The sequence below is a fragment of the Carassius auratus genome, unplaced genomic scaffold, assembly GCF_003368295.1.
Source record: "Carassius auratus strain Wakin unplaced genomic scaffold, ASM336829v1 scaf_tig00011037, whole genome shotgun sequence".
Lineage (NCBI taxonomy): Eukaryota > Metazoa > Chordata > Actinopteri > Cypriniformes > Cyprinidae > Carassius > Carassius auratus.
Genome location: NW_020524164.1, coordinates 1 through 63,797, shown reverse-complemented (window position 1 = coordinate 63,797; position 63,797 = coordinate 1). Strand labels below are relative to the sequence as shown.

General features: G+C 37.5%; 2 protein-coding genes and 1 pseudogene across 5 annotated transcripts; 1 reads left to right on the top strand and 2 right to left on the bottom strand.

The window, feature by feature from the left end:
• Positions 1-14,349: 14,349 nt before the first annotated feature.
• On the bottom strand, positions 14,350-21,582 carry LOC113072941 (olfactomedin-like protein 2B). Its single transcript, XM_026245820.1, has 8 exons — positions 21,188-21,582; positions 19,914-20,180; positions 19,696-19,803; positions 18,881-19,042; positions 18,306-18,495; positions 16,878-17,315; positions 16,603-16,779; positions 14,350-15,754 (listed from the first exon to the last, which is right to left on the bottom strand). Exons 1-8 carry the CDS (start codon positions 21,332-21,334, stop codon positions 15,156-15,158), a joined length of 2,088 nt encoding a protein of 695 aa, XP_026101605.1. The 5' UTR covers positions 21,335-21,582; the 3' UTR covers positions 14,350-15,155.
• Positions 21,583-25,214: 3,632 nt separating this feature from the next.
• LOC113072940 (ADAMTS-like protein 2) lies at positions 25,215-45,404 on the top strand. Of its 4 annotated transcripts, none has more exons than XM_026245816.1 (18): positions 25,215-25,313; positions 29,740-29,876; positions 31,122-31,197; positions 31,423-31,525; positions 31,761-31,906; positions 32,360-32,483; positions 33,159-33,239; positions 33,338-33,513; positions 33,630-34,029; positions 37,230-37,569; positions 37,929-38,032; positions 38,112-38,238; positions 38,384-38,597; positions 39,069-39,224; positions 39,324-39,494; positions 39,846-40,022; positions 41,746-41,893; positions 44,941-45,404. In XM_026245816.1, exons 1-18 carry the CDS (start codon positions 25,215-25,217, stop codon positions 45,060-45,062), a joined length of 2,901 nt encoding a protein of 966 aa, XP_026101601.1. In that variant the 3' UTR covers positions 45,063-45,404. The 4 variants fall into 4 exon arrangements, with proteins under 4 accessions (XP_026101601.1, XP_026101602.1, XP_026101603.1 ...); XM_026245817.1 differs by having other exon boundaries at positions 25,245-25,313; positions 29,745-29,876; XM_026245818.1 differs by lacking the exon at positions 41,746-41,893 and having other exon boundaries at positions 25,245-25,313; positions 29,745-29,876; positions 44,941-45,091.
• A 3,841-nt stretch (positions 45,405-49,245) lies between these two features.
• On the bottom strand, positions 49,246-63,184 carry LOC113072939 (glycogen debranching enzyme-like; annotated as a pseudogene).
• Between the last annotated feature and the right edge of the window lie 613 nt (positions 63,185-63,797).

The window sequence follows — 63,797 nt, the reverse complement described above, 5'->3', positions numbered from 1 at the left end:
TTACAGTGGTGCTATAGATGACATATGATCAGCATTTAATGCAAATGTAAGACTATTTGTCTTGGTTATGAAGTAATAGATGTGTTAGTGTAATGCGTTAATCTCTTAAAGTTTTGGCTTCTGGCTCGCTTAATCTGCTGCTGTATAAAAAAATAAAAAAAATAAACTGCTCACAGAAATTATAAAATTGCACTGAAGTGCCACACAGAAAACAGTTCCTCCATTGGAGATCATGTACTGTATATTTGTTTGAAATGTAGCACTAGTACAGATTCATGACCATGTGGTTTCTTCCTGGCCCTCAGTTCATGGATGTTTATATGATGTTTATTGAGGGAGTCTGAGTGACATTGTGGGTGGTTATGGCATTGAGTTGTGAGATCCTGTTGTGTTTATGAGGGTCATATCCTTTATGTTAATGACCCTGAACCTCTCTGTGAAGTGTGAAGGAGTGAAGGGCCACCCGCTGCACTCGTGCATAATAAGAGGAGACTCCATCAGCTGAGAGAGAGCAGGATTTCAGGAACACACTCTCAAAATGAAATTCTACACAGACTATGTGTTTTGTTTTGCCAAGAACATTTAAAAATTAAAATAATCAAATTGGTGTTTTGGCAAATATACGTGGTTTATTTGGTAGGCTGAGATGGAGTGTGGAAAAGCTAGGCGTCTGATTGGATCAGAGACTCACTTAAAAGCTGTAATTCGGCACTTTGTGCCATACCAGTCTTCACCTTTTCAATAGTAGCAATTTAGCCTAAAAAAAACTTAGAGTAGTGTAAATAACAGTTTTTACAGACTGCCACACATCTGAAATTAAGAAAAGATGCTGTTCTTATAAGGTCAAGTCGAGGTGAGTTTATTAATATAGTACATTTCGTACCACAATGGTAATTAAAAGTGCTTTACATAAAAGAAAAGAAAATAATCATGAAAAGAATAACGAAAATAAAAACGTATTTATTTTATTTAGACTTATTTCAAATGAATTTAAAACAGTTTAAAAATAGAAAATGATTTTACATAAAAATACAGTGAATACGTAAAATACAGTGCAGTCGGTTCGGACATTGCACAGTGCTCATTCAAGAAATGCACAAGCCTAAACAGATGAGTTTTGAGTCTAGATTAAATGATTAATGTTTTAGCAATCATAAACTCTTCTGCAAGCTGATTCCAACTGCGGGCAGCATAGTAACTAAGGCGGACTCCTCTTGTTTTGTGTGAACCCATTGGTATCATGACCTTGATCCTAGTGATCTGAGTGGTCTGATCTAAAGTTTATTATTCAGTGGGACTAATCTGGCAATACATTTTGTGTCTCTAGGGTCATTGACGTGATTTATAAACGAGTAACAGTACTTTAAAATCCTAAATGTTAATGAAAGCCAGTGTAAGGACCTGAGGACTGGTGTGATTTTTCTGGTTCTAAGTCAGAATCCTGGCAGCAGCGTTACTGGATGAGCTGCAGCTGTCTAATGGTCTTTTTGGGAAGGCCGGTGAGGGACCCATACAATAGTCACCCTGCTGGTGATAAGCATGAACAAGTTTCTCCAAGTCTTGACTGGAAAACAAAAACATCTAATTCTTGCGATGTTTTTTAAATGATAGTATGCTGATTTAGTTACTGCTTTGAATGACTACTGAAACTAAGGTCTGTCTCCAGAATCAACCCAAGATTACTGACTATGATTTTTAGTTGTTTGGACCCCTAGAGCCAAGGTATGCATTCACCTTGAAAACTTCATCTTTGTTTCCAAATGCAATAATTCATTTTTTTCCTTGTTTAACTGAAGAAAGTTCTGGCACATCCAAATGATATTCATTATGCATTGGCAGAGGGAGTCAATGGGCTGTAGTCATTTGGAGATAAGGCTAGGTAAATCTGGGGATCATCAGCATAGCTGTGATAGGCAATTTGGTTATTTCTCATTATTTGACTTAGTGGGAGCATATACAGGCTAAACAAGAGCGGTGCAAGAATTGAGCCTTGTGGGACTCCACATGTCATGGACGTCCACTTAGACATTTGCTCTCCTAGACTCACATAATAACATCTCCCTTCTAAGTATGACCTGAACCTTTTGAGAACCATCCCAGAAAGCCCAACCCAGTTTTCCAGTCTCTCTAGTAGTATGTTATGATCGATAATGTCAAACGCAGCACTGAGATCTAGCAATACGCAGCACCGATATTTTGTTGAGTTAGAATTTAAAAGAATATCATTTATTATCTTAATGAGTGCTGTCTCTGTGCTGTTATGCGGTCGAAAACCAGATTGAAAATTGTCCAGGTATCCATTTGAGTTTACTTATTTGTTCAGCTGATTAAAAACTACCTTTTCTATAATTTTGCCTATAAAAGGAAGATTTGATATTGGTCTATAATTGCTCAAAATGGTGTTATCAAGATTGCTCTTTTTCAGGAGGGGCTTAACAACTGCAGTTTTCAGAGAGTTTGGAAATGTCCCAGAAAGAAGTGAGGCGTTCACCACTTCTAAGAGATCTGCTTTTAAGCAATCAAGCACACTTTTGAAAAAAGATGTGGGCAGTGTATCAAGGTAGCAGGTGGACAGTTTTAGGTGCTGCACTATTGCTTCCAAAATTTTTCTATTAATTGCTTCAAAAGTAGACATATCTTTTTGAAACTGTGACCAAATCTGTGTGACCTCTGCATTGCTTGATGATGTGCTAATCAGCTTCCTAATATTGATGATCTTCTCAGAAAAGAAGGGAGCAAACTCATTGCATTTGCTGTCTGAGAGCATTTCACTGGGAATCTGACTATAAATGGAACAGACAGTATTACCTTAATTGTGAAACTGGTATTGGCTGGGTGTGTGAGACTGAAGCACAAGAGAGTGTACATGTAGATACTGTACACTTACCTATATTACACTGTGTCCCAGTGTAAGGACTTTTTTCTATCAAGAATTTAATATCAATATAACAGTTGTTAAGCCTGGCTGTTAGCATTTTCAAAAGTAATTCCAAAATCAAAATGTTAATATAACATAAATGTTTAAAAGAATAAGACAATGTGCCAAAGCATATTCTTAAAGGCATCCTGTTTATTGTTGAAAACATCAACTCTCCAAGTAAATACAGTTTTAAAGAGATTTTGTTATTTAGGACCCTTGAACAGTTGTTCAAAATCAAACAAAACTATGTCAGGAAACATTGTTCAAAATATATTTGTTTTTTTAAGAAAGAAAGATTTAATTTTTGGGGGGTAAACTATCCTTGTAAAATGACCCACATATAATATTTTAGTTAAAGCTGCAGTAGGTAACTTTTGTAAAAATATATTTTTTACATATTTGCTAAACCTGTCATTATGTCCTGACAGTAGAATATGAGACAGTTAATCTGTGAAAAAATCAAGCTCCTCTGGCTCCTCCTAGTGGTTACTATTGCCATTTGCAGAAAGTCATCCGCTCCCGGTAAGAAACAACCAATCAGAACTGCGGTCCGCAACTTTGTTTGTGTTCAAAATGTAAAAAAATTTATATAATAAGCGAGTACACCATGAATCCATTTTCCAAACCGTGTTTTTGGCTTGTCCTTAATCACTAGGGTGCACCTATAATAAGTGTTTATATTCGGACTATTTTAGATTGCTTCGGGGGTACCGCGGCGGAGTAACCCAGTACCTTTGTGATTCTTCATAGACATAAACAGAGAGAAGTAGTTCCGGCTACGATGTTCTTCCGCAAGACACAAGCAGTTCTGTTTATTAACCGCTAGAGCGTCAAAAGTTACCGACTGCAGCTTTAAATTTTATATGCAGATGTGCATGATAGCAATACATATGCTTATAATGCATATAATTAACATTGGCAACATTTTTTCTTAAATGAGTCCATGTAGTTACACAAACAAGCTATAGACAGTTTCCCTCGTTCTTGAATGTGACAGCAGTAGTAAACCACAAAATTATATGGATCAAATGTTGAGCACATGGATGGAAAACAAGGAGAGGAGGATCTCTTGCAGAATTGCAGCTCTTTTATTTAAAAAAAAAAAAAAATCACAGGAGAAACCACATGACAATATACTGTAGTAAAGACAAAGAACTGAACTGAATGAGTGCAAGATGTTAGACAAAATAAAGTGATGCAAAACTATGGACAGGTGTAAGAAATCAATGAACAAATCAGTAACCATGGTAACAAATGTAAGGTGTCAGTTTTTGGTATTGGAATTTTCTCTTTAGTTTATCACAGAAGTTAAAAAAAAATTCTGCCCTTGTTTTAAATGAAATGTTTTTTATTTTGATCTATTAATATTAATCTATAATCATCATCTCATTTCACATGTCTATCAAAACCCGTGGAGCTCAAGCAGAATGACCAATTAAGATTCTGTTGTCCAAACAATTAAAGTGGCTGTCAATAAATATTTTTTAGGTAAGATTTTCTTACATTGTTGTCTTAGACCTAAACTATCATATGGCTTCAGAAGTCTTGGAAAATACAGTAGCACCAACACAATCACTGAAATTTATAACCATTTTGTGTTTTGGTGAATTGGTGAAATCGCATGAATTTGTACAATCTCATTTAGACATTTTTGTACGATCTGCTTGTGCAGATCCTCTCCACTGAGGGTTCGGTTTAGGAGTGGACCTTAATGTTTAGTTTTCCCCCCCTATAAATTGTATTTTTTCCATGAAACAGATTTTCATTTATGGGTGAATTATTCCCCACAGTGATGTTGACTACAAACCAGACTGCATTTTAAATTAACAGTTTAGCCCTTTACAAAATGAAATGTTAATGTTTTCTATGAGCTTTTTCAGCAAGGCAATAGCTGATTCTCAACTATATCCAGCACATTCCATTTTGTCCATGTGTCTCCAGCCAACCCTGTTCTGCAGTCCGCATTAAACACATGGCATGTATTAAGACACTGTCTTAAATAAATTAACCTTGGATTAGTTTTAATTCATTTCAGGGGATAGACCTCTTCATGCATCGTCTCCAAATGTTCCCCTACAGAAATGTGATAGCACTGATACATGCTTCTTTCAACCAAAGACACAAACTGCAAGTGGCCACAAAGCAGCTGCAGAAAATTGAATCAAGCTGATCCGTCTGCTCTATCTTTAGCATATCTGGCATGAGCAGCTGCTCTCATTTTACACATATAAGGTCATCATACTCCACTAATGACCAGTTATGCAATTTATTTGTACCTCAGACCAGTCATTTCATTAAATAATTGTTTAATGTACCATTTCATCTTTATATCCATCAGAAACTACTGTAATATTTCAATAGATAAATACTTAACTGTCATCCTTATGACAAAATGTGTTACTTTTCACCAAGTGAAAATCAACATTAACATTAACAGTTTTGAAAGGGGTCTCTTATGTTAACTTAAGCATTCGATAATTTTTTTTTTTTTTAACTGTTATTTTGTGAAATATCATTACACTTGATCCTTCAGAAATCATTTTAATATTTTCGCATGTTGGAAACAGTCGGGCTACTTATTCATTTTGGCGAAACCATGATACATTTTCATTGATGAAAAGACAGTTTTGTCAGTTTTGATCAAATTAATGTGTCCTTGCTGAATAAAAGCAGTGTATATGTGGTGTTAATTTAAACAAATATTATCTAAAAATCACCAAAAATTAATCACTCAACTAATGATCATGAATGTTATTTGAGTGAAACTGGCAGGCTTTGTGTATTTTTGCATTTTGGTATTGCATTTGTGTACTTAGCTTTTTTTATAATATAATCTTACAGTCCTTCATCGTTTTTTCTCTGGAGCTGTTTGATCTTTAATGCAGGATGCGGTCAGTGGAAAAGCACTCCGATTCCCCTGTGTCCCCCAGAATTTACAGCATCTTTCTCTTTGAAACCCAGATTTGTTTCTGCGGTTGTTGAGGAGGTAGACTTGAAAGCCCTAAAGTAATTCTCTCTTTAAAGGCAGGATTTTCTTCTGTCACAAAATGTAAACGGACTCTTAGAGGTTTAGTCAGTTATTGTGCTACTACAGTATAACTGATTCACTTATCAAATCATTAAGAATGCATTTGGAAAAAAAGTGTTCCTCAGGGTGGCCTCATAAACTCTTTCACCCCTATTAAAGTGCAATTAAGTCTAAATATTTTGGCATTTGTTGAAAAGGCTCAGGAGACATCCAGTACATCCTGTGTCAGTGGTCTTTTTTAGGTCATTGGAGAGCCTCAGAGTCTAATACTGAAGAAGCTTGTGTTGCCACAAAGAGGATATTTGTGAGGTTTTGCAACGTGTTTTCAATTGAGAATTGGTTCTTTAAAGAGTTTTGCTGCAGTAAGCAGAGCACCAGAGAAACAAATAGGTCTACAAACTTGCACAACCTCAGATTAGCATTAAAAATTATGATTTAACTAAACAAGATGTATTCATTTTGCATCGATTGTTTGTTGTGTTCGTCTCAGTGTTTACAGTAGCATGATTCGAAGAATAAGGTTCCTGTCTCCATCTTTGCTATATTTACAGTGGGTAGGTTTTTTTTTTTTTTTTTTTTTGCTGAGCATGATTGCTAAGGTTTTTTCCTCATACATATCAGTCCTTTATTCCAATTCCAGAAAAGTGTTTTTTTTTTTTTTCCTACGGACCACACAGATGGCTGTGCTCCCAGATTGAAAAGGTTTCTTTGGAAACCAAATACAACATTGTGGTTGGAACCCAAACTGCTTTAAAGTCAACGCTATTAGATGGCCTACACAAACTGACCCCAGAGCAGGTCTGAAGATGAGCTGAGTGAGGGCTTTCTGCTGCAGGAGGACACGGAAGTCATCCTCTTTTGACTTTTTATGTGTATCTGTGAATGGATGGACAGTGAGGATACATCAAATTACTTCTCCATTCCACACTATATTCCACAGCTATAATGTTTGTTAATATCTATGGGACTTGGAAAATTGCTTAATTTTTTTTATAGCAAGCTGTGATAATTAAGCTACATTTAACGACTGTATATGTCATTCTTTCCATTGCTGCAGCGGCACCTGTTTGTTAGGTGTTGTTTGTTAGGTCTGTAACTCATCATACCACATGTTGGCTGGATGATTGTCTTTTGTCAATTCAGAAAATGTCTGGACACTGCAAAATATAGACTTATGCAATAACCAGCTGAATGAGATTTAGCTGCCGTCTGGCCTTAGTTTTCAGGGTTATTTAGAGATTTGCCACATTGTATTTGCTTTAGACAGTGCAGAGTAGAAAATGACAACATAAAACTTACATTTCCAACTTGCTTTGACTCCAAACCCACACTGAATTTAATTGTAATTTTGGAAACAAATGGCTATTCATCTCTCATGTCATGCGTGTGTGTTTCTGAGACACTGATTCTATAATCAGTGAAATTGTCAGTCACACTTATCCTGCTTTACAGGCTTTGATTTGTGCACATGGCTTTATTTTTCAAGTCTCTTGAAACCACCCAGTCAACAGGAGCACAGAACCCCTGACTGAAAACACTGACCACATGAAAGGAACCTAAACTACCTTTGAAATTCTGTTACTCATGCAATATCCATAGCCAAAATAAGCCAAGAGCATTTTAATTTAACTTGATTGTTTGTAATAAGGCTTGACAACCAGAAGACACAGAGAACATTGTGGAAAATAGTGAGCTGGTAAGAGTGCAGTAATACAGTTGTACAGTCATGGAAAATGCTAAAATTACTAAAATATCTTGGAAAAACAGTCGCTTGAATAGTTCCGAAATGGCCTGTTTTACTCTGATATTCTCCAAAGTGTGTTTGTAAGAAAGTGTTTTCTAACATATGGCATATTTCCATGGGTCCTGTACCAGAGATTCTAATGGAATGCTAATTATAAATCTCTTTAGTTCCCTAAATGTCCGGAAATATAATGTCTTGAAAATAGTGGAAACCCTGAGAGAAATCCAAACAAGTCTGACTTTGGTTTCTTGATAGTATGCTCTAGTAGTGATGTGATTCAATGAGAGATGCTCAATGCTGCATGTCGTCCATTGTTCCGTGAACAACCTTCTTGAATTAAGTTCATATTTTCATTTCTTTCTCCTCATAAATGTGTGGAAAAGCCACCTTTGAAACAGCAGTTTCTGATGGATGCTCTATAAAATTGGCCCACCGGTACTCTGGGCCGCTCGGACTTTCCATTCGCTCAGGCTTCTTGGAACCCGGAATGCTGAGATGTCAACTGAAACAAACACGCTTACATTTAGAAATAAAGCGCTCAGTCGAACCCAAGCTGCCACTTCAATTCCAACCCATCTCCAATGTTTGTTAAATAAACTGAGAGAACGAATGTACTGTAAGCTTTTCCTGGCTGTGCTGCTAATTGGCAAGCGCTGTTGTTTGCTCTCATCGCTGACCGCCAAGGATTTGCTTATTAACAAAAGTCTGCAGAGTTTATCATAAGTTTTAAGTACCCCATTCAAATAGAAGAGATTTCAAGATAACTTTCAAGCCGAAGGTCAGTCATGTGACTTTGTGGACTTGTGTGCATCAATGCATGAGTCTATATGTACAGCAAAAGCAGATGTCAGGAATGTTGTCTGGTGTTGCTTGTCTTTCAGGGTCTTTTAAAGTTGCTGAAAGTTGGCTTACGGGTGCCCCTTAACTGTCAGGCTTGCTTGTGTTTTAAGATTAAATGAATAGTTCAGTATATTTAACAGAAATGTACTGAAGCATGAAACTTGTAAGTAATTTCAAATTTTTGTGGTTAATTAGAATGTTATGTTTTTTTGTATTGTTAATCAGGATTATACAATTTTTTTCACAACAGCCCTTTTAAGAATCACCGATCTCAAAGCAGTCTTTCTTCTTTCTATCTCAGCACATTTGGTAAACCTCTGTGTAGTCATCATCATGGGGTGGTCTGGTGGGCTTCTGGGTGACGTATGAAGATTTTCAATGCAGTTGGTCTGTGTGAATGTGGCTGATGGAGAAGTGGAGTGTAAGAGCAGGACCTGCTTATGTAACCAGAGTCTCTCTCTGAATTATGGCCCAGCTTTCTAGTTTTGGCAGCCCTTCTGCTGTAGAGCTGCTCCCTGATGGCACAAAATTACTCCACAACCCACCGCAGACCTTCATCCTGTACAGGATTCTCAACGATAGCATTTATTAATGTCACAAGGTCATCTTGGCTCATTGCTTTTTTTTCTATTTCATCCCCAAAGTCTTTCAATGTTAGTTTAATGGTGCACACAGGTCTGCATAGTTTATTTATTATAACAGTGAGATCTGTTGCTCAATCTGTCAACAGTAGAGTTCAATTTAACACTGGAAATGGCTGCAAGAGGTATTGTGTACTTCTTCCCTGTTGATTGTATTGTTCAAGAAACCTCTAACAGGAGTGTGGTTATTGGTCTACTTAGTTTTGGACCCGTTTTTCTTAGGAACCCTTTTATTATTTTGAAGTGCTTTTCTAGGACTGTGCATATGAGGACAGCTCTCTACACACTGGAGAATATATACCGTAAGCATGCTGTCAAACATCAGCTGTCAGTCTCATCTTACCACATAATGATCTTAGAACTGCAGAGCCCTTACGAAAGGAAAATATATTTACCAATATATTTCTTAAAATATATTGTGATATATTGTGATACATTATTTTCCCTTTTTATTTTCTAATATTTTATATATTTGAATACATTTAATAATATATTGATGATACATATATTATATACTGTATTGCAAAATATACAAATGATTGCCACTTTAAATATATTGCAATATATTGGAAAAAATAAATATATATAAGAATATATACCTAATATATTACATGATATTTTCCAATATACTGCAATATATTTTTGTTTCATAAGGGAGAAGCCTTTTTGGCCTGGTTTTCATGCTTGTCTTTCTGTCTTAATCAGTCTTACTTTTCAAAATTGTTATGACCAGTCTTGAAGGATAAAAATTAGATGACTCACAACATTAGACTTAGCAGTTTATGCAACTGTATAGCCACAGTTTATTGTTTATGTCTTCTAAAGTCACAAAATTAGATCTACAAATGGTAGATGTATTTATATGTGCATGGAGAACCTGAATGATAAAAGTTGAACTCTTTAAATTATATTAGCAACAGTTGCTGGTGGGCTGTATATGTCTTTTTTGTTAGCTGGATGAAACATCAACACTTCAAATTAATATTGTTGCGTGAATTATACATCTGGCATTTACTGAATTCTTATCTCATCCAAGCCTTTCCACTAGTTTTTTGGTGTAATATAAATTCGCTATAGCTACGGTTTCAGGGGAGGTTCACCCTGTAAATGATTTTAACAAATATCAAGCTTTTATTGGTCCTCAGTTTTAACACCCCATCGAGCTCAATGAAATGCTCCGTAAAGCACAGGCTTGGAAAGTTTCACTTGTTTCTGACTTAAAGAGCTTTGGAAATCAGCATAAACGTCACCTTGTATGAGGACAGGACGCGAGAGAAAGAAAAATCTTTTGCACGTTTGGTTCTTCAAATCACAGACAGGCTAAACCATACCCATTCTAAACATACCCATGGGCCCCAGCAGGCACATAACTGTAATATATAGAAAAATCATGCATTCAAGCAGTAGATATCGGTGGCATGTCACACAGCTGGCCAGCAGAGCTCTCTCACTACTATCAAACAGATGGTGCCTCATTTTAAACAGACTATTAGAGCTTCATCAGACTCACAAATGATCTCCGTTCAGAGCCAGGGATCTCACAGATGAGACTCTACATGGGAGTCCTTTTCTCCACCTGCTGTTATTTCATTAATCACCCTGTACACAGTGTTTGTGACTCTACATCATTCTCCACTGGCTGCAGGCGGAAGAATCCCCCTCTTCTGTGTAATGGGAGAGTCCTGAGAGGGTCATGGAATGTCAGTGGAAATCCTGGACGTGATGAGGCCTGATTTCTGAAAATCAGTAACCGTGTGTTGATTCAGCTGCATCTGAATGTGCCCTGACTTCCAATGTGTTTTAGATCTAAATCCTGTAAATATGAATATAAATAGAATTATATTTCGAGGCTGACTAGCTGAAACTAACTAGAGTAATAAAGCATTTAACTATAAAAAGGTTGAATGCAATTTAGCTTGAATGCAAGGTAAGTCGCTTTGGATAAAACCATCCGCTAAATGCATAAAAGTAAATGTCAATGTTCAAGTCTGTTTCTCCTTGTCCGCTTCTTTATATGCTACCAATTAAAGTTTTCAAGATTTTATTTTTATTTTTTTAAAGAAGTCCCCTCGTCAAGTTGGCATTTATTTAATCAACGATACAGTAAAAACATTAACATTGCAAAATATTAATTCAATAAAAAATAAAAATAAAAGCCTTTTTCTTTTTTTCTTTTATTTTAAAATGTATTTTATTTCTGTAATTGCAAAGCTGAAATTTCAGCGTCACGTGATCCTACAGAAGCCATTCTTAAGTGTTGATTTGAAACATTTCGTAATGTTTTTATGGAAACTGATATTTATTTTTCAGAATTCTTTGATGAACGGAACGTTCAAAAGATCAGCATTTATTTAAAATGGAAATCTTTTGTAACATAAATGTCTTCACTGCCACTGTTGATCAGTTCAGTTTATCCTTTCTGAACTATTAAACTATTTAAAAGTTTTAAAGATCACAAACTTTTTGAATGGTAGTGTGTGTTGGAAAATGTAATATAATTATGAGCAAATGTGGAACTGAGAAAATATTATACAAGCATATTTGCAACCTCCAAAATAATAAGTTGTTTATTTTATTTTTTAATTAAATGAGTACTGGAGCTGCTGTAACAGGTGATTGTCTGTGGAAGCAGTGGAAATATGGAAAAACTGAATAAATGTACAGATGCTTTGGTTGTTCTTTAAAATAATTTATAAAATAAAACTTGATCTTTAATGAAGTTGTGTAATATTTTACTAACATTTTTTTTTTTCAGGTACGATTGATGTAAGTATTAGCATTTATCTCAGAATACACAATTTAAATACACAACACTATTTAAAATTGATTACAGTAAAAAAAAATTAAATAAATAAAAAATCAAATGTTTTACCTTTTAAAACCTGCAGTGCTCAGTGCTAGTAAAAGCATGCCATCCTTATAGCCCAAATGGGAATAATTGCATTCACTTCAAAGAATGATCTGTAAAGCCTGATCTAATACAGATACAGCGTGTTGAGTTCCCCTCTGAAAGGTCTCCAGGAATGCTGTGTTTGATGGTTGCATATACAGGCTGATGAGGTTTGGTAAAAGCATTCTCTTGATCCTAATCTGACAAATCACCATTGAGTCTCACAGTGAAAGGAGTCCTAATGCCATGCAGGGATAACACTCCCACATTTAGCTGTATTCAGACAGCTCCTCTGAAGTTTCAGACCTGATTTTCAGCGTTATTTCGAGCCGATGACTACTAGATGAGCAGACGAATGTGTTTCTGTCTGATGATGTGCCAGACTGGGGCTCATGGGAACTCATGAGAGAAAATCACCATGCCTGATTTCAATCTCTGGACTTTTAGAGTGGCATTTCTATTATGAGGTTTGTATGCATGTGTGTAGTTTCTCGTGTGTGTTTTCTTTTAATGCTCTTGACTGCTTATAAAATATACAGTTGTCTTATAAAAAAAACAAAACAAAAAAAAAACAAATTCAAGCCCAGCCCTACTTTCAGCTGTTTCAGACAGATATAGGTCACAAAAGGAAAAAGAAGCTCAACTTCCATTTCATGTTGAATTTAATAAGTACTGGTAAATACCGTATAAGTAAGCCATATGTTGAGTGACTGTGGCACAAAAGCCTAAACCGAATGGTACTTTTCCAGGTTTGGATGACCAGTTGTTTTATCTGGGAGTTAGTGTATTAGGAGAAAAGATCCTAATACAGAGTTCCTTTTAGGTCAAAGCTAAAGAAAAGAAGTTCTGCTCTCAGAACCTTCGTGGGCTGATTATATGGTCAGACCACATTCACGTACATTATACCACTGTTGCAGTGATAGAAAGCACAGACTGGGACCACATTGGTATGGTAAACTGCTCTGGGATTGAAAAGCTGGAACTAAAGGCTTTGTTGGATAGCAATCGTGAAAATACAGCCATCCAACGAGATGCAGTTTTTTTCCATAATGGCTAAATGTAATCAGCTCAGAGTTTCTCCACGTCCAATAACCCTTGAGTATATATGAATATACATTTGCTAAATCCTACGCTATCCTTGTAGTTTAAGGTGTATTGATCTAGCCAAGGACTAAATAGAATGATACAGAATGTCCTGCCCCAACATCCTATTTCAGTTGGAAATGTGTGAACACAGGGAAGGACATTGTAAAGCCATTTCACATAGTCTATAAAGACTATCTTAAAAGTCTGGAGCTGGTTTTTCATGGCCTAGTGGTCGAACCACTTGGTAATTGTGAGTATGAAGAGGCCCACAGTAAGAATCAGACAAAAACCCAAACATATTTCTATAGTTCTTGACAGTATGGTGGGATTCATGACCTTCCTCACTCATCTTGTTTTTCTGCACAATGTCAACACAGTTCATTCATTTTTCATTGTTGGTAGTAAATGTTTAATTCATAAATGTTTCATTTAATTGTATTGTTTTAAGCCACGACAGTTACCAATGATTTCTTTTGTAGAATTATTTCTTTTGAAGGCACGTGTACATACCTCAGTGGGGGTCATTCATATGTCCAGTCCAACTTAAAGCATGTAATGCTGAAGTTCCAGCCAATTGGCGAGTAACTGTTTTCTTTACCGGGAAAGCCAACTTTTACTCTAATTTGGCACTTGATGGCTATTCATTTTGTATTTTGGTTAACAAGTAATGCAGTAGGTCCCTAGCTGTCAAGGGTCCATGGTAAAGGGTTATTGATCTATCCAACAGGAGAATGAGAATAAGAGCAGGGAACGCCATCATCAACATGAATGAATGACTTTGGCTGACATCAGACTGTGTTAGCATATGAATTCTTTGGAGTAGTGTGACACCATCAGCTTCCTCAGACCTGCAGCACAGCCAATGCTTTTCCCTGCCATTTTCATAATGCTTTAAGGTCATTTAAACCACAAGGTTGTCATATATGTCATACATACAGTATATACATTATGTTGAGAGCTGTCACTTCATCTTATCTAAATCTCTATTAAGTTTTTCTTTTCCACTCAAGAAGTCATTTCCTCAAACCAGACTGACATTAATGGAGCAGATTTAACCAAAAAGGAAACTGAATGCACACGTTTGATAAGGAGAAAGACCGAGCATGCTGTTTTTCATTGAGACCATTTCAACCAAGCTGAATGCAAATAACTGAGAATCTATTTATAGGCTTTTATTATAAATGATATTCCGATCACAGGTCTCCCTTTGATTTGTCATTTATATAATATATAATATAACAATGCTATATATAATATTTAATATACATGGCCTGGTCAAATGAAGTAACGGAATAAACATGTAAGTTACTATTTCTTCCCACTATATGTTTGCATCTTTGAACATTTATAGTGTTGTCAAAAGCACAGTACTTGGTACCAATTTTGAAATGAACTGTTAACTGTTTAATAAAATGTCCAAAAGGTTTTGCTTTCATACCTAAATTTGTACAGAGACGAGTTACATTTACTGCAATTCGTACCGACTACTGAACCGACTACAAATCCCTCATAGTTTTCTGCCCACTGCTAAACAGAAAACATATTTCATAATCTAGTCAGTTTCTGGGGGGAAATTTACTTTTTGAGTATCTTGTTTCATTTCGAAGTATGCAAAATCTTATGGAAGTTAAATTGAAATTGCTAATGACGTTTTATGATGACCTTAAAAGAAGCTAAAGCAGTGACACTCCCCAGGTTTAGAGGAGCTTGCTATAAGGTTATATTTTTAATTACATTATATACATCATACATTTACACTTCATATAAGCGGTGAGAACCTTGTCATGAATAGCTCAATCATATTTTTACCACTGTGAGATCAATAAACATCTACTAAAAAGCAAATAAAATAGACATGCAAACAGACAAAATAAAGGCATAATGAAACATCTATAAAAATATCTGTCATGTAGACTGATCTACAATCCACTTAGACACATAATCTTTTGACTATTTTATACAGAAAGTGCTGCATACAGTACTTTAATAAAGTGTTTAAATTACCGTTAATAAGCAAATATCACATCGTAGGTCACCTGATGGCCATTGTCCCATGCATATAGCATACGTTCCTTAGGATTGTAGTCGATTTGTGTGGTGTAGGTGTAGTTGTTTACAAAAGGGAGGCGGGGAATCATCTGGGTGTGTGTATGCGTGTCGAATGCATAGGAAATATTGGCCTGCGTGTGCTGGAAACTGTCGACGGCGTACAGAACGCCACAGATGATGAAGCAGTTTCCGTAGTAGTTCCTCCTCAGGCCCGTCCTCCAGCTCTCCTCTTTCTGTAAGTCAGAAGGTCGGAGCTTGCTCAGGATGATCACTTCCTGGTGAAACCCCTCTTCATCCAGAGCTGGGTACACTAACCATAACCCGCTCTCATCCACACCAAAATCAAAGTCTGAACGTCCTCCCCAACTCCAGGGAGCATCCTCCTCCTCTAATACTGCGTCATGAAGGGTGCTCCAAGCTGCTACATAACGGAGACGAAGATCAAACCTGATTATATCACGAGAAAAGGCTCTATTGTAAAAGAAAGAGCCACCGTAGACCACATGGCCAGTGCCAATCCAGTTGTAGGGGAGTTTGTAGGAGTTGCTAAACTGCCCTGAGAGAAAAAGAAGAGAAAAAAATGTCACGATGCTCCCGCAAGGGACCTCCTTCATGAAATATAAAAGCAGCTGTTTATTTGCAAGTATAAAGACGCATTCATGGTATGTGAGAAAAATAAGTATGACATCATGGCATATTGTTTTATGAGAAACATCTTTAATTGAGAAAAATTTAAATAAGATATAGTTTTTTCCACACAAGACTACACAACCAATTAAAAGTTTGGGATCTGTAAGAATTTGTAATGTTTTTGAAAGAAGTGTCTTATGCTCACCAAGACTACACATTTGATCTAAACTACAATAAAATAAGTTTTTAAAATAAATAAAACTGTTTTAGAATTTAGAAAGAATTTTCAATTTGAATAAATTCTGAAATGTAATTTATTTCTGTGATTGCAAATCACTCCGATCTTCAATAAAAATTAAATAAAAGTTATGCATTTAGCAGACGCTTTTATCCAAAGTGACTTACAGTGCATTCAGGCTAACATTTTTTACCTAACATGCGTTCCCTGGGAATTGAACCCACAACCACAACACAATGCTCCACCACTGAGCCACAGGAACACTGTCAATGTCACATGACACTTCATATTCTCTTGGAAACTGTGATAAATTTTTTCAGCATTGTTCAATTAACAATTTATTTATTTGAAATAGAAATGTTTTGTAACATTGTAAATTTCTTTACTGTCGCTTTTAATCAATTCAATGTGTCCATGCTGAATAAATGTATTGATTTCTTAAAAAAAAAAAAAGCATATACACTGAATGGCAGTTATTATAATTATTTGTTACTATTATTAAAATAAAGCAGTATCGATTTTAATGTTACACGTACCTCGTTTAAAGGAGTCCATATCACGGAATTCCAGAAGCTGTTTTCCATAGTAGTAGTCAGTCACATAAATAACTTTTCCATTGCCCTTTGGGTCTTTCATCCATGCACCTTCATTTTTGCCATATGTGTTGTGTGTAACAGGATCAGCAATGCTTGCTAATGTGTCCTTGCAGATCCCTGTAAACAACCAAACCAGAGGGGAAGCATCTATATACCACGGCCCCTCTAAACTCGAAGTTTACTTTCTTCTAAACTTGATGTGGAATCAAGCTTACCTTGTTCTTTGGTCTTCTTTGGAGTTTGTGTGCTTGCTTGAGTTGTAGCTTCATCCCAGGTAAGTTTGGACTTCTTTGCAGGTGCTGTGACACTGGCCAGCTGTGGCACTGCAAGAGGAGTTGAGGTTGCTGCTTTGGTGCTTGGTGACTTTATGGTAGTTAAAGGGATTGAGGTTGGCAAGGTTGTCCTTGCTGTAGTAATTGTGCTTGACTTCTTGGCTTTTACAGTATCTTCTTCAGTTTGTCTTGTTAGATTTGGCATGATTGCAGCAGTAGGGTCTCCATTCTGTGTGTTGAGGGTTGTTGACGGTGTCTGGGTCACTGTCGCAGAGGTTCCAGGTCTAGTAACAGATGCAGGCAGCTCTTGCTTATGGAGCTGGTCTTCAATGATTAAATCCACAGAGCCATCGCCTCTCACAACCTCATGTGCTGCTGTGGCTAATGAGAGAACAAACACAAAATGCTTAGTTTAACTTCAGCCTATTCTTGTTTGTACAGTTTCACCTATAACCTGAAAAAAAAAATGCTGTTGACAATATTACAGAAATCTACATTCTTTAAATTCATATTTTTATTTAGCCAAAACACATTAAATTTATCAAAAGCGGCAGTAAAACATTTGCTATGTTTCAAAGGATTCCTATTTCAAAACAAATACTACTTTGATATTTCAACTAATATCAGTTTCAACAAAAATATTGAGCAGCACAATGGTTTTCAACATTAAAAAAAACCCCAGAAAAAACAAGAAATGTCTCTTGAGCACCAAATTAGCAATGATTTCTTAAAGAGTGTGACACCAAAGACTAGTATTTTTTAGACTAGTATATTTTTTCCAAAAATAGTAATATTTTTTTATCAAATAATTGTAGACTTGCTGAGGATATTAGACTCCTTTCAAAAATATTTAAATACAGTAATGCATTTATATGAAATAATACATAAATATTAATATTTAACAACAAATTTGAAATGTACTTTTGACTATAAACGAATAGTTGTTTATTGTATACAGAAATGTGATTTTCATTTACAGTGCATTATGGGAATGTAGTTCATTTAAGTAAATGTCGTGATAACACCCCCCACCCACATTTTCATATGACTATTTTTTCTTAAATCAATCTTTATTTTAAATCAAATATTGCGCTTTTTTAAAATCCCTATAGATTAAATAAATGGGGAAAATACTTCTGGAACCAAGGTTGCTGAGAAAATAATTAGGGTGGTCACTGTGTAATGATAATAAGTGATATTAACTTGCATTTGGCTTCTCAACATTTTTCGTACTAAACCTTAACCCTAAACATGAGAACATGTTGTTGATCCTTCTCAGTATTTTTCTCAGTTGACATCCCATAAGAGCTGCAACCACAAAAGTTGCAATTCTAGTGATTATTACATTAAAACGAGCTGTTGGACACTCACTATGCTCTTCCCATTCACTGTCCTCCATTGTGTTGGCCTTGTAGAAGGTCATGCTTTTGATGGTCATGCCATTGGGACCTGCTTTGGTCTTTGCTGGTTTATGCTTCTCCTCCTGTCCCTCAGAGTTGCTTCTCTTCAGCACAGGTTTGTTGGAGCCCTGACTCCCAACAAACTTCTCCTCATATTTCCTCTGGCCAGGAAGAAACACAAATGCATGTGATTAACCCGAATCAAATTACTGTATCAAATAAGAAGCATTAATTGTCTCTTTAAAAAATCGCCCAGTTTGTGGCTGCATAAATGTCCTGAATGAGATGAAGGGGAATTTGTGGTGTATTAATGACTTGAGCATGTTGTGGGGAAGTTGCATGGCTTTGTTGCCTATTTCTTCCAGACTCTCTGGAACAGTTAATCTGACCACTGTTTCCACTGGGGAAAGTTTGGTACTGGGGGTAATGTAGATGACATTTGCAGCATGTATTTGTGCATATACAGTTGTCATCTGTGAAGTGAGACTAATATGAGCCTATAAAGGCCTTTCTAATGGTCTGAGTTAGTGTGTGCTGTATCTGTACCTCAGTGTGAGCAAAAGCAGCTGCCGCATTCTTCTGCAGTGAGGGCTCCAGCACGCTGAGACGTTTCTTCTTCTCTTCCCGTTGGTTGGACCGAGGCCCCTTCCCTTGCACTTTTTCACCTTTAACGCTCACTTTGTCTTTTGTGGGTTTTCCTGAAAAAGACTGTAAGGAGAATGTAAACACAGTGGAGGTCCATGGGTGGCAGTTCCACCCAACCACCTGAACTCAATTCCACTTTGTCCAATGGCAACATTTGAAAGCAGACAGCGATTTCTGTTGCCTTGGTAATACTAAATAGTGTATAGAAAGCACTTTATATATATTTTTATATATACCATGACTGGATTGGTCTTGTGATGGTGCTTATGTGGAAAAGGAGGCTCTAAATTAAACCAAATTATATTGTGTCAAAAAGTGTGGGTATATACACTCTTAATCAAAAATTAAGCTTCCAAAAGAGATTTATTTTACTGATTGATTGATTGAAGGACCATTTTGTTTTGTTTTTTAACTTTTTGTGAACAAATCCTAAAAGAACCATTTTTTTCTTAGTGTGAGCAACATAAAAAAAGACCTTTAATGCAATATATTCATGGGTAATGAACTATGGATGGCAATGAAGAGCCTTTATTTTTTTAAAGTGTATATATATATATACACTGTATGTGTGTGTGTGTGTGTGTACATTTATAAATGAAATGTACTATATATTCTTATAAGCATTAGATAAGACATAACTCAGAACCACTGTTTATAGTTCACAAATATTTATACATGCTAATATTTCTGAAAACAAGTTTTAATATTGCACTCACTTTCTCTATATTATCAACCCGTTCCAGAAGCTTTGTTGTGACGGAGTGAAGCTTTAACAAGTCCATCCCATAAAATGCTCCCTCTAGCAGGTCCATTATGGTCGAGAGCTGAACCATCAAGATATAAATAAATCAATAGGATCAAGTATCTTCTATCAACATCAGTGCATGAATCTGGTCTCTGTCTCCCCATGAGCCCTGAGTTCAAAACTCTTTACCTTCACATCATCCCGTCCGGCCTCTTGCAGCTTCTTAAACCTGAAGTCTCCCTCACAGGGATTTAGGGCAGAGGGAGGGGCGATGCAGGCACACTTCTTACAGCTGGGTCCTGCAGTGACTGTCTCCACTGTGTAGAAGTCCTCAGCCCTGGCATGGCCCTCTTCAATGCGCTTGCATGAGCTCCTGCTTAGAGGCTTTACTACACACTTACACTGACAGCCTGAGCCCTCAGACAGAGTCTTAACTTTATCATAGTCCCCAATGAGCTATTGGAGGAAATAATGACAGTGAATAATGCAATCATATATACAGTACAGACCAAAGGTTTGGACACAGCTTCTCATTCAAAGAGTTTTCTTTATTTTCATGACTATGAAAATTGTAGAGTCACACTGAAGGCATCAAGGGCTATTTGACCAAGAAGGAGAGTGATGGGGTGCTGCGCCAGATGACCTGGCCTCCACAGTCACCGGACCTGAACCCAGTCGAGATGGTTTAGGGGTGAGTTGGGCCGCAGACAGAAGGCAAAAGGGCCAACAAGTGCTAAGCATCTCTCGGGGAACTCCTTCAAGACTGTTGGAAGACCATTTCAGGTGACTACCTCTTGAAGCTCATCAAGAGAAGGCCAAGAGTGTGCAAAGCAGTAATCAAAGCAAAAGGTGGCTACTTTGAAGAACCTAGAATATGACATATTTTTTGTTGTTTCACACATTTTTGTTATGTATATAATTCCATATATAATTCCACATGTGTTAATTCATAGTTTTGATGCCTTCAGTGCGAATCTACTGTACAATTTTCATAGTCATGAAAATAAAGAAAACTCTTTGAATGAGAAGGTGTGTCCAAACTTTTGGTCTGTACTAATATATCTATATCTATATCTATATCTATATATATATATATATATATATATATATATATATATATAGATCAACCCTAATTAAAGTTTAAAATAGTGCTTTTAAAATAGGCTTATAGCTATTATTAGATTTACATACGTATTTTACTACTTTTTTTTTGGTCAAAACCCACTTAAATAACTTAAATAGTCTATTACATATAAATTTAAATAATTTAAATAATCGAACACGTTATTATTATCATTATTTCTACATTTTTTTTTTTTTTTTACTTTTTTGGGTCAGAAATCACTATATATATAATTTAGTATTTACATAAATTAATAATAATAATAATGCAAAATACACTCTCACACTGACTATCCTATGTTCATGTAATCATGATTTAATTTTTGATCAAGAAGAATTACCTGTGTTAAGATGTTTTCTTGATTGTCCATTTCGTCTTCTAGAGTTGAACGGCTGTCTATATCTTCAGCAGTCTGTTGCTCCATCAGATTGGCTCGTGTCAAACAAAATGCGCCCCAGCAAAAAATTAAAAACAATAATTCCATCATGCAAATCGATCAGACAAGAAGAGTTGCTAATTTTTAGCAAGTTAACGTGGAGTCTTTTGTTTTCTTCGCAGACAAAAATGCAGTTAGGCTGCTCTTTATGAAACCTATGTACTTCGAAATATCAATCAATAGTCAATTCATTCATTAATATGTAAAGTGTCCCTGATGACGTCAAAAATGTCCTAAGTTTGGTGAAAGCAGTTGCTTATGGTTTCTACAGACGGAAAGAAGACCTGCGTGTTGGATTGCCGGTGATGAATGGATATTTGAAAGGTTTGCTGCAAGTCGATGGGGAGGAACCTAAAAACAGGGAGGAGTTCTGCCATTAGATCAATGACAAACCCATGCTTTACTGCTCCACAATAAATAAATGTGGTACAAAGATTACAAAATTATTTAATGATAATGATAATAATGATAATAATAATAATAATAATAATAATAATAATAATAATAATAATAATAATAATAATAAAACCACACAGGTAATGTAAACATAAAATACCATGTTCATACAAAGTATTCAAAATCATTATGGCAACATGTCTTATGAAAAAAATATTTAAGATCAATTCAGTAGTTATAGTATAAAACAAACAAACACAAACAAACTCTATTTTAGAAAGACATCATGATTTACTGAATAAACTCTCATAACACCTAAGAAGCTTCCTCTGAAGTAGAGCTTTTACGCCATCTACTGACAATTTTATTAATTGCAGGTCTTCAAATGCCCTTTTCCACTCCACTGAATAATGTAAGACATATGTACTTTTCTTCGTACACCACAAGCAAATCAGTGGCGAAATGATTATATTCTAGCTGTAATTGATGTAATTGAGATGACACTCGGCTAATGTCTCTAACTTGTATAACAGGACCCCCGCAATGGCCAGATACACAATATAATAAGGGAAAATAAAAATAAAATAAAATAAAATAAATAAATAATGTTCCAAATATTAAGAAAACATTAATTTGTTGAACTTATGAAAAATAAATAATTATTATTATTAACCTTTTTTTTCTTCAGTGAAACTGTATGATTTTAATAACCATTGGTGTTGGTCATGGTGGTATTTTTCGAAGAGACTCATAAGATGAAGGCATTAAGAGATATGCTTATGTTACATGTGTTATTCAACATCCTTGCTACCTATGTAAAACTGGATATGCAACTAACTCTCTCTCTCTCTCTCTCTCTCTCTCTCTCTCTCTCTCACTCACTCACTCATTCATATCGCATGTACACATGCTCTCTCTACTGCATAAGAACACTTAAATTAGGGGGGCACAGACTGTCCTAAATCTCAAAGTGAACTGTCCTTGATTATCAAAAGCAAATGCCTTTTCTTTTTTCAGTTTTTAGATTTGTTTTAAGCAGAAACAATCTTACCAAAACAGTATGATTAGTTAGTACTGACTACCTGAGCATAATAATAATAAACTAAATCAATAAATAGCTGGATGTCTGTTACAGTAGGTCTCAAATAATAAACCACAATACTTTACAATGAATTTTGAAAAGAATACACTTTCTGGTTGTCAAAATGTGTAGTACATCAGTGGATATACTGTATGTACTCTTCTAAGATGCCTGTAACCTGAGGCAAACTGACTTTTAGCTAAAAGTCACTGCAGATATTTCTAAAAATAGGAACTAAAGAAGACTGTCCTGAGAAAAGTTGTAGTATTTTGATTGATTAATTTATTTTGTATCTAATGCACAAAACACTCCATAGTGTCCAAATACAATTTTAAGGTCACTGTAGAGTCATTCTTAATGCCAAATATGTAAAGAAGTTCATCCTCTATTGATGGGGTAGTCTGTGTGTTTCATTTCTAATTCTGCTTCCATTACAAAAGCATGTAAACTCCTTACACTGCACAGGATTGCTTCATGATGGAACATATGTAAACATATTCATCCAATCCTGTCATAACTGTCGAACATAATGATGGTGTCATGGATTTTGAGGTGTTCTGGGTACTCTAAAATACCTGACAGATAGCTCTTTGTAATTTTATGATTACATTTTATGTAATCATAAAAAGTCTATTGTGTGGGTACAATGCCCTTCGGCAGTGTGAAGCTTTTCTTGACACTGACTTGCACCTAGTATGTTGTCATAGGTCTTTAATCAAAAGCTATGGTTTTCATCACAGGTGTCTGTTGTTTCATATATCAAGTATCAGAAATAGCCTGGCATTGTTCCAGCGTGGAGGTTTCATCCTGTATATGTCAGTGATGGAGTCTAAGAATACGTGCCCACAAATGGTTGTTTAAAGAAATTTACTTTAGCCCAAAATTGCTGAAATTGTGAATGAGTCTGTTTCTTCATCAGAACAGATTTGGAGAAATTTACCATTACATCACTTGTTTTCCAATAGATCCTCTGCAGTGAATGGGTGCCGTCAGAACGAGAGTCCAAACAGCTGATTAAAACATCACACTAACTCACAAGTACGACTCAGTTTATCAGTTGAGATCTTATGAAGTGAAAAACTGTCTGTAAGAAACAAATCCATCATTAAGGTGTTTTTAAACCTTAAACAGTGCTTGATCTGTGCATATTTTTCTCCTGATTCAGCTGAGACAAACTTTTCACTGGAGAACGCGATAGCCTATTATGGATAGTGGACTTTGACGGTAAAAAAGTCCTACTGGATTTGTTTTATCATGAACATACAGCTTTTCATTCACAAGATGTTGATTGATGGACTGGAGTCGTGTGGATTATTCTGATGTTTTTATCAGCTGTTTGAACTTTCATTCTGACAGCAGCCATTCACTGCAGAGAATCCTCTGGTGAGTAAGAAAAGCGAAATTTCTCAAAATCTGTTCCAATAATAATAATAATAATAAAAACGCATCTTGGATGAGGCATGAGGGGGAGTAGATTTTAAAGCAAATTTTAATGTTTGTGTTTTACTTTGACTGCATCTTATTATGCTACTGAGTGGATTGCTTTGATGTTTTATTTAACAAATGTAATCCTCATTTATATTGGAAGCAATAGCAAAAGAATAGTGGAATGGACAGTCAGGGAAATCAGTGGTGTGACACAGGCTCTTTGGTGGGGTGTCTGAACATGCTTTTGTTGTCAAAAACCTACATTTATTGTGGCATGAGAAGAACAGATTCATTATCTAAAGTGTTCATTTATGTGATTGTAACACGTCCAAGGTTCCAATAATGAGCATTGTGTTTAGCTCTTAATCTTAAAAAAGTTTTTAACCAGAATTTTCTGGCTGTTAAATAACATAATAAATGAAACAACAATAACAACAACAACAGACCTTATGCAATTTAAATGTAAATTTGCATCAAATTGGTGTTTAGACATACATTTTCCCATTGCAACTGACAGCATTAATTTATAATTTTCTATATGCAGAGGAAGAAACATGCCACAATAACCCCTTAAAATTCTAAGATTTAACCCTTTATAAACATGGTCTCTGCATATGTAACTTATTAATTTGATTTGTTATAAAAAGAATATGGCAATTACATGAAACTGACAGGCTGTGATCAGTTGATAAAAACTGCCAGGTAATTTCTAAGGCATATGTTGAACTTTTTCCTGTAGTTTACTCAGACCGTTTACATTACAAATTTTGGCAAACTTCTGTTTCTGGATCTTCAATGAGATGGATTGCAGTAGGCTACTTATTATTATTATTTTTTTTAATCTACAAGGTCAATCACAGTGGGTCTGACCAACCCCCTTTTCTTTTCTTCCAGCAGGTTGTAAAGCCATTAGTCTAATACATCAAGGGTTTCCTTCACCGTTAGACCTCAAAGTGCGAGCCCCTCTCTCTCTTTAGACTTTGGTTAAGATCAGGGGGGCGAGGTCTCCTTGTTCTCAAATGAACCATGTACTGTCTCTGGACTGCAAGACTCGGACATATTGTACTACACTACTTTGTCTTACACTTATGGATTATTAATACGGCAACAGGTGCAAATGTTAAGGTAAATCGCGTTTATTTTTGTACAGAACGTTGTGAAACAATCTTTGGGCTTGAAGTCCAAAGTTTGATCTACTAACGCTGGTTTGAATAAGCGCTGAGTTACAAATGCCGGTTACAATGCGGGAAACGAGAAGAGCCACTGTGGCGGACGTAACGTCAAACTTTCACACCAAAACACGGTTTTGACCACGTCCACGAGCACTGCATTGCAAAGACCAGATGAGTTCCTTATGTCTGGAATTACCAAATTAAAGATGCAGATTATTTTTTACGATTTTGATAGCGATTTATTAAACCACAAGCACGTTTTGATGTTTCACGAGCATATTTTAACAATTCGCTAGCTAATAATGAATTAAAAGTTAATTATTATTATTGAAAATCTCGTTTTTACTTGGCTTCGAGACTCCGTGCCGATGCCTTTCTTGCTGTTGAATGTTTGAGTCAAGAGTGAGTTGAATCGAGGTGAATCTATGGTGAGAACTGCGACTCATTGCCGCGAATCGATTCTTTCGAACAGTTTAGTTTCAGAGAACCTTATTAAAATATATGTATTCCAGTTGTCACGTAAACTGTTATGCGGCCCGTTATCCTATGTTTACACACTCTTTAAGGTTGCTTTTAATTTTTTCCCAGCTACCGTGTACGCTCTCACAGCTTTCACGTTTTTGTAAAGTTTTATAAATGTTTGGACAAAACTTTCTTAAAGTAATGTTTATGGAACGTTCTTGCCACTTTATTAACATCTGATTTACGTTCTAATAACGTTGGAAGAAAACGGTATGAGCTCAACATGATGTTATTTGTAGGCCTTTGATTGAGGCTCTAATAAACCTTCAAATAATAGGCTATATATATATTTTAATAATTTAATAATTAATTTAAATAATTCAAATCATGGAAAAAAATTAAATAAAACTGTGTTTATAAAGCTGTTATTAAGTCAAGTTGTTCAGGTGCTGTTCATATAATTTGAATATCATCAAAAAGTTGATTTATTTCACTAATTCCATTCAAAAAGCGAAACTTGTATATTCATTCATTACACACAGACTGATATATTTCAAATGTTTATTTCTCTTAATTTTGATGATTATTACTGACAACTAAGGAAAATCCAAAATTCAGTATCTCAGAAAATGTGAATATTGTGAAAAGGTTCAATATTGAAGACACCTGGTGCAACACTCTAATCAGCTAATTAACTCAAAACACCTGCAAAGGCCTTTAAATGGTCTGTGAGTCTAGTTCTGTAGGCTACACAATCATGGGGAAGACTGCTGACTTGACAGTTGTCCAAAAGACGACTATTGACACCTTGCACAAGGAGGGCAAGACACAAAAGCCCCTTTCACACTGCACGTCGGACCCGGCATATTGCCTTCTGTGTGAAAGCAAACACTTCCCGTGATTGATTCCGGCATTGAACCCGGGTAGGGGACCTAGTAACATTACCGGGTTCAACCCGGGATGAGCGCTGTGTGAACAAAAGCCAGATCTAAAGCCGTGTTGAAGTATTGACGCGCGTTATACCTGCTGTTTTGAAGGAAGATCAACGTTCGCGACAAAAAAATATGTGCAAACTGTAATAAAGCAGAGATCGGTTTGTTCCTCACTTTCCGCGCTGACGGCGAGATTGTTCGCTTGCTTCAGTGAAAGTATAACGTTTTCGACTCATACATTACACGTCACTCCCTGCATGTCACGTGTCATTACGGGATCTTTACGGGTTGTGTGTGAAAGCACGCACATATCCAGGATAATCATTGGCAGTGTGAAAGTGCAAAATCTAGGGACCCGGGAACAATTGCCGGAACACTTTACCCATGTATTTCCCGGAATGGCAGTGTGAAAGGGGCTAAAAGGTCATTTGCAAAATAGGCTGGCTGTTCACAGAGCTCTGTGTCCAAGCACATTAACAGAGAGGCGAAGGGAAGGAAAAGACGTGGTAGAAAAAAAGTGTACAAGCAATAGGGATAACTGCACCCTGGAGAGGATTGTAAAACAAAACCCATTAAAAAATGTGGGGGAGATTCACAAAGAGTGGACTGCAGCTGGAGTCGGTGCTTCAAGAACCACTACGCACAGACGTATGCAAGACATGGTTTCAGCTGTCGCATTCCTTGTGTCAAGCCACTCTTGACCAACAGACAGCGTCAGAAGCGTCTTGCCTTGACTAAAGCCAAAAAGGACTGGACTGCTGCTGAGTGGTCCAAAGTTATGTTCTCTGATGAAAATAAATTTTGCATTTCCTTTGGAAATCAGGGTCCCAGAGTCTGGAGGAAGAGAGGAGAGGCACACAATCCACGTTGCTTGAGGTCCAGTGTAAAGTTTGCACAGTCAGTGATGGTTTGTGGTGCCATGTCATCTGTTGGTGTTGGTCCACTGTGTTTTCTGAGGTCCAAGGTCAACACAGCCGTATACCAGGAAGTTTTAGAGCACACCATGCTTCCTGCTGCTGACCAACTTTATGGAGATGCAGATTTAATTTTCCAACAGGACTTGGCACCTGCACACAGTGCCAAAGCTACCAGTACCTGGTTAAAGGACCATGGTATCCCTGTTCTTAATTGGCCAGCAGACTTGCCTGACCTTAACCCCATAGATTTTCTTTTATTTTGAAGAGAAAGATGCGATATGCCAGACCCAAGAATGCAGAAGAGCTGAAGGCCAGTATCAGAGCAACCTGGGCTCTCATAACACCTGAGCAGTGCCACAGACTGATCGACTCCATGCCACGCCGCATTGCTGCAGTAATTCAGACAAAAGGAGCCCCAACTAAGTATTGAGTGCGGTACATGCTCATACTTTTCATGTTCAAACTTTTCAGTTGGCCAAGATTTCTAAAAATCCTTTCTTTGTATTGGTCTTAAGTATTGGTCCTAAGTCTAATTTTCTTTGGGATTTTCCTTAGTTGTCAGATATAATCATCAAATTTAAAATAAATAAACATTTTAAATATCAGTCTGTGTGTAATGCATGAATATAATATACATGTTTCACTTTTTGAATGGAATTAGTGAAATAAATCAACTTTTTGATGATATTCTAATTATATGACCAGCACCTCTATTTATTAACATTTCTCCCTCGAACTTCCTTTTCACTCCATCAATGTTGACTCTATAACCAGTGATTAGTTTTGATTCATGAAGTAATCGTTCAAACAGCTTAACAGAATCTACCGATTCACTGAAAAGATCAGAATCAAAGAATGATTTATTATTTAAAGCTTTAGTCTTATCATGCCATAGCAGTCCATAAACAGAGCATTGTCATTCCCTTGTCTGTTTGGTCTAACATTTATGGGCTCTATTCATACATGCTGTTGGAAAGCAGTATTACTGTTGTGCTAAAAAACATGTTTTGATGCTCAGTTCAGCACATTTATGACCGGTTCGAACTGACTGGCGCCGTGTTCAAGCATCAGCAGACTAAACTCAACTGAAGTGGCATTTGGAAACTCATCAGGCCCATGTGGTCTCCCTAGGGGGTCTCTGTTTTCGGATGTATAAGAAAGTGGGGAAAAGTCTATCGTCTATTTAGAATCTAAACAACCATAGGGCATTCAGATAAAAAACATATGGACATGCAGACTCTTGTTTGGACAAGACCCCCCTAACATCCCCTGTGTTTGGGCCGGGGGACACTGAATTAGCTCTTGCCAAACTATTTGGGTTTGTAGAAATGGGCTGCTAAACTCCCTTACAACTAAACAAACCATAATGCTTTCAACAAGCCTGCAGGACAAATCAGTGTTCTTACTTAAAGGGTCATATCTTGCTGTGAGCCCTGTGCTTCTAAAGAGACTCGGTCATTAAAAAAAAGATACTCAGTGGACATCTATGTCAAAATATCACTTTAAGAAAAGTGGATTTCATGCTTAAATATACTATAACTTTCCAAATGTCATTTGTGGACTAAACAGCACACTATTCAAGTCAACGGGTTCATAGAGCTCTAGGAAGAAAATGGTCATTGTGTAAATCCGCCTCCTTATTTCAAAATCCAACGTTGACCATTAAAGCTGGTATGAGATCAACCATGCTGGGCAGCTCTTCTCTTTTGAGAGCTTCACAAGACTTTCCATGGAGCCGTACCTTTGTTGTGTAAATGTTCACTGATGCCTGGCTTGAAGAGGAGTGATTAACCTGCTTTCTAGACAGGAGTCTACTAAACAGGAGTCTACTAAATTTGCCTACAGTCACTGGCCCTTTCATCTGGGCTGTTAGGGGGGCTCCATCCACCTTCGACTCCATCTCTTCCCTAAAACAAAAACAAAAAATGTCCTGAGAGTCATGACCGCTTTTACCCACAAGTTGCACAGAGAAGTGCTTGTGTCTGACAATAATTGCCATTGTTTACAGATTTTCCATGTTATCATGCAAGTGTGCAGCAGTGAAGCACTGTGTCTCTGTCTTTGCCAGGACAGCAGTGAGGGGAGGGAGGACTTCCAGTCAGATGAGGTAGCGCAGTGGTGGGGTGAATGGAGCAGCTGGTCCACCTGTTCCCGTACCTGCGGAGGAGGAGTGCGCTCTCAAGAGCGTCACTGTCTGCAACAGAGGTAAACCGCTCTCAGCTGCTGCACAACCCCGGGGGAAAAATGACCCTCTGATTCTGTATTAATCAGAAGTGACAGGTCTGATGCTTTGTGCATGGTTCTCCACTATGGGTTGAGAGCTGTCAATTTGACCCTGGTCTGAACCCACTTTTCACACTGTTTAATGTGGGATTAGTTGGCCTTGAATCCTCAGTCTCTTTCACATTTTTACTTTGATTGATTGATTTTTTTTATTATTATTTTTTTTACCAAAATGTGATCTGCAACTGGTTTTAAATGTACGTTTAATTTTTTTAATGTATTATTTTAATTTTTTATTGCATATATTTAATTATGAATTAGTTTATTATTTTGTTCTATCCACTAAAGATAAACCATTTATAGATCAACGTTTACCTCCTCAGTCTATACCCTCACATGAGAAAGGGAGGGGGGGAGTGAGAGGGAATTCCCTTGACTAATATCCTCCAGAGCACCCAGAGGAATGTCATGTGGAATGAACATCAGTCCACTGGCCCACATGACACAGGGAATTCTGCTCAGAATGACAAACATATTTATGAAATGGCTTTTAGAGCAAATGGTCAAACGTTTCGGGGAGATTCCACTGGAGATAAGGGCCCTAGCTGAGCCACTCCAGCTGGCTCCCATTACAATTCCCAGTATGGTGGAGGTAGCGAAAGGTGTGTGTGTGGGACACGGGGGAGGAGACAGAGAGAGCCAGACAGATGAGAAGAATCATGTATGGAAACGTTTAGAGGGATCCCAGTGGCATATGCTGTAGATATGGATGCTGGTTACCAGTATGGGATGCTGAATTATTCCTGTTCACAGTTAACTAGTTTAGTAGCTAAAACTAAAACTATATATAAAAAAATGTAAAGTGGAATTAATCTGAAAACAATTATAAAACTAATCAACAACAACAAAAAGAAGAAATATTTATTTTATATTAACATATAAACATATATTACATATAACATATATTATTATTATTTATTTTTTTTGCATGTTGAGATGCCTAAATTCACTTGTAGCATTTAAAATGACTGATTCATGTTTTAAGTGATTTATTGAATTTAATTTATTTATACTATTATTTAAAGACAAAATAGAATTTAATATCGGCTATGTGTTGGTGGTTCACTAAAACAGTCAAATAAAAATGAGCTCATGCATTTGTATAATTTTGAATTGAATGTCTCATCAAAATGTTGGAGGACTTATACACAGATGACATGTTTTCAGACTGACGTCGACCCAAAACATCAACAGTTCGTTCTGCACGGGACCGTCCAAACAGTATCAGCTGTGCACAAATCAGGTATGGCCTAAAGTTTATGAGATCTTCATAAAGATGGTTGCGTATGATTAAAGGATGATCCATAATAATGTGACTGTGTTACTTTGTGGAATACTCCATCCAAGCCAACTGGCATATCTGTGCATTTTTACACATGTTGGCTTGAAGCTCTAATATCTGCAGGCTGTTTGCCCTGCTGCCTGGCTCTCGAGTTGTGTCTTTATTGTTGTCTGGATGTTTGCCTAGCCGTGCCCAAACAGCAGAATCAGCTTCAAACAGCACCAGTGCTCTCAATTCAATGCCAAAGCCTTCGGCAGGAAGCACTATGAGTGGGTTCCACTTTATCCAGGTAAAAAAAACGTCCCTCTGTGTTTTCTTTTTCCACCTCTCTCTCTTTTTTCTTGTTTTGGCCCCTGGCCAGCTATATTAAAGCTCACAGATGCCCCTTAAAGGTTTATTTCCTCAGCCCATAGTCCCCCATGCACAAAAGAGGCCTCTCAATGCCAAAAAGACCTATTATCGCTAGAGGAATTCTCTAAAGCCAAGATCATACTGATGTTTTGCTGATGTCACCTCCTGTTCAGATGATTACATCAACATCTCCAATAAGCCATGTGACCTCCAGTGCACCACAACCACAGGAGAACGGCAGCTGTTGGTGCCTGCCCATGACGGGACGTTCTGCAGGGACCGGATCTACCAGGGTGTTTGCATCGAGGGCCAGTGTCAGGTGTGTCAGAATAATATTTGGTGAAAGATTATTCCAAGGTTCAAGCAGTCAAGATCCTGTAAGGTGAGAAGCTTACATTAATGCTATATTTAGGTTGCTTGTTTTCAACTGACAAACGCTTTATTGGTTGATGCCCAAAAAAAAAAACAAGAATCGTCATCAGTTCTTTTCAAAATGTATATAGAAACATGGAATCTGTTTAAGCTGAAATGTATATATTGTAAAAAATGTATTTTGAGATTTGAGAAGGTTATTCAATTATTACTGTTTTGAAAAATTAATTCGGTAATCTAAATGTAATAACAGAGGAAATGCGAATGAATAATTAAATATCTTCTAAATATGAGGTGCTGTACGGGTAAGTGTACTCTAATGGGACAGAGATCAGTTCTTTGGGGACCTGTGTTTGTGAGCTTGTGCTCAGCGCTAACTGTTCTATTCTCTTGGTTGCAGGTGGTAGGGTGTGATGGGAAATTGTATTCCAGTAAAACCATAGACAAATGTGGAGTCTGTGGTGGAAACGGAGGTTCTTGTTATCGTGTCTCAGGATCTTACCGGAAAGGGATCACACAGTTAGGTATACATTATATTAGCATTAAGGGGTTGAAAAGACCGTATCTGGCCAAATTTGTTGCTTTTTATCCATGTATTTTATAAATGAAAGGGATAGTTCAGCCAAAAATGAAAATTCTGTCATTAAGTTTGTACCCCCCTGTCATTCCAAACCTGCATAACTTACTTTGTTCTTTAGAACATAAAAGAATATATTCTGAGGAGTGTTGGTAACCAAACAATTTCAGTTCCCATTGACATCTTTAATACTTTTCGACATTCAATGGAAGTCATTGGGAATCGAAACTGTTTGGTTACCAACATTATTCAAAATATATTATTTTGCATTCCACAGAACAAATTATTAAGTTAAACATGTTTGGAACTATATCAGAGTGAGTCAGTAATGACAAAATATTCATTTTTATCTGAACTATCACTTTAACAACTATCACTTTAGCGTTCCTGTCGCTCAATTGGTAGAGCATTGCATTGCCATGGTTGGGGGTTCGGTTCCCCGGGAACACATGATAGGTAAAAATTGAAGTCGCATTGGATAAAAGCATCTGCTAAATGCATAAATTTAATTTTTTTATTTAACAAAGATGTCTCATTTGACAACTATTACACACAAATATTATGTACAAATAATTAACATAACAAATGGCTTAACATGTATTAATTTGTCTTTGTGTCCTAGGTTATGTGTTCATAACCAATATACCGGTTGGTGCTACCGATATCCAAATCATAGAGCGGCGGAAAACTGAAAATATCTTGGGTAAGAGTTTCTTGGGTTAATCTGTCAAAATTCAGGTGGGCACAGAGAAGAGAAGAGAGAGAGAGAGACGATTAAATGTAACTTTCATAATTTTCCAGCTCTGTCTGATGAAGCTGGTCACTTCTTCTTCAATGGGAACAGTGTGATTGACAATCCACAGAACTTCCATGTTGCTGGGACAGTCTTTAAGTATAGGAGGCCAGCTAACCTCTTCTCCGATGGCTTTGAGTACATCATGGCTCAGGGTCCCACCCTTCAGGCCCTGAATGTCATGGTAGGTATATAGGTATGTAAAATCATCATCCTATGTGTAACTATCTCAGCCAGCATGTAGTATGTAGTATATATTTTCTGTTTTTTTCTAAGCACCTGTTTTCTTTTTTTTTTCAGTATTACAACCTCAATGGAAAGATGCCTCACATCACATATGAGTACACAGTTCCTCGAGCTCCGGAGCTGAGGGCAGCACCTCCTATGACCTCTACACCTGAGCAACCTCAAATAAGCAACCTGATGTCAAAGACACCGTCAGAGCAGAAGGTTAACATGTCCTCTACGGAGCTGTCCTCCACTCATAATGAAATCGAGGCTCGTAAGGAGTATGGAAAGAAAGGCAATCAGAGCACTTCACTGGGACTTCAAGATAACGTGGAGGTGCATGTGTGGGAACTTCAGGCCTCTGTAAACTTCAGTGAGCTGCCTGGTCTGGTATTGTTCAGACCTGCCAGTGAGGCTCTCCAGAACGAGCTAGATGCTGAAATGCACCATCTTGAGACACAAGGCAGTTTTGGTATGTAAGCTTTATTCATTGGCATTTCATGTTGCTTTCACACTCCAGGTTTTGGTGCGGACAAGTGTTTGACTGACCATAAAGTTAAGCTTTGTTTGATTTGCGTAAAAGCTGTTTTGCTTGGAAAGTGCTTTTGTTTTTTGTTTTTGGAAAACAGTTCTGTTCATGTGAACTACAGTATGGTTCACGATTGTTGTAAAAGCAGGAATATTTTGACAATATGAAACATGATTTCAAACTCAAGTAAATGTAATGTGAAAAGCAACTTGTATTACATTATATTACAGATGTAGCTACAGATAATCAGTTAATATTAGCTTTACTGTAAACTAGCATTGAAAGGTTTATTAAAAATATGCTTTTTTACTGTAAATACTTAATATATATGTATGAAAAATATTGGTGTTGTTTTTTTTTTTTAATACACTTACATACACTAAATGTTTGGGTTCAGAAAGATGCTTTTTATGTCTTTGAAAAAATGCTCACCAAGTGTGCAATAATAAAACTGTAATATTGTAAAATATGAATACAATTAAAAATAACAGTTTTTTATTTCATGTTATATATATATATATATATATATATATATATATATATATATATATATATATATATATATATATATATATATATTAGGGGTGTAACGATACGCGTATTCGTATTGAACCGTTCGGTACGAGGCTTTCGGTTCGGTACGCGGTACGCATTATGTACCGAACGGTTCGTTGGACTAATTAATTAAATTTGGAAAATAAAAAAGGTGTGTGAAATATAATGTTATGCGTTCAACAAGGTAGCCCAATAACCCAAACGACGTAAAAGGCAATGCCCCTGACACCCCCGAAGAAAAAAAAAAACACCAACTTATATGTTTATGTTAGGCTACTCAGTCAGGCGCTCGCTCACTCAGTACGCGCTGAAGGCTCGGTACGGAGCCCCGCACGTCACCTGTAGGAGAGAAAAAACATCAATCCGTGGCGACGGTTTTGCAATCCGTCCCCTCAGTTTATAAACCGTGCTCATGAATTAATAAACTGTTCACTCGGTTTAACAAATCGTACCCAGGATTAACAAACCGTGCCCACGAATTCCCAGTCCGTGCGTTTAGATAAACCGTACCCTCGGTTTTTGAATCCGTACCCATGAATTCATAATCCGTGCGCACGCTTTCGCAATCCGTTCCCTCGGAGTTGAAAACTGACACGCATTTTACACTTAACAGTGAAACATGCATCTAACTCCGGCAGGTGGGGTGAGGTGGGTGGAGCTTAGTATAATAAAATCACAAAAATAAGTCTTCATGTTAAGAAAGAATTGTACACAAGCATTTCCAAAACTGTCCAAAGGTTATTTAAAAATAAAGCAATTCACAAATTATTTTATGACAAATATTTTTACTGTCTTGTACTCATTTATTTAGCCTACAAATTAAAATTATAAAAAATAACTTTATTTTTATTTGTATCATTATTATATATTATTAAACAGGTTATGCATAAGAATCTTTTATCCAAAATAACTTACAAAAGAGGAAAAAATTACTCCAGAGTCAGTCACAATGCCAGGTTTATTGCACAATAATAATCAAGTGCTATTATAGATTATCAGCAATTGAACAAGATTTTAATGCGCATCTTTCTTATTAAATCTTTGTATTCCACCTCGTACTACACTTGATAGAGAATCACTTAAGACACTTTGCTGTAAACCTATTCCACATAATAATATTCAATAAAACTGTATGTTAACACGTAGGAGTTTGCTGCATGAATCCGTGAGTACGGTTTACAAATCCGAGGGAACGGATTGCGAAAGCGTGCGCACGGATTATGAATTCGTGGGTACGGATTCAAAAACCGAGGGTACGGTTTACAAAATCTAAGTGCACGGATTGGAAATTCGTGGGCACGGTTTGTTAATCCGTGGGCACGATTTGTTAAATCGAGTGAACAGTTTATGAATTCGTGGGTACGGTTTATAAACTGAGGGGACGGATTGCAAAACCGTCGCCACGGATTGCTTTTTTTTCTCCTACAGGTGACGTCCCGGGCTCCGTATACGGACATCACCGCAGCGAATGGTGCATTTACGTTATAGCCGCGGATATGAGACCTTACTCTGTAGTGGAAAACGCAGGTTTTAAGAACATGCTTAATGTAATTGAGCCCCATTACAATATTCCTTCACGAGCTCATTTCAGACAGACCGTAATTCCTGCTTTGTTCCAAAAAAACATAAGCCCAAATAGAGAACCAATTGAGTAAAAACACACTAAATATAAAGAGTTATAGAGTTCCATATAAAAAGAGTTACATCTTTGTATTTGTTCATAACCACTACAACAATATTACATTTAATTTTAAAATTTTTTTTTATAAGGAGCTATTTTTGTTTTATACAGTATGCTGCTAAGAAAACACCATAGAAGATGGGTAAAGAATAGCTCCATCATTGTTCAATGTAAAAAAAAACACATACTTTGTTAGTTTTAATAAATAAAACATTTTTTAAAAAAATCAAGGAAATTTATCTGCCAATTTTTTCTTTTTGCTGTATCTAAAACGTACCGAACCGTACCGAACCGAACCGTGACATCAGTGTATTGAACCGAACCGAACCGTGAATTTTGTGAACCGTTACACCCCTAATATATATATATATATATAAAAATACTCCTGTGATGGCTAAAATGAATTATCAGCAGTCAATTTTCAGTGTCACATGACCCTTCAGAAATCACTATAATTTGGTGCTCATTTCTTTTTTTTTATCAATTTTGAAAACTTTAGTGTTTGTTAATATTGTTGTGGAAAACATCACAGTTTTTTTCTGTATTCTTTGGTGAATATAACATTTAAAAGAACAGCATTTATTTATATTTTACAAATTTTTTTTTATTATTTAATTTAATTAAAAAAATTTAAAAAAAATAAATCAAATTTTACCAACCCCAAACTTTTGAATGGTAGAGTGTATGTTATAAATCAAATTTTACCAACCCCAAACTTTTGAATGGTAGAGTGTATGTTGTTACATGTATAGTACATTCTATAAAAGTTTTTTTTTTTTTTTTTTTCTGTATTAAGTTAATGTATACTGTACAGAAATTATATACTTTGAAGGAAAGCTAATCTTGGCTAAGATGTCATGTATTGATTGATTGATTTAACATTTAAACATGTTTTGCTGTTGTCTAGGCCCTGATTCCAACCTGATTGATGGTGATTCATCTGTAAGTGACTCCAATGACACCTCTACACCGGTTCTGAAGGGTCTCTTCTATGATGGAGCATCATGGCCCTCAGGCTCCAGAAAGCCCTGTAAAGAAGGTTCTGCACACATGGGCTGTACCGTACACAAGCTCAACTCTTCACTGGACAACAGCCTGACACTGGAGATGTACCCGGGCAACCTGGACATCCACGGCCCAGATGGAGAGCGTGCATATGAGCCCAGGACTAATCACTCAACAAATCAACGGTCCAATCTTCTTCAGCTCCACCAGGTGGATGCAGTGCAGACCCCCCACAGTGAGAGGTCAGATGGAGGGCATATGAGCAGATTGAGCCTTTAGATGAATGCTCTGACATATTTATTGACATGGTCTGGCTTGAGTTGTTATGAATGGAAATGTGTTACACCAATCTTTCAAAACTTCACTGCATCCCTTCCACAGGTGTGCTTGTTAGGGTAGAAATCTTTTCCTTTCCCAGCCTTCTGTTCTCAAAGGGAAAGTTAACATGAAATAATGAAAAATAAATGAACCTTTTCTTAAATTATGGATATGCAGGAACTTTGGGGATTTACATTCTCTGCTATAGTAACTGTACTGATGATAATGTGGTTCAATGAATCAAATTCCTGGTCACCATCTTTTTGTCTTTCTCTTTTCTCAGTAATGAGTTTGAGGTGGAATCTCTAGATCGTGACATCAGCATGTCTGACATGTACAGATGGAAGGTTTCTGCGTATGCGCCCTGCAGCTCAACGTGTACAACAGGTGAAATCACAAGCACACACAGACAGTGCGAGACACTTGCATTTTACAGCCAACCTGACATTATACTCCGTTTCTGCAGGCATAAGCACATCTTATGCATTATGTGTGAAGCATGATGGGTCAGAGGTGGATGAGAGCTATTGCGACGCTTTGACCAGGCCAGAACCCACACATGAGTTCTGCACGGGGAAAGAGTGCCTTCCCAGGTTTGATACTGAAAACTTCAAGCGGTTATTTACATTTTGATAGAATTTGCTTTATTATAAGTAAATCCATAATCATAGATGTTTGGAAGCTGCAGATGCTGTTGATAACAGATCTGACTTCGTTGTGTCCTGTATTCTGAGGCAGGTGGGAAACTAGTCGCTGGAGCGAGTGCTCTCGGACATGTGGAGAGGGGTTTCAGTTCCGCACGGTGCGCTGCTGGAAGATGATGGCGCCAGGATTTGACAGCTCTGTTTATGATGAGCTGTGTCTGGCTGTGGAGCTGCAGAAGCCCATCACACGGAAAGCCTGCAAGAGCAAAAGCTGCGGGCCGCAGTGGGAGATCTCAGACTGGTCTGAGGTCAGTGTGTAAAGCCTTTAGTCCCAAGACTTTATTTCAAATGTTCATGTGAATTGAATATTAGCTGCCAATTAGCGTATTTATTATTTATTATTAGCTGCCAATTTATTTAATCTATTTAACAGTTTTCACAATACACATCGCTCCAAAGCGGCTTTACAAAGTAAAACTTTGTTAAAAAGAAGTACATTTTAGCATGCTTTTAAAAATAGCATTTATTACAGAAATAATAAAGAATATGCTTATGTGTGAATCATATGTGATTTTTTTCAGACACTTAAAAAGTTTTTTTATTTATTATATACGTTTTATTTTTGTTTTAGTTTAGTACATAAACTGCATTTTAGTATTTTAGTACATGAAGTAAAAAATAAGTAATATGCTAGCTAAATGCTATATATATATTATCATTTTTTTTTTTTCAGTTATTGCTGATATTATTTCTAGTAATTATTTTTTTCATTCTGACAGTGTTCAGCGCGATGTGGCAGTCGAGGAGTGAGGAGACGTGAGGTGCGCTGCTCTATGGAGGCCAGCCTCTGTAACGAGTCCACCAGACCAGTCAACCAGAGAGAGTGCGAGGGGCCGCCCTGTGACCGCAGGTGGACCGTCTCTGACTGGGGGCCGGTGGGTTTCAGAAAATGTCCTGTAAAATATCACATAGAAATTTAAAACCATTAAACCATTAAACATGACATTATGTGTCTTTGCTTGTCCCTCTCTAAGTGCTCAGGCCCTTGTGGGGAGGGCAGGATGAGACGCTACGTGATGTGTAAGAACAGTAATGGGAAGGTGATTTCTGATGGCCAGTGTGATCCAGAGCTCAAGCCGCTGGCCGTGCATCCATGCGGAGACAAAAACTGCCCCGCCCACTGGGTGGAGCAAGAGTGGGAAAAGGTGAACTGCCCCTTGTACTGAAGTTTATGGTAACTCTTCCCATCCATTGCCTATGCATTGTAATTTTTTGGCTTTTTATCTATTAATTATATTACACTTTACAATAAGTTTATATTTGTTAACATTAGTTAACTACATTAGATAACATGAAATAACAATTAAAATACTTGTAATTTTGTAATTGCTCGTTGTTAATGTTAGTTAAGACATTACTTAACATTAACTAACTAATTACTTAATTGTAAAGTGTTACCAACAATTTTTTTTACAGTTTTTGTTTAATTTAACAATAGCAACTCCTATGTGTTTAATGAGATGTTTACTGTAATATTCTGTCTTGAATATTCCCAGTGTAATGCCACATGTGGCCGTGGGGTGAAGACACGTCAGGTGGTGTGTGCAGGGCTAGAGGGTGGTGTGTACAAGGAGTATCCCGAACGGATGTGCGGCAGAGACCTCAGACCTGTGGACAGTGCGGCCTGTTTTGAGAGACCCTGCTCCAAGTGGTTCACCACATCCTGGTCCCAGGTTAGGAGGGGTTATTATAGTTTACCTGGTTTGGTAACTCTTCTTATTAATCTTTTTATGTTATTTTATGCCATTTGTAGCATAATCACTGGGATTCATACAGGTTCATAGGTTCATAGTTCATACAGTGATCGACTGGACTAAATACTAACAATATAAAAGGATGATACAACATACGCCAAAAAATGTCATATGCCATTCTTAAACAAATGTGTTCTTCACATCAGTTTTGTTCTCTCATTTGTGTTCAATATCCTAAAATATGAATTAAAGTTACAATTGTTTTTGTGAGATATAAAGTCAGAAAGAAATAAAGTGACAATAAATCAAGAAATCATGATAATTGTGAGATTATTGTGGAATTAGTTGTATGAGACAATATAAAGTTAAAAAGTGAGGTAAAGCCACAATTAGAGATATCATGAGAGTTAATTGCAATTACGAGAAATAAGTCACAATTACAAGAAATTGGTATTTAAAGTCACAATCATGAGAAATAAAGTTGTGCAAAACATTATATGTCAAAATTTGGAGATAAAGCCTCAGTCATGAGATAATGTGGGATATAATTGCAATTACAAGAAATAAAAGTTGCGATTACAGAGAAAATTGCAGTTGGGAGAAATAATGTGTAAAATTATTTAAGATAAGAAAGTAAAAATTGTTGGATGAGGCCACAGTTATTAGATATTAGGGGATTTTGATGAAATTAAGAAAAATAAAAGGCACAATTACAAGAAATTATGGAATTTCAAGTTGCAATTACAAGAAATAAAGTAATGTGAGATTGTATAAAGTGACAATTGGGGAGATAAAGCATTAAATATGACAAATGGGAAGATAAATCCTTAGTTATGCGATACTGTGGAATTTAACTGCGATTACAATAAATGGAAGTTGCAATTACAAAAGTTGCATTTGTGAGAAATAAAATCACAATTCTGAGATAAAATCTCAATAGTGAGCTGAAGAATATGTCCAATATGAACACCTCCTCAAGGTGCAATCACTTTTACCATTGCTCAGCAAAATTTCGAAGTGAAAATTCAGTCATTTCAATAAGAATCTGCACAAGTTCATGTGAGGTCTAAAAAGTTCCCCACATTTTTGATGTTGGTTAAATTCACAGTGAAAATTTACTGTGTTAAACTTAGGGATTCAACAATACCATTTTTTCCGATCCGATCCGATCCTGAAAATTCAGAGTATCTGCCGATAACTATCCAATCCAATACAAGCACAGTTTTTTTTAAACAATGTAGAATTTCCACATTTTTCTGTGTTGACCTGATCATCACTATTTTGTGTGTTAAACACTTCTTTTACACATAAATAACTTAATTTGAATTAAAAATAACAGATGTAAAAATATATAATCATAATCTATGACAAAAATACTGTTATAAACTAGGTTAGTGGATAATTCAGCAGCAAAAGATACTCTACATTCTAGAAAAATCACGGGTGCACAATACATTTATAAAATAGTGAAATATTTTTTTTAACAAATAAAATTGAATAAGTCTAAAATCTGGTTAAATGTTACACATTGCTCTTTGTAATAATTACTGGAGCCGCGAACCTGTACAAACGATTCAGAAGTGATTAGTTATGCAATTTGCTTTGAAAGTCATCGCTGCAGATAGGGTGGGATTTCTCGGTCCGGGATAATGGTTCATTAAAATGTTTGCCTCTCTCAACTGTTTGTGAATGTGCCCTGCAGTGCAGTAAGACATGTGGAATAGGAGTGCGTGTGCGAGAGGTGAAGTGTTATCAAGGAGAAGAACTGGGCCATAGCTGTGATTCAACGCTGAGACCAGAGGCCAGGCAGAGTTGTGAGGTGCAGCCCTGCACTACTACTGATCCACCAGGTACTGTTATAGCAAACCACAGCCTTACAGATACAAACAGATTGAGTTCCCTTTCAGTCGGTCACTCTCGACGTCATGTCGGTGACCGACGAATTCAGGGATCCCAATGGACATTGGCACGCGATGACTGCATCCAGATGCAGCATGATCACAGTGTGAGCATACCAGCTTTTCGCTTCACAGCCAAGCGATAACATCATCCTGCTCCTACCAGAAACTTCTGTGAACAGCGAGTTCAACTCACTCTAGGAAGCTTTTTGTGTTGGCGGACGGCGCTTCAGTGGTGGTCGTTCCTGTGTCGAGTGGGTTCCGCACTTCAGGCTGCACTACCCCCTGTCATGCTGCAAGCGACAATGTCCCCTGTGTGTCTCAGCACGTAAAAGAGCATTTCCCTGAAAGAGCAAATTTCTCTAAAAGAGCTTACATGGGTGCATCTTTGTAAAGATGACGGATTGTATTTTTAAAGATGCTGTTTAAACCGTACGTTTCTATATGCGGCCATTACCTGGTGAGGTGTGATGGTCATGATTGCTGCCTCACATGTCTGGGCGTTAAACAGGTTGAGGTGTTACTGCAGGTTCAGCAGGCCAATGCACTGAAGGACCTGCATGAGGGTGGTCACGATACGCAGGTCTAGAGTTCTCTGGGTCATGCAATGTCCATGCTTGTGATCCAGGAGCGTCATCTCTGGTTGTGTCTGGCTGATATGAGGGACACTGACTGAAGGTACGGTTCCTCAGTGCCATGTCCCAGACCGGCCTCTTCAGTTACGCAGTCGAGAGCTTTGCCCAGCAGTTCTCGGTTGCACAGAAGCAGACTGCCAAGGGCAGCGCCCTGTGACTCCACTCCAGAGCCGCATTCGCAGCAACCTCCAGCCAAGCAGCGCCGTGAAACCGGGCATAGGCAGGCCACCCCACCCATCCAGGCTCCTGTCTGACCTGGTGTTAAGCAGGTGGCCCTGAGACGGGTGACCCAGAGATAGAGGGATCTGCTCTTCGGGAGATGGTGAACGCACCTTGATGAATCCGTGAGAATCAGTAGAGGGATGAGTTCCAGATGTAGAGACCTAAGTAGATCCCAAATTTGTAAAGTCCACGGTATAGCCTTAAAGCCTGTGTTTTCCTGGGCAGACTCTCTGCCATTTTCCAAGAGGGCTACAATCACCTCTGATCTTCCATATGCACCTAAACGGTTGTTCATGTGTGTAAGTGCTTCTGAAACCTCCTCCGGGAAGGATGGGACTTCTGCAATGTTCCTGTTCCAAGTGGTACAGGTACGTTTTCCCAGTGTTATCCAATCTCAATGAGTGGGTAATGCTACGACAACAGTGACTGGCCTTCTTGTTGCGAGCACTAACGTTCAGCAGAAAGGGGCGCAGGCGGCTCGCACAGGACACTTGTAGGGTCAGCATCCATGGCGCTTTTGTAGGGATCACCAACATCTAAAGTGATAGACTGAAAGGGAATGTCTTGGTTACAAATGTAACCCTCATCCCCTGCAGGAAGAAATGGAGATGTCACAATCTGTCACCACGGCTGCTGTACCACCGCTGAGCAGTCAGGTTCCCGGCTCGACTCCTCAGTGAAATCTCGTATGTGGTGCACCGGCTGCCTTTTAATGCTCATGCTGTGATAGGCTGCAGCTGGATGCAATCACCGCATGCCAATTTCCATTGGCTTGTTTAGTTTATGCTCAAAGTAGATTGGTCTCTAGAAGCGAGATCCCAATTCGTCGGTCACTGACTTGACGTCTCTGTTCCCTCCTTCAGGGAACAAGGGTTACATACATAACAGAGACAGTCTCCAAACTAACTTGAGACTGTCTAAATCTTAAGTATGCATTGCAGACTTTCAACAAGGCAGGCATTGAGTGAATTGAAAAGAAATCCAATCTATCTTTATTTGGAAAGATGCTGTAAGGACACACCCTGGCATAGCTGTTATTTGATCATGCCAGTTGTAAGTAGTTTACGGCGTTGTACCCTTTAATGGAACACATGAACGAGTGTGTGTTAAAACACTTGGCTCAATGAAAAGCACATGTGGATCTATTTTGGCACAACACAAGCTAATTCCTGTGAAATTTAGACCAGATTAATGCTTTGTTGTTTTTAAGCTTCACAAGGCAAGTGCATCAAGCATGTCGTCAATTTGGCAGCAAATTTTGTGCTTTTGGACAGCAATGATATTCCTTAGAAGAGAGAATTTGGTACGTAACTGATGTTCATTGAAATATACAGTACTTAAAGCACTTTCCTTGACATCTCTGCAAATATTTTCCTAATGAAGGTGAAGTGTGTCTGTGCCACAATGGAACTGACAAAATCATGATTGTTTACAATAATTTCCCCTACACTTTCCGCCCATTCAACTGTGTTCCATTTTTTGGTCAAACAAGCAGACTTTATTGGAGCAACAGCCTTGTGGGAAGAACTTTGAAATATAGTTCAACTGTGCCTGGTCCTTTAACTGTCCTGTCCCAGTATCGCTACTGTTCTCCTATCTCATTATTTTCTTTATCGTCTAAATTGTCCTATCTAATAAAGGCATATAAAAACGTTTTAAATATAAGTTTAAAAAAAAGGTATCCCTGCCCCAAACTGTAGTAGAAAAAAAATCTTTTAAAATTTATATATGCATATATTAATTTATTTATTTACTCTGTTATTAAACTGGGATTTTGATATGGGAATAAATAAACATAAATATTGCATTTATGTATTTATTTATCGTATTAAAGATATTTTAACCTGGGAATAAAAAAAAAAGAGTAAATATTTAAATGTATGGTATTTAAGTAGTTTTTATTTTTATTTGAGAACAATTCATGTAAATGTGTAAATGTGTGTATGTTTTTACTAAATAACTTTTTAAAACTAGCATTGAAAAAGTACATTTAAATATGAATTTTATTTATTTATAATATTTGCTATTGGGATTTGAACATTTAAATACATTATTTGATATTGTTAATTTAATACAAATTAATGATGTAAGAATCATGTTTTCATATCTTTTGAATATCATGTCTTTTTGTTTTTCTCCCAGCTCAGGATGCTTGTCAGGATAAAGTGACAGCTAACTGTGCCCTTGTCCTGCGGGTGAAGTTGTGCACACACTGGTACTACAGGAAGGCCTGCTGTCTATCCTGCAGGAGCAAGAGACAGTGAAAGCTGTCTGGCTCCTCACTGTGGTCTTGCAGTTAATGTGAAGACCCTCCTCCATGTACTGGATGGGCTGAACCCAGAACTGTACCCCTCCCTGACCATATCCAGCCCTCAAACTACATTGCTGTTAATCTCTCCTCCATAAAGAAAGGTGCTATATCAAAAGGGCACTGGCCCTAGTCGTGGTCCTGCAGGGACCTGGTAAAGGCAGCTCCTGTTACTGGACTGCAGAGGAGCTGTGGGTCTACTGATGAAAGACACACAGTCCTCTGATCAAACAATTGTATTGTGTACTGTAGAAGCCTTGATTCTGCTCTTACACACTTCAAAATAAATACACACACATAGTATGATATATGTACAAAGTTTTTTTAAATTTTGTTTGTCTTGGTGTAGAAGAAGAAATAAAACTAAAGTGGGTTTGTGATCTGGGTTGTAGTTTTTAATACACAAATATTCACACATACTGTAAACATTCATTCAGTATTTTCATGCCTTTGTCATTGAATATTCTTAACATTTTATACAAATCCATTTATTTATTATTACATTTTGAATATGGATATCTTTCTTACAAAAAATGCATTGATTCACCACAGGAGGCCTTTGTTCACCCTCCGAGCCATGTGAAATACTTTTTTTAATGGATGGGGGCTTTTTATTTAACTCCTTTGAGAATAATGCATGCAACACCCGCTAAGTGTGATTTCAATCTTTATGATTGAAATATCATGAAAGATATACATTTTTTTATATAACTCCAACTGGATTCGTCTGAAAGAAGAAAGTCATATACACCTTGGATGTCACAGGGGTCAGTAAAACAGCCTAATTTAAATTTTTGGGTGAATTATCCCTTTAAAGTGCAATATATTGGTTCCAGTAGCTAGAAGCTACACACATTCACAAAATCAAACAGCGACGTTGTGTTGCTTTCCAGAAATAGCTATAGCTGATGTGCATCAGGAACATGAGGGTTTTATATGCGCTTGATATCAGTCATGTAAACAATAAGTAGACAGACAACTGTCCTTATAACTAACTGGGAAATCATAAAGGAAAGGTGGAGGATTTGTGAAATGTAAGGATACAAATAACTTGCTTCTTGCGTAAGACCAAGGCTGCCTCTCATTGCTAGTTTTACTTGATCTTAGTGCTCCGTCTGACATAATAGATCATGATATACTCATGGATCGATTACAAAACAGGTATTCAGGTATACAAGAGCAGGCTTTAAGATGACTATGATTAGATTCTACCTACCCGATCGCTACCACTTTGTTTATTTAAATGGCAAGTAATCTCATTTATCACCAGTAAAATATGGAGTGCCACAAGGATCTATCCTTGGTCCTCTGCTATTTTCAGTATACACTTTGCCCCTTGGTAATTTAATTAGAAAATATGGGATTAGTTTCCACTGTTATGCTGATGAAACTCAACTTTATATTTCAACAAGACCAGATGAAACTTCTAAATTATCTAAGATAACAGAGTGTGTTAAAAATATAAAAGACTGGATGACCAATCATTTTCTCCTATTAAATTTGGATGAGACAGAAATATTACTTATTGGACCAAAAAACAGTACACAGAATCTTGTAGATTACAATGTGCAAATTGACGGATATACTGTTACTTCTACTGTCAAATATATGGGTGTGATATTAGACAGCAACTTGTCTTTTGAAAATCATATTTCCCATGTTACAAAAACAAAATTCTTCCATCTTAGAGACATTGCCAAGTTATGAAACATGTTACCTGTTTCTGATGCAGAAAAGCTAGTTCATCCATTCATGACCTCTAGACTGGACTATTGTAATTCACTGCTAGGTGGTTGTCCTGCATCTTCAATAAACAAGCTACGGGTAGTCTAAAATCATATTACCCCAATTTTACAGTCTCTGCACGGCTACCTATTAAGTAAAGGAGGTAGAGCTTTTTCGCATTTGGCTCCCAAACTGTGGAATAGCCTTCCTGATAATGTTTGAGGTTCAGACACACTCTCCATGTTTAAATCTAGATTAAAAACACATCTCTTTCGCCAAGCATTCAAATAATGCATCTCGTAATCTTTGACTGCAGTTATATCCGATTTAATTATTCTTTAGCTTGGGTTAAACTAATTAATTTTACTTGGTTAGAACAGCAGCTACACTAATTATGTCTAAATATTTGTTTCTCTGTTTTTGAAATCCTGTGGTTACTAGGATTTACACAAGCTTCAGTCTGGATCCAGAACACCTGAAAAGAGATTATGCTGACCCCTCAGAGGACCTCAGATGATGCTAACCCTGAAACAACATACAGAACTACCAAGTATTGCTATAGTCAATTTTTATTATATTATATAATAAATAATATTATATAATTTTCAATATATTTCATAGTCTATTTGATTACATCTTCAATTTATTTTTCCATACATTTCTGCCATATGCACATAATCTGACAGTCACCACTGATAAGCTACTACTAAATATTGTAGAAACTTAATTTTCTTTAAAGTTGCTTTGCAACAATTTGTATCGTAAAAAGCTCTATACAAATAAACATGAACTGAACACCTTGTAGAAACGTGTAATATAGCACATCATTTAGCAGTTCAGTAAACTAGTCAGTCAATTTCAGCAGCTTTAAGCAGCATTTTTTTTTAAATAAAGCATTAAGAACTTTTCCTAACAGCAAGCATCAAGTTTATAACTATAAAGTTGAACTGCATGGTGCATTTATTTTACATATTATAGACCTATTTGTTAAAACTAGATTTTATGTATTTATTATTACAATATATTTTAATAGCCCTGTGTGAGGACATGGAATACAGTATGCACGTTCTAAATTACAATAAGCACATGATTTTGTGACTTCTGGGACAATTTTTAAGATAAATGTTAAGGATATATTTAGCGAAAATGACATTTTTATTTGATATAAGAGGACAACAGACAGGGGATGGACCTTTTTACTGGAGGCATTAGCTATTATAAATACAGATCCAGATCCTTGTGGAACTCCATATTTTACTGGTGATAAATGAGATGACTCCCCATTTAAATAAACAAAATGGTATTGATAGGACAGGTAGGATCTAAACCATCTTAGAGCCTGCCCTTGAATACCTGTATAGTTTTGTAATCGATCTATGAGTATGTCATGATCTATGGTGTCGAACGCAGCACTAAGTTCAAGTAAAACTAGAAATGAAATGCAGCCTTGATCTGACGCAAGAAGCAGGTCATTTGTAATTCTAACAACTGCAGTTTCTGTGCTATGGTGGGGCCTGAAACCTGAAACCTATGAAATTCTTCATACAGATACAAAACATTAATTTACAATAGCTGCTATGGGTGTGAGTGATCTAATGTGTATGAGTCCAAACTTAAAAAAGAAAAAGAAAAAAAAAAGAATTATTTTCTATGACAAAGGATTTTCAGGCAGGACATATAAAAGAACTCAACATACCAAAGAAAAACCAATAGACATAACAACTGTGAGCATGGTGGTATTGGGGTAAGAACTTTATCATTTTGGAGAGCATTTGATTGGACAAAAATCTGTGCGGTGCAGGATGAGTCACCATTAATCAAACACTTGATCAAAATTCTCTATGATTTCAAAGCCCTTACTGTATGACATTTGGGAACATGGTGAACCTCTCTACAGTTGGGACAATTGGCAATCAGTCCACTCTGAGCACATCTCCATCACCTAACAAAACCACATCTACAATAATAAAACCACCAGCTGCTTCTCTGCACACTAGTTCTTTACCAGTGAGTATTCTAATTGACATGCTCCCATTTTCTCATAATCAGGCACTTAAATGTAGTTTTATGTTGTTTTCTTTTCCAAACAGAGCTCCAACCATAAAAACAGACATTTGAGTGTGATGTGGCTCAGTGTGATTCTCCATGCACTAATTTTGCACTCACTTTTACTTTTATTTTGTATCTTACCTTTGACAGTATTAAGTTTTAAAGAAAAAAACACTGAATGTTTTTTTTTAAAGTAATAAAATTGATCATAAAAGTTTTATTGCATTTATAGAATAAACTGTGGAGGATGTGAACACTTGAATTATGTACAGTAATAAAATAAATAATGGTCAACAAAAATGTCTGCGCTTTCTGAATTAAAAACAAGAAGTTATAGTTAATAAAAATAAAACATTGTCCAGATACTCAGTCTTTAAACATTCTTTTTATTTCACATTGATCCGTTTTTAGTTTTCCTAATTATTCAGTCATTTTGAAACATGCAAACGAAAACATTTGGTGAGTTTCAAAAGTTGCATCCTAACCTTAAATCAGTGTGAAAGACATCTGTGTGCAAAGAAGTAGGACAGACACTACACATTAACTAATTATAGATTACTCTAGACACGTTCTGAATACTCTGGCAGAACAACATCAACATTTTAACAATGTACCTAAATTCAGCTACATAAAGGGCAGACTCACAGTCTCAAGTAGTCTAGTATAAGCTGGATGAGTAAGGGAACAAGGAAAGCTCATACTAATTCTAAAGTAAGGGAAGTTTTTTGTACTTTACACTCTTTTAGCTATGAGTTCAGGGTTGTAACGTGTCCTCAGACCTATTTAAGTAAACAGCACACAAACATGATTACACAGGAACACTTGTGGAAGAAAAGGGTGCATGATCTCTGCTCACAGATCATGAAGAACCTCGAGCACGGTGGCAAGAGACCAGGCTTGTGTTTCACAGCTAAAAGAGCAGTACTGGCCATTCTCATTAGTGAGCTCCGGCAGTCCCTTCCATGATGACCTGAGGAACAGAGGACAGATATATTAGATCCGGATTTCATGGTCAGAGATGATATGGTTGACTGGTTCTGAGGGCAACAATTGTTCATCCAGTGTTTACCGTTCCATGTGGACATAATGGCGAGAGAGGACATTCTTCACCAAATACACTGTTTTGTCATATGTGTCTTTTCCAAGCTTCTTTGCAAAGTTGATCTTTGCACGCAGGAAGTAACCAATAGGCCAAAGCCACTCCTGATTAGGGAAAATAAATATAAAGGTTAGGAATCTACCAAAAAAGGCTGAAATTTTTCCAATGAAGCAGTACAAATGCATCATACAGGGCCTTGATGGTAGTTGAAGCCCCTGGCGAAGTTGTAGTTGTCATTGTCCAGAGAATTGTCATAAACGCCACAGTAAACCATGTCACTATTAAAACAATGAAAATCATGAGTCACACACAGGAAGTAGGAAGAATGTTACAGGTAATGCAGCAGAATTAGTTTTGGGATTCTCACTCTGGGTCTAAGGTCTTCATCCCGAGAGGTCCAAGAAGTTTCTCTTCTGCAATGTTCAGTGCTTCCCAAGCGTGCTCCACAGTAAACAGCTCTGGAGCCTAGGAATGAAAACCATTAGAAATATACTAAATACAAACTATTACGCTTTTACTCATTTAGGCCTGGGACACATTAGACGATTTTCAAATCTTAATTGATTTTAAATCCATGGGAGACCACAGACATGAAGACAGTTTCAACTTTGACACGCACACTAGGTGATTAGACCAGACCGCGAGACCACACAAACTTGTTTGTTTTACTTGGAATGATTTCACAGGGACAAAAAGAAGAATATGGGTGATGTCCTTTCTCAGTTGTCTACTTTCATGGAATGTTTGAGGCTGCGTAATTTTAGCTATAGAAGCACACATCTGGTAGGTGATGCAGAAACAATAGATTTGCTCCCAAAAATAGATTTTCACTTATATTTTTTCTAATCATATAAAAACATGCATGTCAACAGTTTTAACACAGACTTGGGGGGCCTATGTTAACAATTTAAGCACATGGCCTAAAGCGCATTGCGCAATTGTGCAAAGGGCATGTCCGAATCCACTTTTGCTAGTTTAAGGACGGGGAAAAAAGATCAAAAAGGGTAGTCCCTGTTTTCTTAATGAGTAATGGGTGTGTTTTGGGCATAATGTGCCATAAACCAATCAGAGTCTCATCTCCCATTCTCTGTAAAGGCAGTTGCACTTGAGTCATGTAGGGTTCACTATTTACATGGCGGAATAAAATTTTTCATTTTTAAAAAAGGTTTGTGTGCTGTTGTGCATGCCTGCATGTGTAATAAGCAAAGTGTAGCCGCCTATAGGTGCATATTACTAATGCGTTAAGTCCTCACCACCACCATGGCAATGGAAAAGTTGGGTCTGAGCTGGTAGTCACACCAGGGGCTGGACGCTCCGTAGCTGTCTTTGTAAATCCCCCTCTTATGAACCAACTCAGGATGCTTCTCATTGGGGTCGTTTGGGTCATGGGACACATAGAACATCTTCTCAAAGTTCTGCTGGATTTTTCTGTCCCATTCTTCATAGGACATAGAGAGCTGTTTGCCTACAGATATAACATAAATGTTTGTGATTCAGAGATTCTGTATTTGTGCCTTTGGAGTAAATCACCAATATTAGCGTTGATCCAAAGCTTCCTTGCTGTCTACTTAGGCAGCTATATTTTAAGGCAGCATTACTTTGCTTTCTACCTTTTGAAACAACCTGCAGATTGGGAGAGTGTCTGATGATGCCTTAAAATGCTGTGTAGAAGGTCAGCCCGCTAAGTTTTGGAACAAACTAATGTAATGAGTACTAGTAAGGTCCATCTGAGCTCACCGTCTTTGTGTATGGCCACACTATTGTAAGGAAAGAGTCCTTGTTTATGTAGCTCCACCAGCCAACGCAAGGCAGATTTGCATAGACCCACTATTTCCACCGCTGATCCATCTCTGCATTAGGAAAACAAGAGTCATATTGATTGGCAACAGTCATAGAAAATGAGGCAGAGAAAAGAGATCCACTTATAAATGGCCTCTTATAAATAGAATATATTAAAGAGATTTCAGTGTATGCCTGGGTGTAGCTGGTATCCCTTTGTTGCGGGCCCTCTCACTCTCCCCCATTTTGTCCATCCAGGTCCCACAGTTGAACCGATTTCCACCATACACAAAGCCGGTGTCTGGGTTCACCTTAGCCACAATGTTGAAGCCTGAGAGGGTTCAGAATACAACAGATTCAACATTTTCTCAAAGGACTCTTTTAAAAAAACATTTTTTTTTTTAAAAGGCTGTACCTTCGTCTCTCATGTTGCAGTCAATCTGTGGTCCGGCGTTCCTCTCTCTGAACTCTATACCCTGCATGTGGCGCTCCATGGCCTCATGAATGACCTCATACAGCAGCTGATCCTGTGACCGAAACGAAACAATACAGGTGACATCTGGGTAAAAGTGAAACCAAAATTTGCATTTACAATGCATTATATATTATAACTACGACTGATTGTTTTATTTTTTTAAAGAAATTAATACTTTTAGTCAGCAAGAACACTAAACTGATAAAATGTGACAGAAATGTTTTCTAAGGGTGTGTCTCAGTCAGCTCCCTAGTTCAGTAGTCAGGGCACGGATCAGGCCATTTAAAGGGCTGTCTCAATCACCAAATCCTTCCGGTGCACTGGAATGTTCGCTTCTTGAAAAGTCTCACAGTGCACCATCAAAACTAGGGAGCATCTCCATTATTGGAAATTGTGTCACATTTCTGAAGCGCTACACATAAACCACACAAAGCAAATATAATGACGGGATAGAATATTTGAAAACAAACCGTTTTTTTTTTTTTTTTTTGTGTGTGTGTGTATATTTTGACATAAATGCATAGCTAATCAGGTAGTGAACATATCTATCTACTTAATATTTATAATTGATCTTCAGCTGAAATGTAAGAACATGAAACAGAACAATGTGTTTTGGCGGTGTACTCACTACAGTGCCAGCTGTCAGGGGTTTAGAGTCATCTGTGGGGTACATCCTGGACACAGGGCACTGGAGGATGTCAGTGCCGCTGGGTACCATGGTACAGTAGTCCTGAATGCACTGCAGCCACCACCACACCGCATCACGGCAATTAAAACGGGCCCCTACACCCTCTCCCAGCAGGTTGGGAATCAATCCATGTCTCAGTGTGCCAGCGAAGGCCAGGATGATGTTCCTGTAAAGCAGGATAAAGAGGAAAGAAAAGAACTAAGAGGGAGAAATCTTATCTTTAGACATTCGAGAATAAAATGATTTGATCTTTTTCTCAAATCTAAGGTCTTCCATAGAGGGGGAAAATAATGCATTACAGCTAATTCTCAAATGATTCTAGATGGATTGATATTGATATTTTAAGATTATAAATTATAAAAGCATACTGTATGCAGAACTTACTCCTTAACTTGCCAAAAATGTGTCCATCTGCACGGTTGATGAAAAACTGATATGCTCTGAGAACCATTTTTTAATATGATAGCGATTCCCTAAATTAAAATCAAACTGAGATGTTGCTAAGGATTCTTATGCATATTGGTCTTGGATAATTATTGTAGTAATGAACTGAACTGAAATGGATACCTGGCTTCCAAGTGACGGCCTGTGACCAGCATTAGTCCTCGCAGGGCGATGAATGTGTCCCTTCCCCAACAACGGAAGATTCCAGCGGAGAAATGAGGTAGGCCTGTGGAATGAGGAAGTCATCAAGACCAAGAATAAGAACAGATCGCTGTACCAGGTCATTGTTAAGTTTAATCCTACAATCCTGTGTAAGCAGCCTAGATACTTTGGCTATTCGGCTAGCAACACTTAACAATTCATTTAGTCTAGCAACTTGTGGAACTTCATTCTGACATATTGAGAGTTTTCTGTGGGTTACTAAGTAGTCACCTGCCGCCAAGGAAACACAGCACTGCTCTTTCTGCATTGTGATCTCACTGACACGGTAAGGCACGTCACTCAGGGCTGGTGAGAGAGGCGGAAGAGCTGGAAAACGTCCAACGGCACACATTTGGACCGATCCAAGAGCCAACAGCTTCACAAAAGTTGAGCCATTCTGCACAAAACTAACACAAACACATGCACATGCTCACAATAAGGGAATGCTATATTAGACACTTGAGTATACTTTCAATAATGACAACTTAAAATAAAATAGATTTTAACAGAATTTTAGTGAAAAGAACAGTGTAGGTAAGATTGACCCTGACTAGGTTGTTGGAATGAGAGAATGCTTACTGCTGGAACATGCTAATAATTACAGGGACTAGGATTTGTTATGCTACTGCAAATTAAAGGAGATCGAACCCAGAAGCAGATCTAGACAGGTGGTGCTGGGGAGGAGGAGGGCTGAAGAAATTCACATGGCACACAGTACTGAGACAGACCAGGTTTAAAGTAAATTAAAAAAAGCTTGCTACATAACAGATTGATTGGCTGAACCACTGGCTTGTGAGAACCAATTAGCTTAAGAGAAAATATCTTTTTTTAGGATTATATAATCATAGATTATTCTCCATAAAAAAATTAATCTTCAGGTATTAATAAAGGAACCTTGACCTCGACCTAGAAGCAATCACTGGATAGGACAGAATTAGACACAAATGCCAGGATGATCTGCCTCAGTCCTCTTGAGACACTGACCTCGACATCTGTTTAAAGGTCACATCAAGTGCAGTAGTGTAGGCCCCAACCAGGATGGCATCAAAGTAACAGGGGATGAGGTAGCGAGGGATGTGCTTCAGGTAGGCAAACATAGCCTGGAACCACTGACCCACCTAAGGACACATTAGTGACAAATTTACCTACTGGACTTAAGAACAGGAGTAGCAATGGGTAACTCTGGATCTTTCCAAAGACTTTAACCGCAGCTAACAGCCTGAGATTATCAGCTACATACAGTATTTATTTTGATCGCTTGACTCATTTACCTCAGCTAGTGTGCCCCCATGTGATATCAGTCTATTGCTCACATAGTCAATCATCCAATCCCCTTGTCTTAGGTTGTCACAGAATGGGTGGCCAAGATCATTTTTAGGTCGAACGTCTGCCATCACTGACAACAGACCTGTGAGAATGAAATGACAACATATTTTTTGCCAGTGTGGTTTCTTTAAGACACCTTTAAAACCACTAAATATAACCCTGCTGTATATTTTCCTGTTGAATACAAGTTTCATCTTCAGCTTTCATCTACCTTGCAGACCACCGTATTTGAGTGGCTTCCAGCCGGGGATGTTGTAGCAGCCCCCTCCGTCTTCCTTCTCCTCTGCATCACAGCGAAACAGAAGAGCGTTCATATCAGCCAGAGTCATCTTAGACATAATCCTGGTGTGGAGATGAAACACAAAAAAGCATCTTCAGAACTCCTCAATAATGACCAAAGACATAAATGTACAGTTCTATGAAGTAAATCTATGTAGGAGATCTAGACTATAAGGCTGCAGCAGCTCTTAAGCACAGCAAAAACAGGATCGGGATGTCCATTAGCTTCAGTGGAAATTTGCAGATATGATCTAGACAGGGCTCCAGCACCATGATGGTGGAAAAGCATAAATGTGGATGAAGCGTGAACTCACTCTGTCAGTGGACTCTTCAGTATGTCCGGTGTGTTTGGATCAGTCTGACTTCCTGCTTTATACAGCGGATTGAACTGAATGAGATGGTGCCTTAACACACCAACCAGCTCCTGAGATTTGGGGTCTAGACTCACCCTGAGAAAGAAAGAAACTTCGTAAACGTATGATTAAAAACAACTTAATTAACACTACTGTTCAAAACCAGTGGTCAGTAAGTTTTTTTAAAAAGTAATTAATACTTTTAGTCAACAAAGACATAACATTGATCACAAGTGACAGGAAAGAATCTATAATATTACAAACGTTTTCTATTTTTAAATAAATACTGTTCTTTTAGATTTCTATTCATTCAGGATATCTGATGAATTTCTATTAACCAAATATCCTGAAAAAAAAAAAACAACCAACAACACTGTTTCAATTAAAATATTAAGCTAGACAAATGTTTTCCACATTGATAATAATAAGACATTTCTTGAACACCAGATATTAAAATACATTTCAGAACAAACAAGCTCCACTGAAGATGACTTTTGAAAATTCAGCTTTGACAAATTAACTTTTAAAATATATTCAAATGGAAAAGTTATTTGAAGTTGTAGTAATATTTAACAATACTATTGCTTTAACAAATAAACATGAGCATATTAAAACTAGTTTTAAAAAACCCACACTTTTTAAAACACTTTCAATCTTTTGTTGATGATGTCAAAGATTGTGTGTCCTATCAAGGCAACTATCCAATAATATTTAATGTCAATCCCTGCGTAAAAAAGTCAGTAGCCTATTCCTATGCAGTTCATGTTGATATAAGCACATTTCAAGTTTTTGATGCTTTTTGTAAAAAAAAAAAAAAAAAAAGTCTAAAATTTGAAGTCTAACCTGAAAGCAATAACACTTCCAGGTGTCAGCTGCTCAAACACGATCTCCTGCACATATTCACTGCGCCCTCGAGACGTCACCCCAGCCTGCCGCACCACCTTACTGTCCTTCAGCTGAGAAAAGACAGAGATGCAAACAAAGGAACTTCTGAGACCAAAAGATAAGATTTACTCGTGCAGTGTTGACAGTACAGGCAATCAAAAAGCCATGCAAGCGCCGGCCGGCAGATATGTACAACTAGGTAGGCTGTGGTGCTTAAACTGCAGGGTAGGGGTTGAGCTTTACTGTTTTGTGAATGAGTGTTCTCAGCGGAGGCCATAGTGTTGGCTTTGGACAGTTATAATTAGAGCGGTCTCAGGTTACCTGGATGTGCTCTTTAATCTCCACTGTGTACCCGGGCATGCCATTAATGCTCCTCTCGTCTTTTATGTAGGAGCCGGCCTGCCTCTCCATGGTACGTGCCTCCAGCACCACCTTCCTCTATCTTACCTGTGAGATTTCAGAGAGATTTCAGGGTTTGGCTTCCAGTCAGGCGTGATGTCCAAGGACACATAATCGAGACAGAATAAAAGCAGATGCTAGAACAGAATCTCATCGAGTTAAACCTGAAGAAGGATCAGCCACTCTGATCAGGAGAAGCGAATCTTTGACACACCTGGGATGCACATTGACGGAACCTCGTTTGAGTAGCGATGGTGTTGGGGTTCTTGAATGCAGTGCGGCACACAGCCACCACTGACTGGTGTGTACTGGGACAATGACGGGTGACCGCCACAATGTCCTCATCCACTTGGTCCACAAACACCTAAGAAAATACAAATTTTTTAAAGTTTAACTTCTAGCATTTTCTTAAACTTAGACCTCATCAATATGCATTTTCATTCATTTATAGGCTGCATGGTTACAGACACTATTAAAGGCAGTGACGATGTTGTTGGTGATCCTGAGTGTAATTTAGTTATATTTTTAATAGTTTAGTGTTATGTGGCGAGTCGGAGTATAGTTTTACACATCAGCACAGTCTGTTCTTGTAATGTAAGTGATATGCAGACTTAAAGAGTTTTTTTGCACATTAATCTGACAATAAATTTGGCACACCCAGTTTTTCTGATGCACACGATACTGTGTGTAATGAATGAATATAATATACAAGTTTCACTTTTTGAATGGAAATTAGTGAAATAAATCAACTTTTTTTTGATAGTCTAATTATATGACCAGCACCTGTATGTGGCATAACTGTTACTGTGGACCACCAGAGGACCTCATGTAACGGAGGCCAGCGAGTAGTGATTTAGCCTCCCTGTTAGTGTGTCCGCCTCCCATGCCGAAGACCTGGGTTCGAGCCCCACTCGGAGCGAGTGCAAGGAGCGTCAGAGAGGACCCGGGGGAGAGTTGGTGCCGTGACCCGGATGGGAGTGAGGTTTAGGGGGGTGAGTGTGACAGAGGCCAGCGAGTAGTGCTGTGCAGGTAAAACCTCCCTCCCCGATCTCAAGTGACGCACTAGCGACAGATACTAGTGACTGTAGCCATTTAGCCTCCTTGTTATTGCGTCTGCCTCCCATGCCGAAGACCCGGGTTCGAGCCCCACTCGGAGCGAGTGCGAGGAGCGTCAGAAAGGACCCGGGAGAGAGGGGTTACACTCAGACTGACTTTGCATTTACCTGGTTGAAGCCTTTTGTTGCCAGTTCCTGGTGTAGCCGGTTGAGGGCCAGCTTTCCAGCGATGATTCCCAGACTGAAGGTTGACCTCTTCAGGGGATGAAGGCTTAGCCTGAGGATTCCATTTGCTATAGAAGCGCTCCTCTGATACCACTGAGATCTGATGGCAGATACAAAAGAGAAGGACTTTTAAGATGTTCTCATAAAATGAACTCAATTGTGGGTGTGTGTGAAGTTAAATCTCTTGCCTGGTGGGGTACTAACTCATCGTAGCCTCTGGTGCTACCAGTAGCACAGCAGGCCATGGAAACAATAGCAGAGCTGGGCAGTGAATCATATACAGAGCGGATCTACAACACAAAACATCAAAATAAGAACTCCATCAACATACTGGATTATGTGTTTGAAACACTGTACCTGAATAGGGCACTCATTATCATGTGTGACGTCCAGGAACATGGCGTGGGCAATGCTGGGCACCAGAGGCCTGAGACTGGGCTGAAGAAAAGCCCCCACAGGTTCCCCTCCATACCGGTATACCAGCCTACCCTCCTCATGACTGTCTCCTGCACTCATCGCCTCTACAACAGCACAAAGAACAACACAATGCAAAGTACGGAAGTGGAATCATTTTAATACGAGCTACTTATTTCCCCCCCAAAATGAAAACTTTATCACTATTTATCACTCACATTCACAGAATTGCGAACCTGTACGACTTTCAGTTTTTCAAAATTCAAATTATATGTAAACAAATCATTTGGACTGGTTTTGCTAAGCATACCAATAGATTCATTGAAAAAATCTAAACAACTAAAAAAAAAAAGATTTTTCATGAAGTGGACATTGCCATTTCACATGACCGCACCAAGCAGAGCTAGATGTCAAGATTTTCAATAAATGACTTCAAATTAGGACCATTTCACAAGCAAATCTATTTTTTTGTGTGTATGTAATATGGACTACTTGTAATTTTTTCTGGTTTGTTTTATGGTGCACTTGTATCTTTTATGCTTGAAAGCTCCAATCCCAAAAAAAAAAAAAAAAAAAAAAAAAACCTCATACAGATTTGGCACAACATGAGGTGAGTAAATAATGACAAAGCTAAAGAACACTGGGTAGAATAGTTTCTGTACACTTAAACTACCATTCAAAAGTTTGAGGTCATTAAGATTTTTATTTTGGAAATAAATTCATACTTTTATACACTTTTCAAAAGTAAATACATTTATAATGTTACAGGAGACTTCTATTTCAAACAAATGCTGTTCTTCTGAACTCACTCTTCACTGAAGAATACTGAAAAAAAATCATAAGTGATTGATAAGTGCTGTATAAGAAATGTTACTTCAGCACCAAATTAGCAATAAAACATTTTACAATATTCCTCTTTTAAAAAAAAAAAAATGCAGTGTTGATGAGCCTGAAAGATTTCTTCAAAACTTAAAAATCTTATGGACCCCAAACTTTTGATTGATGATCATAGTGTAACAATTCAAAGTGTTTGATGGAGTTAGATTTCATGTCATACACTCATGTAACAAAAACATTATTACAAAACAGCCACAATGCAAGACCAGGATTATTAGAAGGCCATACCTCTGATGAGTGAAGAGATTCCTAATCTAGTTACAAAGACATTATCCAGCTCCTCGCTGCCTGTGAAGAGCTCGGCCATCACGTACAGGTCAGGTCTGAGGGTGCGGGCAGCATCCAGCATGAACTGCAGCAAGCAGGGTTAGGGCAAGACACGCAGCCAAGAGGAAACCAAACCACGGTTGTTAGTGTGTCAGATGGAGTGTGAAAAAACGGGTTCAGAAAGGGAGAGAGTCATGCCTCAAATGAAGATTTTGGACATATATATTTAGGAGAGATAGTTCAGAGAGAGAATCACAGGTGATGCATTGCAAAAAGAAAGACAAACAAAAAAGACATTGTTAGTGTAATGCTAAAAGACTCTTCAATACCTCTGATAAGACTAGTTATTCCCAGCCGGTTAACAAACACATTGTCAATCAGCTCGCTGCCTGTAAAGAGCTCGGCTATCACATAGAGATTGGGTCTGACTGATCTGGCTGCTGCCAACATGGCCTGCAGAGCACAACATGAGTTAAAAGTCAGAGGGGTTGCTGGCTTAAAAAACTGTGAACTGATCCTAAAGGATTTTGTTAGGTGATATTTGAGTCCCTTATACACATACGTGTTAAAATAACTTTAACAATAAACAGCTGTTACCGATTTAGAATTGTACATTTCAGCCATATGGACATTACTTTGACACAGTCCCCTCTGATGACAGGTCACTCTTAATTGTAAATGTAGAAACATTCATTTTCTATCACAATTAGTCTTTTTTTAATGAAAAGGAATTGCATTACTAGTATGATTGTGATGTTTTTAGCAGCTGTTTGAAATCTCATTCTGACGGCACCCATTCACTGCAGAGGAACGCAATGTTAGATTTCTCCAAATTTGTTTTGACGAAGCAGAAAACTGAATTATGAAATCACTCATCTTGGATGGCTTGAGGGTAAGTAAATGTTGAGCAAATTAAAAAAATTTTGTGTGTCCATTAAGTCCACTAGACCGTAGGGTGTCCCAACAAGCAAAGGATTGAGAACAAGCCACTCTTAATATTTTTTTGTGAGTGAAGTACAGCCTGTGATGTCAATCAGTGGATGGGGAACAATCACTATCCAAATCGTACGAACTAGGACAGTAACTAACGAACCTGTCATAAAAAAAATGTATAAAGAAAATAAAAAAACATCCTGCACCCCTATGTCTAATATTCATCTTTTACACATAGTTAATCTCAAAACACGTTATTCATCTGTGATCTAGCCAAAAGTAATAATCCATCTTTTAACACTGTCACGGTACCTCAGCCACATGCAGTGGAGTTGAATGGCAGTTGTCCAGACGCACTCCCACAAAGTGCTTGGCCGTGATCTCTGTGTATTTCTGCATGTGGGCCCACAGGTAGGGGCAGTCCTCGGGCCATTGCCATACCGCAGTTTAACGCTGTCATCCCAGCAGATCAGCTCCCTCCTGATGTAGACGTTGGACCCTAACCAGAATAAGGAGAAGAAAAGCAACTTTTTTGATTCAACTTACTAAAAAAGGCTTGGCAAGTTATGCCAATGATCAGGGTTGAGTAAATGTGTTGATCACCTTGTGTTTTACAATCAGAATTACATCAATGCTCTCATAGAAATCCACTGTGACATTATTAATTTGTACAAGAAGGCCTATAATCTGCACAATTTTTAGGAGAAAATCTGTGGATTTCTGAGGACTGGGTTTAAATATGGTTAAAGAGTTGTTTTCAATATTGTAGCTGAAAAAGTTTGTGATTGATAATATTACCCAACAAGTTTTCATTTATTTGTTTAAAAAACAATAAAAACAGTTACAACGGTGAATGCAATTTATTCCTGTTTCCAGCATCCATTACTTCAGTTTTCAGTGTCACATGATCATTCAGAAATTACTCTAATGTGCTAATTTGCGACTTAAGAAACATGTCTTATTATTATCAGTCTTTAAAACTGCTACCTAAAATTTCTGTGGGTAATTTAAATAATTGAAAGTTAAAAAAATGTCCATGTCCAAATTAATTTGCAATATTATTCATGTCTCTACTGTCACTTTTGATCAAATAAATGCCATCCTTGCTAAATAAAAGTCATTTATTTAAAAAAAGATCTTACTGACCCCAAACATTTGAACAGTTATACATGTTCAAAGATCTTCAAACTGCAATTTTAGTAAGCAAAACATGCAATTAAGTGAAATGCTTTGTTTTTAGCCACTGAAAGAACAGCTGTTGTTATTCCAGCTCTATGTTTTTATGTGGATCAGAAAAGCAAACTGGTAAACCTGGCTCTGCAAAGTTCCTCAAGGGATCGTCCCCCATGACCCAGCCATTATGGGCCAGGAAGTGACATGACTTTTCTGGTTGGTTAATCAGCTCCAGATCCTGCTCCAAAGTTGCGCTCTCAAATGGGAACGTGAAATATCTGTATATAGACAAAACAGCATTAGATATCATAGCATACATAACGAACAAACTTTATTACACAAATGAATACATTGCAAAATCTTCAGAAGAGGCTGATGGAATGAACCGTGATACCTAGTAACCAGAGGATGTTTCCTGGTGACGGGGCCCAACTTGGGTCCGTGGTCAGCTATTCTGTCATAGCTTACAGTTCCATCAATGCAGTTAGTAGCCTGAAGGGAAATAAATGACATCAATGCATTGGATTCCCTAGAAATTAGAAGTAAAGGAATAGAGAGAGACTCACCTGCTCCTGATGGTGCCGAATTTCATGATACTGTTCATTATTGAGTTCCTCCAGTCTTCTCCTCAGCCAGTTACAGCAATCCTCAATGGCACCAGGACTGTTGCTATAACAACATAAAACTAATGTTTCATTCAGCACCATAAATTCATTGCATAAAGAATAATAAGCATACTATAGTGAACACATGCTCAATGCATACAGCAGCATACTGACCCATGGGGCACAAAGGTTTCTAGAGCGGAGTTCATGTCCACCGTGTTACCAAAACGTCTGTACTGAGGGTCCTGGATGATCTTCAGTTGCTGCTTGCCCTCAGTCTTGCTCCTATCAGGTTTGGCTCCTGTGCACAAACCACTAAACACATTAACATTTTAATTTCTCTTAACGTATGTGTCTGAGAACCTCTCAGGAACTCACCACTTTGGAGTAAATCTCTGAACTGCTCCACCATCGGTTCCACTTTGACTTGGAAGAACTCCCACAGTTTAATCTTAGGAAACACATCCTGCCAGAGAACTCCACGAATGGCCTAGTGAAAACACATAAGAGTTTGTCTTGAAAAAAATAAGAGCACTTTATACTTCATAAAGAATTCTGTTTTAAGGGTTCTACAGGTACTGATTCACTCACATGGAGGTGTTCGTGATTCTGGATTAGGGCTGGGAGACCCCTGTCTTCGTATTTGCCATCAGCTATAGCACAGGTGATGTGCCACAGGGCTCTATCCAAGACCCAGGCCGGTTTCAGATGGGGAGAGTTCACCAGGTTATAACCACACTCGGGATGTTTCTTAATCCATTTGCTGTTAGCAGCTGAGAAAAGCAGGAAAACAAAAAGGTTATCATGGCATTGTCAAACAAATAAACGAAAATGAACAAAAATAAAGAAAGAGAGAGACATCACAGAAAAGCGACTGAATTAGTGATTCAAACTTTTGTTGAAATTTTCTTTCAGATGTACTGCTGTATTTTAAGAGCAAATTGCAGGTCCTTGAGAGACAGAGTGAACAATGATTGGATATATTACAAGCCATACACAATGAGGTCCAAAAAGTCTGAGATCATTAATGAAAATGTCTGTATTTATCATTTTCTTAATTTAATGCAACATTAATAATACCATCAGTAGTTTCAAAGTAACGTAGAACCTTAAATATTATAATAAATAATATTTATTTTAATTTATTTATCATCTACACCATCCTTCAAATGTTACAAAAGGTTGTAATAAACTGATCAAAAGTGACAGTGAAGACATTTATAATCTTTCTATTTCTAAATAAAATGCTGTTCTTTTGAGCAATTTATTCATCAAAAATGGATTCATCTGAAATTTCCCTGAAAAACAAAAAATGTTAAGCAGCACAACTGTTTAACTGCTATAATAATAAGAAATGATTCTCAAGCAGCAAATCCGCATATGAGAATGATTTCTGAAGGATCATGTGACACTGGAGACT

Excerpts from the sequence above, each read along its gene's own strand:
- LOC113072940 (XM_026245816.1), top strand. The coding sequence starts at position 25,215 with ATGTACTGTCTCTGGACTGCAAGACTCGGACATATTGTACTACACTAC. Across the intron at positions 37,570-37,928 it reads CAGACCCCCCACAGTGAGAG|TAATGAGTTTGAGGTGGAAT; the intron begins GTCAGATGGAGG and ends CTCTTTTCTCAG. Across the intron at positions 40,023-41,745 it reads TCACCACATCCTGGTCCCAG|TGCAGTAAGACATGTGGAAT; the intron begins GTTAGGAGGGGT and ends TGTGCCCTGCAG.
- LOC113072941 (XM_026245820.1), bottom strand. The coding sequence starts at position 21,334 with ATGATGGAATTATTGTTTTTAATTTTTTGCTGGGGCGCATTTTGTTTG. Across the intron at positions 17,316-18,305 it reads CAGTGAATGGGAAGAGCATA|CCACAGCAGCACATGAGGTT; the intron begins GTGAGTGTCCAA and ends TTCTCTCATTAG. Across the intron at positions 15,755-16,602 it reads TATGGACTCCTTTAAACGAG|GGCAGTTTAGCAACTCCTAC; the intron begins GTACGTGTAACA and ends TTTTTCTCTCAG.